The 63,715-nt window shown below is 42.2% G+C and overlaps 3 protein-coding genes across 6 annotated transcripts; 2 read left to right on the top strand and 1 right to left on the bottom strand.

Annotated features, from left to right (window-relative positions):
- Positions 1 to 6,173: 6,173 nt before the first annotated feature.
- On the top strand, positions 6,174 to 20,392 carry MCM6 (minichromosome maintenance complex component 6). Its single transcript, XM_067299394.1, has 17 exons — positions 6,174 to 6,286; positions 6,522 to 6,668; positions 7,212 to 7,322; positions 7,821 to 8,070; positions 8,777 to 8,942; positions 9,041 to 9,186; positions 10,132 to 10,282; positions 10,949 to 11,090; positions 12,154 to 12,295; positions 12,438 to 12,545; positions 13,211 to 13,366; positions 14,433 to 14,561; positions 15,774 to 15,935; positions 17,047 to 17,182; positions 17,480 to 17,647; positions 18,976 to 19,115; positions 19,860 to 20,392. Exons 1-17 carry the CDS (start codon positions 6,174 to 6,176, stop codon positions 19,971 to 19,973), a joined length of 2,481 nt encoding a protein of 826 aa, XP_067155495.1. The 3' UTR covers positions 19,974 to 20,392.
- A 5,057-nt stretch (positions 20,393 to 25,449) lies between these two features.
- Positions 25,450 to 47,266, top strand: LCT (lactase). Its single transcript, XM_067299390.1, has 17 exons — positions 25,450 to 26,116; positions 26,799 to 26,878; positions 28,116 to 28,199; positions 29,862 to 29,964; positions 30,381 to 30,459; positions 31,225 to 31,909; positions 32,311 to 32,956; positions 34,218 to 35,777; positions 36,103 to 36,371; positions 36,834 to 37,124; positions 38,955 to 39,153; positions 39,719 to 39,921; positions 40,318 to 40,427; positions 42,802 to 42,936; positions 44,043 to 44,266; positions 45,179 to 45,415; positions 46,212 to 47,266. The coding sequence occupies exons 1-17, from the start codon at positions 25,450 to 25,452 to the stop codon at positions 46,412 to 46,414; spliced, it is 5,775 nt and encodes a 1,924-aa protein (XP_067155491.1). The 3' UTR covers positions 46,415 to 47,266.
- On the bottom strand, positions 46,913 to 63,187 carry UBXN4 (UBX domain protein 4). 4 transcript variants are annotated; one of them, XM_013959685.2, is made up of 14 exons: positions 59,798 to 59,868; positions 59,583 to 59,695; positions 57,168 to 57,270; positions 56,274 to 56,302; positions 55,266 to 55,384; positions 54,469 to 54,631; positions 53,908 to 54,016; positions 52,245 to 52,299; positions 51,910 to 52,074; positions 50,969 to 51,096; positions 49,841 to 49,943; positions 49,372 to 49,503; positions 48,834 to 49,042; positions 46,913 to 48,095 (listed from the first exon to the last, which is right to left on the bottom strand). In XM_013959685.2, the coding sequence occupies exons 2-14, from the start codon at positions 59,599 to 59,601 to the stop codon at positions 47,957 to 47,959; spliced, it is 1,473 nt and encodes a 490-aa protein (XP_013815139.2). In that variant the 5' UTR covers positions 59,602 to 59,695; positions 59,798 to 59,868; the 3' UTR covers positions 46,913 to 47,956. The 4 variants fall into 4 exon arrangements, with proteins under 4 accessions (XP_013815139.2, XP_067155493.1, XP_067155492.1 ...); XM_067299392.1 differs by lacking the exons at positions 59,583 to 59,695; positions 59,798 to 59,868 and adding an exon at positions 63,054 to 63,187; XM_067299391.1 differs by lacking the exons at positions 59,583 to 59,695; positions 59,798 to 59,868 and adding an exon at positions 58,232 to 58,434.
- Between the last annotated feature and the right edge of the window lie 528 nt (positions 63,188 to 63,715).

Here is a 63,715-nt window from a genome sequence, read left to right as displayed (position 1 = left end):
TATTTACAAAGCTAAATGGATTATATATACAGCTTATCATCATAGACTTACTACCAATGAATCCAAGTTTCAAAACAGTTGGTAATTCAGTTTAGCCAACCAGAATGAATTAAATTACTTTTGTTCCTACAGAGCTGTAATGTATTCCACAGCGGAAGCACTTTCTTCTGATAATAAACAAAATTACTAAGTTACATTTTGTGCCAAAAAAAAAAAAAAATCTGAGAACTATGTTCATTGCTCTAGATTTGGCAGCAAATTTTGAGCATGCACTCCTTCTGTCACAGCTGTGTGTGGGCTGATTTGGTTAGTTATTCAAACTCAGGTTTTAGTTTGATTTATTCACACTAGCTATACAAAAAACAGATTTAGGATAGAGGCCCTGATTCCTCTGTATGCATAATCCTTACTATGAGATTTTTTCTTAGCTATCTGAAAATAATTTTGATCATAAATCAAAATACAAAATGCATCTGCCCTGAATGTCATTTTAATAGAATACTTTAATGTGAGCTCAAAGTTTAGTTTAAAACTTAGTTTAAAACTTTGCAAATAGTAATTTCAGAACTTTATGTTGCTTTGATAAGTAGCATTTCTGCTTTGATAGTTCTGCAAGTCAAATGGGTAATCCTTTATTTCCACTAGCTTTTGCAGGGATTTTAGCATTTTACATGGAGTCCACATAGTTTTGACTGGTGGAGAAGCAGCAACAATTTTATTTTTTGAATATTGTATGATATACGGATATAGGTAATTACAGTCATTTGCAATTTCTTAAATACCAAAGAACTCAAAAGGGCATTATTAGTAAGAAATAGCCAAGGAGTCATCTGTTATAAACAACACACAACCTCATTTTCATCTGCAGTTTAACTAAAATATTTTCCTCTGAAAACCCATCTGTGTTCAATGAGTTGTCTGAATCTGCTCAGCAGGAAAGAGGATTGAGAACTATTGTTCTGGAAGCCAAGTGCAGGACTGTTTTCCCCATGGCTGTATACTCCCTCCCTGTGATCCCACCTCTAGCAGCTGGGAGATAGTCCTACATAGTACCAGCTTTCCTGGCAAGACACTTCTGAGTATCATTCTAATCTGTAAAACAGGTGCAGAGCAGACATGGGAAGATTACCAGGCATATTATTTTATGGAATATAAGATGACAAGCTGGATTGCAAAATTAAGGAATAATAAACAAAATACTGAATGTTCTCTTAAAACTTTAAGAAGAAAGATGCTGGATTACATTAATAAACTGTAACTGCTTTGGGGAGTTCTATTTTCCCTTTCCTGTGGCTACTAGCTTCATGGCTGGACCAAGCTCTCTGCAGTTACAGCTCTCTGACTTTGCTTCCTTTTCTTTACTTTGCCCAGTCCCTAGCCAGGAATGAACAAGCACAAACTTGAGCTCCAGAAGTCATGTAAGAACAATGTATTTCAATCAGCTTCCTTTAAACTCACTATTAGAACTACTTGAGAAAGTCAGGCCACATCCTGTTCAACTTCAATCTCCCTTTTCACGCTATCCCACCTTCTATTCGTCTTTGTCCACGGTGATTTGCTCTGCTACTTAGGAGACTGTCGGTGTTCCTAGTCACTTTAATTTCTCAGTTAACCTTAAACGTGCATTTTTTTGGTCTTTTTTCTCTCCCTGAACAATCAGCTGATGCTGAGAATCTGACCAACACATCAGTTTTAATCAGAGTGTGGTGTTGCAGGCAAGAGTGTAAGAGGGAGCGTGCAACCTCCATTAACCTCCCTAGGACTTTAAAAAGAAGATTCAAAGCTTTCTACAGAGGAGAAACAGAATGTGACATGGTTTTTAGCCTCCATAGTATGAACATAACACAAACATTTATGCTGAGTGGGTATATTGACAAATGCAGTACAGTTACTGTGTGTATTTTCCTGTACTCAGGGAAAAAGTGCACTCTAGGAGAGTATCATTTACGCAAGTGTTGAAGGAAAGGGCATTTAACATGCATGTAAAATTTGTTAGAAATGAACCCTGCGGATGCAGGAAAGGTAACAGACTTGTAGTGGGGCTAAGAAAGTCACTCCACGGTTTTACTCTTTTTGCACAATATGATCATACTAGAACAGTAAAACAAATACCCAAAAAAAGCCTTAGGAACTCTATAGATTCTAATGCCAAGATATTGATTTCACTTCACATTAATAGGTGGGATCAATGCTTACATTTCTAACGGACAATTTCCACATCATTAATCTGTTATATCAACCTAATGTACAGAATTCATAGGCAAAGCAAGAAAGGATAGAAGCCATTTTTCCATCATAAGTGAGGATTTCCATCATTTTTTATTTCAGTACTTAGAAAGTAAGCATTGATTTGTTTCCACCCATGATGACAAAGTTCAAAACTTGTTCCTTTATAGTCTCATAATAATGAAAATTTCAGTTTTCAAGGAAAACAATCACTAAAGCATAACTTCCAATGAAAAGAAATATTTTTTCCAAATATACAGAATTTGTTGCCTGCATTTTATTTATATTTCCAAGGGTCTGTGTCTACAGACAGATAAGGAAAATACTGTTAATGACCTAGAGATTAAAAGCAAGCAAAAATGATGAACAACTGTCATGGTCTCTTTTACCCTACCTCTGCTTCTACCTTTTTGCTCCTCCTTTTCTTTTACAGACTGACTTGCTGATTTCTATTTTCTTTTAGTAGCATTCCCCAAATCCACAATCACCTGTAAAAGAGAAGCTCTAAACATGTTAATTCCGCTAGATAGCAATGGTCTCTTCTGATATGTTGCTAATCTGTAAGGAGTTAAAAGAGTTCACTTACTTGTCTTTAATCTTACTAACTCTCAAAATCTTGCATGCTTTCATTGCAATGACTGACTAAGGTTACAGTTGTTTTCATGTTCTGTTTACTTCCAAAAAAACCCCTGACACTCTTGCAGATTTGTCTCCTGAAGCTTGAAATGATTTGTTCTTTTGATTCATTCATATGGTAATTGCATAAGTTTAATCAGCTATTACTTTATGTAGAAGGAAAAGTGTTTCAATCACACACTAACTGTGCTGCTAACTTTGTATTCTCATCTTTTATCCCTTAAGGTTTTCCTGATAATAATAAAATGAAGATATAAACAAACTCTGAAAGACTTCTCTTGTAGAAAGATCTTTCTCAGAGAAGATACTAAGCTCCATGTGTTTCAGTTTCCAGATAAAACTTGCAAAGTCTTTCGGAATCTTTTCTCAGTTGTGGGTTATGTGATTTCCCCACCCCACCCCTTACTGTGCTGTTTTTACTAATACAGTGACCAAGAACTAGACGAGAACAGACAGGCTTCGGGAAGCATGTCAGCTGGATTCTACTCCTGCTGCTATCCTGTTATCAACCGATGGCAAGATACGTAGCCTCTCCTCACTTTGGTTCTCACAGCTTGGGCAAGGGACAGCATGTTGCTTCCCACCACCATATCTGAATAGTGAGCTTATCTTTATTAGATGCTTTAGAAGCACTAGAGATGTTTGTGTAGGAGCACTTTTTAATCACTTTTAATTACTCTAAAATCCAGATGATGTTGAGTCTGACCTGATGATGCATGAGCACATTACAGCTGTGGGAGGAAGCAGAATCCAAACAAGTAACTTCCCTGGACTAGGACAGCTTCAACCAAGGCAAGCTCAGGTTTATCTATATTTTAATTTAAATATTAAAAACACAGTGCAAACAGACTTAAGTGTTTCTACATAGAGACAGTTGGCTTCAGTCAGACTCAATAGCTCTGCCTCAACATTAGAACTGTAAGTAGGAGTAAGACGGTGGGAGGCAACTGGATCTTGTGCAACAAAGAGCCAATTTCCTCATGTAAGGCTTGAGCATGAAAATGTTGGCTATTGCTGGTAAACTACAGCAAAGAGCAGCTAAAGCGACTCATCTGCAGAGGGATAAATATAGTGACCTATGTATGTCACTTGTGCAGTGTCCATTAGGGCAATCCTTGGAGAACTATCTGCATTAATCATTCACTTTAATTCTTCAGCTGTTCAAATTAAGGAGCCTCAACCAGCAGTCATGCCTCAAGATACACGAGCAGAAATTGCAACTCTGAGTCCTCTAACATAGAGGAAGCAAAACAATACACAGGAAGTCCTGTGAATGTGGAGGGGCACTGGGTTTTTTTGTTTTTTTCAATGCAACAATGATTTCTTAAGGGCTTTGGATTACAACAAGTTTTTACAGCAGTGATAAACTCTTCAAAGGCTGATAAGAGAGAGGACAAAGCTTAACTAAACAAGCAGGAGGGCATCATGAGGGGTCAGCTGGCCCCAGCTGATTGTTTACAAATATGTGTCATTTAGAGGCAGCTGTCAACACATCAACCTCTCTGAAATGAGGCTCATGAGGACGATGGGAAAAAACTGTCAGATTGCAGGCAGTAAGGCAAGTACTTCAGCCTTTTAGCTCTTGTGGGGCTACCAGAATAAATCTGTATTCTCTCCAAGGCAAGCTTCCCTCTCTATGGATACAGAAACACATTCTCCCTACAGCACACCGAGTTAGCTGTTACCAATAACCATGCAAAGCTTGTAGAAGGAGTTCTGCTCTCCGAAAAAAAGATGTATTTTCTTGACAGTCATAACTAGAGTATGACTTCCACAAACAGATTTTAAATATTTGTTTGGGTATTATCAGTGTATGCTTGGGAGATGGGGGAGAAATCACTCAAGAATATTCCTGTTTGGGGGTTTTTTGGTAGAGAAAAATAATGAAGAACAGCAGAAATGATCATTCTAGGGTGAATTATGATTTGTATTAAAAATAAACAAGCCTCACAATCAACTTGCTCTTGTGCACACTTTTGCTAGTACTATCTCACAAACAAGAATGGAATTCACTCCAAATCTTTTAGGAATTATTTAGTTCTGGTATTTTCTTATTTTCTTTGAATACAATAACACTATTGCAGGAAGTTTGTGCTGCTGGTACATTTTTAAGTATTTCAGAACCAAAAAAAAAAAAACCCCAACAAAATCAGTCTTTAGCTGCCTTAATTACAGCAGAAGTGCCATCCACTGTAGGCAGAGAAATTAATATCTTTCCAGGTAGCAGAGCAATTCTAAGCAATTCTTTATTGATATTAATATAACCGCTGCTGGCAAACAGCATCAGCCACCAGTGCTCCTTCAGCGACAGCTGTCAGCCATGGCATCGCTTGGCCAGTGTTACCTTATACCATCCTACAGTTAGGTGCTGCATTACAAACGGAGCTAAGTAACTCCGAACGAAGGCCTGACTCTCACCTGGTTTAAAGCAGGCTCTCTTCACACCAGGCTAGTCTTCCCCAGGTGGAAGGTGTTGACGAAACACTGCAGCCTATTTTTGCCAGCGAGAAGGGCGCACAGCTGCCCGAGATGTCACCCTCAGGCAGTGCAGGGATCCCCACAGCACCCTGCTTCTTCACCACTGCTCTGGATGTACCAGCAGAATTTTAACCCCAATTATTCTAGCTTTTTTCCTTCTCTAGGAAACCAGTAAACTGTGTAAGTTAGATCAGCCTAAGACTCTGCTAATTTATTCAAGATGAGACTAACACACGCCAGCCCACCAAGCTGGAAAACCCAAAGTAGCTATAATCACGCATTGCAGGCTCCTCCTTGCTTATAGGACACGTTCTTCTATCAGAGACTTAAGCCTTCAACTACAAGAAGTACGACACCAGCCAGAGGAAGCCAAGCGCACGGGTAACCGCTCCTTCGGGAGCGGGGTGCTGACGAGAGCAGCCAGGGTTAGCGCCCACGCCGCCTGCTGGCCGGGCGGCTCCCCAGCCCCCCAGCTGCCCACAGCCCTGTTACACCCCGAGGGCAACCTAAAGCCCAACCGCGGCCCCAGTCCACCCGCTTTAAACCTTTCCCCCGGGGAGGGGGGAGGGAGGAGGAGAAATTCACCGTGCCAGACAAGGCGCCCCGCCGTCGCGAGGAGAGCCCCAACGGCCGCGCGCGGCGGCGCGAGGCCCGCCCCCGGGCCTGACGCCATCGCGTTTGGCGCGAAAGCGCTCGCGCGGGCGGGGCTCTGCGTGCCGGCGGCCGCCGATTGGCCGGCGCGGCGGCGCGGCGGAGCACGTGGTGCCGGCTGTGGCGCGAACCGCTGCGCGGTGCGTGTGGGAGTTGGGGTCTGGGCTCCGGCGGCGGCGGCGATGGACCTGGCGGTGGCGGCGGGCGCCGCGGGGGCGGCGCAGCAACAGCAGCAGCAGCTCCGCGATGAGGTGGCGGAGAAGTGCCAGAAGCTGTTCCAGGACTTCTTGGAGGAGTGAGTGGGGCCGGGCCGGGCCGCGGGCCGCGGGCCGCGGGGTGCGGGCGCCTCACGGGGGGCCGCCATTTGGCGAGGGCCGTCCGGCGGCGCGCAGGCCCCTGCCCGCCGTCCTCTCCCGCGCGCCCCTCGGCGTATCCTCTTCCTTCCCTTCCGCGCTGCGTTCAGACGCGTTCGCTTGCTGCCCGACGTACACAGAGCTGTGACCGTCCGCCTCGATCGCGTTCGCCCTCAGGTTCCAGAACGGCGACGGGGAGGTCAAATACCTGCGTGACGCCGAGGAGCTGATCCGGCCGGAGCGGAACACGCTGATCGTGAGCTTTGTGGATTTGGAGCAGTTCAATCAGCAGCTCTCCACCACCGTGCAGGAGGAGTTTTACAGGTAAAGCGGGGAGGTTGCCTGAGAGCTGAGCAGCGCGATGCCAGGCCCAGGAAGTCTTGGCAAATATTCATCTGCTTTCCCTATGGGGAAAACTCCTGTCGTTTAAAACGTGTTTTTTATTGGATCAAAACTTATTTCTTACCGCACTGATAATTGTTACTTCTGCCTCTTTGAGAAGCATAAGTTAACTAGGCAACTGCATTTATTCTGGTAAGTAGATGGTCAGTATGGAAATACAGGATAAACCTTAGCACTTCTTACTCTGGAAATATTTTTTTGAGCCAGTGGCTGATTTTCAGACTCTGCCTCTTAGTATATGGGTAAAAGTGTCATAAAATGAGCCTCCTCAGAAAACAAAGCAAATGGTAATATTATGCAGTAGTGTCATATTTAACATTTAAATTAGCTTTTGTGTGTTCTTCCATAGTGCGGCAGTATAAGACAGAACTTGCAAATGGATGGTACAAACCTTTGACACAGGCTAAGGTGAAAAAGACATTTTGATAGTTTCTGTAAAATTTGAACTTATTTTCTGTGTTTCAGAGTTTATCCTTATCTCTGCCGAGCAGTAAAGACTTTTGCCAGAGACCATGGAAATGTTCCTTCAAACAAGGACTTCTATGTTGCATTCCAAGATCTACCTACCAGACACAAGTAAGATGATTATTAATTCCAAAAACTTGTGTATTTGTGTTTGGGGAAAAAGGTGTTCAAGCATACTGAAAGTGTTTTGACTATGTAGCAAGAAATGTACAGTTTATCAGTACAATTGTGAAGAAATTGCCTAATCTTGTGCAGAATATTTTCTGAAACACTTTATCATTTGTGAATCATACAGACACTGGGCTAGAAGGGAAGGGACCTCAGATAATTATGGTCATCATATTCCACAAATATAACTTGTCTATTTTAAAAATGAGTTAGAGTAAGTTACTTCTTGAAGCACAACTGAAGGAACTTTTAGATGAATATTTAAGCTCAAACTAATATAAAAGTTTGTGTAAAATCTTAAAATGAGAAAACATTGCAACTGTTCTTTACTCACAGACTGAACGAAACTACCTAGTGTCTTAGCACTTGGGCACTGCACTGGGCCTAAAAATGCCAACTCAACTAAGAACTTAATCCCTATCAATTTCGTGTTTTAAACAGAATTCGAGAATTGACTTCAGCAAAAATTGGCTCACTGATGCGTATCAGTGGACAGGTGGTACGTACCCACCCAGTTCATCCCGAGCTTGTAAGTGGAACCTTCCTATGCCTAGACTGTCAGACAGTGATTAAAGATGTGGAACAGCAATTTAAATACACGCAACCGAACATCTGCAGAAACCCAGTCTGCGCCAATAGAAGGAGATTCCTGCTGGACACAAACAAATCAAGATTTGTTGACTTCCAAAAGGTATAGTGGTGGGGGTGTGGGGAGGGCCTAGTAGTGACTCTTCTGTGCGAGTTGAAAGATATTGTGTGCGCTGCTACACATTGACGATAGCTCATTTTGGTTCTGTCAACCTCAAGAAAAGGCCTCAGAAAAGGCATGGGAGTTTCTGCTAACAGTTTCTTTCTGTCTATGGAAGACTTATTTTTAAACACTGGAAGTTATGAGTAGAATCAGAGCAGTTTTATCACATGACATTTATTTTCTAAGTAAGCCAGAGAGAGCCCACATATTTAAGTCATTGTCAGTCTCCTCTGGCAGGTACATGGTGTGTAATTATTTTATGCAAGTGTGAAAAGAGGTGTCTCTAGTATCTTCAGTGTTTCACTCTTCCAGATTGTTTTATTTTGCCAAATCCTCCGTGGATCACATCTTACAATAATATTTTGTATCTGTCACATTAATTGCACTGTTTAAGTGTCCAGAGTGCTTTTCCCAGTCCTCAGAACTGAGCTCTCCTGAGCATTCCCTACAGTTTTTCCAAGACTCTCCAGATACTGATTAGTAATGGGTTTTTTTGTTTTTGTGGCATTTTAAGAGGAATTTCATAAGACTGGTATGGATGGCAGCAAGCAAATGCCACTTACTGCATTTGTTAGCAGCTTCAATTTTAAAGCGGTTTCAAAATTAACGACATCCACTGAGTGCTTTAATATTCTCTAATCCTCAGGTTCGCATTCAGGAGACGCAGGCCGAGCTGCCGCGTGGTAGCATTCCTCGCAGCGTGGAGGTGATCTTGCGTGCAGAAGCGGTAGAGTCAGCTCAGGCTGGTGACAAATGTGACTTCACGGGGTCGCTGATCGTTGTGCCTGATGTGGCTCAGCTCTCAACGCCAGGTCTGTAGCTAGTGCTCCTACCGCTTGCTGCACCTGCGATGGGGTGTCCCTCCCGCTTGTTCGGGGAACTGTCGTTCTGACCCTTGTTCTACTGGCAGGGGTGCGCGCAGAAACGGGCTCCCGCGTCAGTGGGACGGAGGGCTACGAAACGGAAGGAATCCGAGGACTTCGTGCCCTGGGAGTCAGAGAGCTGTCATATAAACTAGTCTTCCTAGCTTGTTATGTCGCTCCAACAAATCCACGGGTGAGTGTGGAAAGAAAATAGATGTTGATGGTTTCTGTTCTGTATAATTTTACTTTTATTTTGTAGGTGTAATGCCTTACTCTGCATTTGACTCCCTTTATATTCTGATTGGATTTATACAGCAAGTTCTTTTCTTGGCAAATAGCATGCCTGCGAAGACTGCTGTGAGCTGTAAAGACAATTTTATCAACTTATTCTAAAGAGATAAATAATTCATTTATTTCCATTCAGCCTTTACCCATTTCTCCAGCATTTCTTCCTCCTCCAGGAAATCCTAATGCTCCATTTTGTCACAGGGCAAGGGGAGAGCCATCCTTCTTGTTCCCTCCATTTTACCATATTAAATCATTAGATGTTACTACTACCTAATAAATAATAAAAAATAATACTGATTATGGCTGGGTAGCCATGATGATGAATGATATTGTTATGATATTATTGGCCATTATGATATTTTAATCTATAATTCTGCTAGTGGCTTGATCACATAAGACAAAAACAGTGTTTGTTATTTCCTTGGTATGGAAGTTTCCAGCCTCATTCTATTCTCATTCTTGTAATTCCAGATAATGAGGAGTACTTACAAAGGCAAATTTTAGCCAAAGGAAGCCATCCCGTTTTGCTCTCCTTTGAATCTGGATGAGCATCTTTCTCAGGGTTTTCTCACAAACTGAAGTTACTCCTTTGATTTCCCCTCACACACACACCCCGGGAATTGTCTCTCTCTAGGTTTTTTTTTGGTTGGTTGGTTTTGGTTTTGTTTTTTTTTTTTGAAAGGTCTAAGGTGATGAACTTCCTTAGCCTAAGGTCAGCCTTTCTGGATGTGTTCCTCCTACTCAGCTTACACAGCAGATTTGTAAAACCTCTTGTCTGCAATGTTCACATTCAGTAGTGGCCATGTTTTTCATTGGTATTGCTTTTATATTTTGAATATCCCTTGTTTAGTTTGGTGGAAAAGAGCTCCGAGATGAAGAACAGACTGCGGAAAGCATTAAGAACCAAATGTCTGTGAAAGAGTGGGAAAAAGTGTTTGAAATGAGCCAAGATAAAAACCTCTATCACAATCTGTGTACCAGCCTCTTCCCCACTATCCACGGTAAGAGTCCAGCTGTTGTACCAGAGTGGGGAGATCGCGCTTGTGAAAATATCACTTCTTTCTGATGTCCGTGTAGTGCCATTTTGTAGCCCTGTACCAGCTGTCTCAAACTATCCCCTCCATCACTGGTTTTGCTAGAAAAGGAGAACCTATTTCCTGAGTACGTCCTGTGTTCAATCATTAAGGCCCGAGTCAAAATGGTTGGTTTTGCTATTGTATCACCTACAACTAAACACAACAACCGATAGTTGGATATAAGCTTTATTTTGTATGGGCATCCTTCAAAAGATTTAAGGGTTCCAAATATTTGCATACTCTCATGCATGCATGTGTAAGCATTTGTCTGCAGTTCTTGCTTCTGGCTCTGAAGTAGTTTGCATGCTTACTTTGGTTATATCTGAAAAGCTACCAGCTGAATTTTGTCCATATTCTGAGCTACTGTAGCGTTAAGGAATTTGGCTGCCGTCTGAGTCATTCTTCCTTGAATTTGTATCAAGCACATAAATGTAGTTTTTAGTGGGTGTTTAGCAAAAAGGTGGTTTCTGAGCAGATGCTCCCAAATCCTCTAAAATTCTCCTGGGCTGATTTTTTTTTTTTTTTCTTTTTAATATATGAAAAACGGGGAGCTGAATTTTGGATTTTTTTTGAGTATCTTTTCTGGGACAGGTAATGATGAAGTGAAACGTGGGGTTCTGCTGATGCTTTTTGGAGGAGTTCCTAAGACCACTTCAGAAGGCACTTCATTGCGTGGGGACATCAATGTTTGTGTTGTTGGTGATCCAAGTACAGCCAAGAGTCAATTTCTAAAGTAAGCATCTCTTTAAAACTCAATATCTAAATATTGTCCAGTGTGAGTAGAGCTATAAGTGTTTACTGTGCTTTTTTTTACCTGAACCAGGGGAAAGGCAAGTAAAATATTTAAGAATACTTTCCAGGAATTGCTTGGACGTGGTTGAATTACTAGAATAGAGCTGAAGCATATTTAACAAGCCCCTATGGCAGCAACAGCAAGGAATGAATTAAGATTTTTGTTGTTGTTGTTGCTGAGGCAGTTACGTATTTTCAGATCTTTTTGAAAGACATCAAATATTAAAGCTACAGAGTTTATTGCACATCTTAATGATTATTTTCCTGTTTCATTCATTTTTAGCTTAGTCTAAATTGGAGGGTCCCAAACGCTTTGGACTGATGGACAGCTGTTAACCTTGAACAATAGTTATTGACTACTCAGTCTCATGCTTTTTTACTTGAAATACTGCTTAACATTTTATTACATTCCTCGTACACCACTTTCTGTGGCAGACTAGTTTGGGGACAGCTGGTCTGGAGGACTGACTTGATACGTTGGTTGGCATAGGAAGCACAGGATTTCTAACACTGTGTTCACTCACCTCTGCATCTTCCTCCATGAGATACTTACAGCGTATGCGGCATCTCAGAAGTGCGTGGGCACCACAGAGGCTGCATTAGGCTGCCTGAGGCTGGTCTAGCTGCTTGCTGCCATGAAGCAGTTTGTTCCTTTGGGCTGATGTTCACCTGACCTGTGAGGAGCTCTGTCAGCCTGTGAATTCAGCAGAAATCTTGTAGGAGGAGGTCTGGATTATTTTTTTCTGGCACTGTAGCCAAGGGTGAATAACAGACCTGTGACAGCCCGCGATTAGATAGTTATTATTCCCAAGGGCATGCTTACACATCAATATCGATGGGAGGGCCTACCTAAATGTTAATTGTAAGTCTGTGCTTTCTGAGGAAGAAATGGCTTTAGAGGTTGAAAGCAGTGCTGTGTTAAAGCTGTCTTCTTTCTGCAGGTTTAAAAAAAAAAAAAATTAAGTTCACGTAACCCAGTTCCTCACTGTTACTTCTCTCCATAGGCACGTGGAAGAGTTCAGTCCTCGTGCTGTGTACACCAGCGGAAAAGCCTCCAGCGCTGCTGGTCTAACAGCAGCTGTTGTAAAAGATGAAGAATCTCATGAGTTTGTTATCGAAGCCGGAGCACTGATGTTGGCGGATAATGTAAGTCCAGTAACTAGGGAGTTCCTGCATCTGTGGAACGATTTTGATTAATGACAAAAATCCCCAAATTGTCTTTAAGATGCTTTTTCTCCAAAAGTGATTAAATTGGGGTAACGTGTTATTTTTAATTCTTCTGCTGTAGGGGGTTTGTTGCATTGATGAATTTGACAAAATGGACATGCGGGATCAAGTAGCCATTCACGAAGCAATGGAGCAGCAGACTATATCCATTACTAAAGCAGGAGTAAAGGTAGCTTGCACTATTCCTCTGGTCATCCAGTCTGCCTGATCGCCTAAGTGTTTGTTCCACGTACTCACCCAGTGTCATCCTCTATCATATTTCCTTTTCAGCTCAGTAGCTGCCTGACTGTAACAGCAGAGATATCACTTACCTGCTCAGTTTTTGTGCCACTTACCCAGAAAGAATTAAAAATTTTGCTGAAAGGAAGAAAGAGATAGTAGTGGGTAGGAAACAGAAAGTGGGAACCAAGATGGGAAAAGTCTAACCCTGAAGCATCGCCAAAAGAGGACGTAGACTTGAATTTGTTTGTAGAAGTAAATTGTATACATGCGCTGTAAAAACACTGAGTGTGTTGTAGAAAGCAATTTTAAGTGCTAGCTTCAGCATTGTAGACAGAAGCGTAACAGTGTTAAAATATTGAATCACTCAAACTATGGATTAGGGCAGAGAGATGGTTAGAAAGCACTGGTGAGAAGAGTTTTGGCTCTTCTAAGGAGCTGTTGCTCTAATACTATTGTATCCCTATATAAAAGATGGGTAGCGTTGTGAAGACGTTACAGGATAGCCTACTAGTGCTATGCTGACCCACTGGAATTGCAGTGAGTTGGTTCCTTTAGCAAGTGGTCACGTTTTCTTGTTTTGTTTTGTTTTTTTCCCCCCCCCTCCATTGTCAGGCTACCCTGAATGCCAGGACCTCCATTTTGGCTGCAGCAAACCCAGTTGGCGGGCGCTATGACAGATCCAAGTCACTGAAACAGAATATAAACCTGTCAGCTCCCATCATGTCTCGGTTTGATCTCTTCTTCATTCTTGTGGATGAATGTAATGAGGTAATTTTAAGGAATCATAGAATAATTTGCATCAGAAGGCATTTCTGGAGGTCTCTAGTCCAATCCCAAGCTTAAAGTAGACCACTAAGAACAGGTTGGCAGGGCCTTGACCTGGTGAGTTTTGATTATCTCCAAGGATGGAGATTTTGCCACCTCTCTAGGCCCCTGCTCCAATGTTTGACAATTCTCATATGTTTGGATTAAAAAAAAAAAAAAAAAAAAAAAGTATAGCTGATCAGAATTTCTTGTGGTCCAGTTTACATCTGTTGCTTCTTGTCTTGTCAATCTGTACTTGCAAGAACAGTGTGGGTCCATCACCTCTATACCCTCCAATTAGGCACTTTGATTGATTGAACAGACCCAGCTCTCTCAGCTTGTCTGCATGCATCACCTGCTCCTGCCCCATGACCATCTCTGTGGGCCTCCACTGGGCAATTTTAGGTGACATTGATCTCCTGAGAGCCTCCTCCTTGTACTTCTCTGTCTAGAAAGCTATGAGCTGGCAGTACACATTTGGACATACCCTGCTGAATACAAGGATGTTGCCCTTTCATTTTGTAGTGATTTAACCTGCAAACTTAACACCATTAGTCATTTTTAAAAATGGCTAGTTACTACGGGTAAGATTGCTACCACCAGTCTATGTGGTGTTGGCCTTGGGAACACATGAGAAACAGAGATAAATGTTGGTTCAGTAGTCTTCTCTGCTCTTTTGCTGAGAGTAATTATCTAATTGAGAAGGGACTGCTGAAAGAGACAAAGTAGGCTGAAAAGAAGGAAACGGTTCCCACGCTGCAGAGTGTTGCTTTCTGCTGCTTCTTTGGCTATCTTGTAACCCAGGAGAGTTGAAACTGCCTTTCATCCTTTCTCTGGTATTTTTCCTCTTATTAAAAACCCTCCAAGACATTTCTCCTGGGTCTTCTGGTAGAGAATCTTGCTTCAGGGAAAACTAGCTCTGCCGTGAAGAGGGCAAGTAAGGGAGCAGGATGGGAAGGAAGAATATAACTGTTGTTTTGATATGTGGCTGGTGTTGTGAGAGTGATCTAACAGAGCAATAATATCCCAGGTTACAGATTATGCCATTGCCAGACGCATAGTGGATCTGCATTCCAGAATAGAAGAATCTGTTGATCGGGTCTATTCGTTAGATGATATCAGAAGGTATCTGCTGTTTGCAAGACAGTTTAAACCAAAGGTAATTCTGTTTTGTCATCTATTAGTACAGTATACTGTATGGAAAGGTCCAAAGGAATAGTCATTCTGCAGCTTGCTTTCTTTAGGCAAATGGAAAGACACTTAGTGTAGTTTTCTCCCTAAAATGCAGCAGTAATCTCAGTTATTATCTAGAAACATAGTATATTTTGGAGCCATGTATTCTTTTGAACTCTGGAGACTCAGCCAGCCCAGCTGAGATTATTTTATAATTAGGGATCTTAATTGCTTCAGTGGCAGTTTTTAACCTCTGTCTAGAGCAACTGATAGGTGGTTTTGTAGCTCTCCCTTATCTCAAGGGCGTGGAGTATTTAACGTAGCTGCCACAGAGATTTTTGTATTTTATTGACTTATTGCTTAATCAAACAGTTGGTTTGTCTTTATTTTAAAAGGATATTGTTCCTCAGTATTTCTCTACTTTCTTTGTGATAAAATACAGAATATGGGAAACTGCTCTAAGTACAGATTTTTGTGGTCTGTCCAAATTGCAGCTTGCATGGGCTGTGTCAGATCTTTCAGAAGTTCTTCTAATGTAGTGCTTCTCAAATGCTAGGAGAGAGGACATCCTCCCTTACACAGAGCAGTTTGTGTCTCAGAGAAGGCCAAAGGAATCCCTAGAATAATTCCATGTCTCCCCAGCTCTGGGGAGAGAACAGAGGCTGGCAGGGCTAGTCAGTATATGGCCTCATCTGATTTTCATTCTGGAAAGTAGAGTATACTACTTCACAAGAGCTTTGCAAACTCCCATTTCATTTCCATGTGGTGGTGAGTGGGTTTTGCCAGTTGGATCTGTGTGTGTGCAGATAGACTGGGGCTGCAAAGCGTGTACGGAAGGCGGTAGTCGGTGTACGTCGAGTGCGTGTGCTTGTGTGTGTGTTTGAAATGAATGGAGGGTGAATAAGCATAGAACAGTCTAGTAGAGACTGGCAGTGAATTGTGCCTGGAAGCAAGTGGGTGGAACAGAAAATTCAGGTGATCAAAACTTTTGTAGAATAATTAATGTTAATGTTGTTATATTTATTATAATGTCACTGTTATTGTAATCATTATTACAATATAACTAATATGTATGTGGGAGAGGACACTAAAAATGGTAGCTAGTATAGAAAAGTCTGGGAACCACTGATCTAACGGGAGAAGCATGAACTTAATATTTTTAACATGGCAAGCTGTTATACTGTCTTATGTCAAACAGATATCTAAGGAATCGGAGGACTTTATAGTGGAGCAGTATAAACGACTACGTCAGCGTGATGGCTCCGGAGTGACAAAGTCATCCTGGAGAATCACAGTGCGACAGTTGGAGAGCATGATCCGGCTGTCTGAAGCTATGGCCCGTATGCACTGCTGCGATGAGGTATCGAGTCTATATTAACGCTGTGGGAGTTCTGGCTTTGCTATTTGACTGCGATATTGTGTATATTTAAATCCTGTGGGTGAGCAGGAGAGCTTGGATGTTTTCACTTGTGAAACCAATCATATTCGGTCTGAATTTGTATGCCAGAAATACTGCTTTTAAGGTGTGTCTTGTAAAAACTGAGGTCGGTTGGTCTAAACTGCAGACATTCATCTTTTTGCATGATAGATGTGTCAGCACTCTCAGCCAGTCAAATTGTATCAGACAGGAGGAACAATCATCTGTATTAACAGCAGCCAGGGCTGCTGACAGTGTCTCTCCTAATCTCATAGTTTGTAATCTCACCCAGCTCTTTTTCCTCTGTAATCTAAAAAGTCGAAGTCCATCAAGGCAACTGAACCTCCCTGAGACAATGCAGAGGGATAGTCAAGCACGTATTTGTGATCTGAGCTCCTCCTCACATCAGCCAATATTGAGATATATTTTGTGTTATGGCTATAAAATGTTCAACCATTATCCACCTTCTCGCTGCTTTAAGACACAGCAGGTTTTTTTGAATGTTAGTTAGGGGTTGCAAATGACACTGCAGTGGTAGTAAACTGCTCACTGGTTACGTGAGAAGGACACCCGCTGGGTTCATTTTAGTTAAGTTTAGCTTATAAAGAAACAGACAGCTTTTGGCTTATGGCTCAATTAGAGAAGACCTTTCCATTTTTTTTTCTTTTCAAATCCAGAAGAGGCTCTCATTAATTGTAAACACTTTTTCATATTGTTTCTACTCAGATCCATTCCTTTCCATGTCTCTTACCCCACTGATCTTTCTTCAAGGTGGTCTCGCTTAAGCAAAAATATTGTCCACATGATAGTTAAGGCCTGAAAGGTTCATCAGGCTGCTTCCTCCATAATCTTATGTGAACTCAGAGTCACACCTGTAGCAGGATATAATTTGGCTTGCAAAGACTTTACAGCTTATGGTTAATTGGGTGAGATGGATAGAAAGCCAGCTTGCCAGACTCTGGGGTGAGTTTCCGAAGCTATTGGGGAAACAAACCTTTAATACTAGAACAGCCACCATGCATATTTAATACATATTTTTTCAAATCTTTCCCAGGTTCATCCAAAACACGTGAAGGAAGCTTTCAGGCTTTTAAATAAATCTATCATTAGAGTTGAGACTCCTGACATCAATTTAGACCAAGACGATGAACAGCAAGTGGAGGATCAAGAGGACCAAGATGGAGCCAATGGTAAATCACTTGCAGAGAGCTTTTGAAAGGGGAAGAGGACTTCCAGCCCTTTATAGCTTACATTGTTTGAGTATATACTTCTCTTTATTTCTCACCTATTGCTCCTCTCTCTGTATCTCTCTAACCACTAATGACTGGAGTAAGGGTCTAGGATCTTTACTCCTCTTCTTAACTCTCTTTCAGCCTCCTTGTGGGCTCCATTCACTTTGGTCAATGCAAGATGTTCCTGTGACTTGCAGAGAGTTTTAGACAGTTAAGAGACATTGCAAAGTTAAACCTGGGCATGTGTTCAAACAGGTGAGGCAGAAGCTCCAGCTGGGGTCAACGGTCTTGTGAATGGGATCAATGGCCAACCTGAGGACGTGAGCAAGGATGCTGCACCCAAAGCTTCTCTTAGACTGGGTTTCTCTGAGTATCGACGGATTTCTAATCTCCTTGTGCTGCACCTCAGGAAAGCAGAGGAAGGTAAGAATGTGTTTATTAAAAAGATGACACACTGTGAGCTGTGTCACCATGTGTGGATCAGCTCTTTTCTAAATCAGATTCACCTAAAACTAACGAGGGAGTTTCTTTAGCTGTGAAAAAACTTTTAGTCTTCCAGTCACTTTAGAGAAAAATGGCTTGTACATGGCTTGTGTTTTAAAAAGTTAGTATAGAAGGCTGTTATTGTGGCTCTTTGCACAGGGGTTGCCACTTCTTCCTGTGCAGTTTTCAGTGAAACTTGGTAAACATCCCTGTGCAAGTAGAGTCTCTGCTTTTTCGTACCCTGAAATACTTGAGACTTGCTAACAGAGCAACCTTAACCTCTGCAGGGGTTCACACGCTTCCTGCTCTGAGTGAACTAATCCCACTGTGCCGAGATTCAGCACAGATAGCAGCAGCAGCAGTTCAGGAAGCCAGTGTTACTGCATTTCATGCTACTACACTTCAGACTTTTGCTCCTGCTGAGACACCAGGCTTGTTAGGTCCTGTGTGACCCTGTGCACATGTGGATGTACGACAACTGCTGGTATGAATACGGCTTCATGGACTTTCTAGCTCTGGCATCTTAGTCATTTGTCATAGACCAGCAAGCCAAGGAGTATGTCTGCAGAGCAAGGAAAAGGGGTTTGCAGCATATGCTCGTTTAACGTAGCTAAAATGGTCAGCAGCAACGAAAACATTGTGGCAAGAATGCCGGCAACCGCAGCCCAAAGTCTACACTGAGCCAGTGTGTACTGCGTGTTAGATGGCTGCGTCCTCTCCGGGGCAGATGAAATATTCCAGCTGCGACGAGGCTACGCTGTGGTGAAACGTAGCAGCTGTCTGACAGCATGTAACAATACTACAAAGTTCTTGGATGGCTGTGGAAACTCCAGTATCTATTCAAAATACTGAGGAGTTGTAGAAGGATGATTTCTTCAGTTTTGTGTGATACTGATTTTCTTTTGCCTTTACTTAGAGGAAAGTTGTACAAGTCCTTACAACTGCTGCTTCTTGAAGGTATTCGCTGAGCTGCTCATTTAGTTTGTGAGCCACATAAATGCTTGAAATCAAAAGCCTCAATTCTAAATCTAAATATTTAATCTCCAATAAAACTATGGTACAATAGCCTTCCATACAAAACATGCTGATTTAAGAAAAAGAAGAAAATCTGACAGGCTGTTGTGTGTTTCTCTTTCCAGCAGTGTAAATGTTAAAATAGACGTCCTTTTCTCTAACAGTTTGATTGGTATATTATGCTGCTGTGTTTATGCAAATTGTGTGGATTGGCATTATCATTAGATTTCCTTTTTTTTTAATCTTATTTGCAGAAGAGGACGATTCATCATTAAAGAAGAGTGAACTTATTAATTGGTATCTAAAGGAAATTGAATCTGAAATAGAGTCTGAAGAAGAGCTTATAAACAAAAAGAAGATCATAGAGAGAGTCATTCATCGACTTACACATTATGTATGTACAGAGATGTGTGGATACTGAAAGGGGATTTTAACTTATGATTCATTTTTAATACAGTATATTCCTAATTTGAGAAATATGTTTTGTGCTTCCGTATCACTGGCCGATGCAGTCTAAATGCTTTTTGTTTAAATCTCTGTTAAAAATAGTTACAGAGGAAACACTGAAATAAGTTAGAGGCAAATGTGTATGGATAAAAGTTCAGAGTGCCGTATTTTGTCCCTACAGAAGTGTAAGTGGTAATTTTCCTGTGCTTCTGTAGTATTAGTTATACATTAGGACACAGAAATGCACACAAAAACAAATTCGGTGGTTAGCTTTAAGCTTTACTTATTTATTGTGCCTTGCTTAAAACACTTCTCTGAGGTAAAAATGATTATTTTCCAGGATCAAAGTGTTTACATGCACAGAAGTTATGGATTTCAGATTTTGTATTCAAAGCATGGGAGTACTAGGGCTGTTTGGAGGAAAAAATATCAAAATATAAAATGGGCAAGATATTTTTAATTTTAAGGGTGCAGAACAGCTAGACTGAGATGTTCCCAGAAAGTATACAATGTATAAGAGATTTCCACTGAAGTTAATTACTAAGATTAGAAACTTATTAAAAAGGGAGCTCACAGTTAAAAGGGTTAAATAATTCATCAGTAGGAGGTGTTACCAGTATAAAAATCAGACGGCTTTCAAAAAGTACAGTCTTTTTTTGTTCTTGTCTGAATAGATTTTTGTCTGTTGCAGGACCACATTCTTATAGAACTGTCCCAGTCGGGCCTGAGAGGCTCCAGAGAAGAGGAGACTTTCGATGAAGACCCATACCTGGTTGTCAACCCTAACTATCTGCTGGAAGACTAAGGCTGAGAACTGGATTATGGAACGGACTAGTTATGTGTTGGAAAATGCATTCTCTCTGAATTCTTGCAATAGTTGCCCTATAGCTAACATCTTAAATTTATATGAACGCTTTACTGTCGAATGGACCAATACGCGGTTAGTAATATATGACTGATCATATATGCTGAACGTACTTGGAATGTTTTTAAGCAAATGACACATTAATGTATTAGTTTTGTTACTCATTCTGGGTTTCACTGCAGTCGTCCAGATGCAGAGGAGAGTCATTCAATAACTCTTTTCTGCATCAAGCTATGTAGATGCTTTTGTTTTAAATGAGAGGAATTCTGCATTATTCTTCTATTGTATTTAGTAAACATTTTATGCTATAGGTTTTCACTGTTTTTCTTATGAATATAAATAAAAGATCATTCAATGTCTGCAGATGTCTGGGGGTGGCTTTGTTGTCAGTAGTATGTGGGGTTGCTGTTTTCCCTGCCTGTGCTTTAATGCTGAAAAATTAATGATCTAAATACATAGTGTTTTATGAAATATTTAATCTTCTGGATGACAGATGCTGTTTTTAGGAAGGCTTTTAAACTTCGGCTAAGGGATAATGACAAAATCTGATTGCTTCGCTCTGTTTTTAGATGGACTTTTGGTATATGCACCTGTTGCACTTTTGAAATAGAACATTCAAAATGGCCAAAGCAAAGTTTTAAGCCAGGAGGGCAAAACCAACCTATCTTTGGTGAATGCCTTGACTTGTAAAAGGATTGAAAGGTGGCGTGATTTGTGAGGGGACTTTTTGAGTATATTTGCAAACTAGTTCTTAGACTTTTCTAGAAGAAAATATTTTCTTTAAATTTCTGTTGGTCTCAGTTATGTGCTGTTATGCTATGTGATTATTAAACATTCAGTTACTCTAATTCTTATTAGATTATTTGTCTTATCAACCTGATGCCAGCACCTAAGAAACATTTTTAAGCACATGAAATGTACCAAAACTATTTATGTTAAGTATAAATAGTATAAAATAACTGTTTCTGAAGCAGGTCCAGAGATGGAGCTGGTCTGTAAGACAGTCTTCTCTTTTCTCCTGTTAGCCTCTCCCAGCTTTGGGATAGACAGAGGATTAGTTCAGAATTTTATTGCCATTGCTGGACCGCTACCCAGCGAGCTAGGAAATAGTTTGCATCTGCAGAACCAAGTCCTACCCAAAGAAGCTCAGGACCCTGGTGGGAGCGAAGCCCATGAGCACCTGTGCCAACAAGATCCGGCGGCTTCCGAGCTGCCCCTGCGCCTCTCCCACCTTCGCGGAGCCGGGGTGACGCACTACAAGGTCTTCCTGCCGTGGGCATGCCTCCTGCCGGAGGGGGACGCCGGGAAGCCGGACGAAGCCCAAGTGCAGCGGTACCGGGAGCTGCTCGAGACGCTGGCTGCGGCGAGCCTGCGGCCGGCGGTAGTTCTGCATCGGCAGCGGGTGCCCGGCGCCGTGGCCGCTCGGGCCGGGCGCGGGGAGAGCAGCGCCTTTGCTGACCTGTTTGTGGAATATGCCGAGTTCAGCTTCCGCTCTTTTGGGGCCCTGGTGGACGTGTGGCTCACCTTCAGCGACCTGCCGGAGGTGCTCGAGAGCCTGCCTTACGGCGACCGCCGGGAGCGGGCGCGGGCCCTGGCTGGCGCTCACGAGAGAGCGTATCGAGTCTACCACGAGAAATACTCACCGGCAGGTAAAGAGAACCGGGGAGGGATTTGTCTCTATGACCTTTTCACAAACAGTTTGTGAAGGGGTTAAGTTATCATTTACTGGGGGGAAGAGTTTACATTTGTATTTGGCCAGCACAGGAAAAAATGCCTGCGTAAATACCTCAATTTCCAGTCTATCTGAATTTTATGCAGTCTAAAATAATGACCAGCCTAACTTATTTGGAAACTAACTTTTTTAACTAGACCATAAGAGCTTTAGCCAAATTTATCAGGGATCATGTTTTAATTGGGCTTTTCTCCTTTTCTGTTCCTTTTAGCACACTAAAAGTTACAGTCGGCATCGAGGGCCTTTCGAGTGTTATTGTAAAGCCATACCTCATACCTTAAAGCCCTGGGAATTTATTAATTGTTTAATTTGATACCAAATGAAAACAAAACGTGAGCTGATACAGAAGAGTTCGAGCTGTGTTTGTGATCATTGCCTCATTTATCTCTGTTTCAAAGCAAGATGCATTAGGTAATAACCAGCTCCGATCTGAACACTAGTAGTATTTCAGAATAATGCTGTCATTGCAAGGGAACGCCGTACTTCCCCTAATGCGCTTACTAGGTAGGAGGAGGTACTTTTCTTTTTTTATTAACATGTAATTTCCTATATACCCCTTGGAATTAACGCTTTGTTCCCTTTTCCAGCACAACGCCCTGCATCTTTTTAGACAGCTGTGTTGGTAAGGCTGGGAATGATGTACTTCCTTCTCTCCGCGTGTCCAGTTAACAGTCTGTCCTTCCCATGGAGAACTGTTTGTGGCCTTAGGACTGGATTGCATCTTTGAGAATGCTTCATCAGAAGTTTTTTTCCGCTGCACTTAAGGTGATCCTTGCATATGTTGTTTGGAATTCCTTTCATTGATTTGCATTTGGTTAGTAATTGATTTTTGGTTTTCATTTACAAGTGTAAGTAATTTTTATTGCAGTTTGAACTCAATCTAACTGAACTGAATGCCGATTTACTTTAATAGATTAAGCCCATGAACCTGAACTAATTTCAATTAGTGAGTAAATTGGCCTCCTCAGTTTGCAAGCATTAATTAAAGCATATAGATGCTATATCGTTGTCTAGTTAAATAATATTTGCAAGTTATTTTCTACTACTCTTTCTCTTGTCAGATCTGTCAGATCCAGCTTCTTGTGAGCTTTAAAAGGCTTCTTGGAGACTGAGGAGATAAAATTGGGAATGATTTGTACAGCATAGCAGGAAATCAAGGAATCAGGTTAGTCTTTTGTGGTTACTGGGACCCAATAGTGACCGGTAAGAACTCCCTGCAACTCAGTGCCAGTTTGGGGAAAGACATGTCAATTTTGGGAAAGGCGTGTATGTGTGCAAGGTAGAGATCAAATGTTGAAGATGTAGGAATGGTTTTGTACTCTAAAGCTGCATGAACATTTTGTTTTGCAACGTGGTAATTTAGCTGCTAATTCCAAAGGAGAGGAAAGAAAAGTGATGCTTTCCAAACAAAAATCATAAAAAAATCTAGGTTGGAGCACACCTCTGGAGGTCTTCTTGTCCCAGTTCTTGTTGACAGCAGAGCCTTAGGTTAGGTTATCCGGCACCCGGTCCAGCTGAGCCTTGAATGGTTCCAGTGAGGAAGATTCCAACGCTTTTCTGGGCAACCTGTTCCTATGCTTTCAATAGCCTGTTTCATAAATATTTCCATCTCCTGGAGCACCAAACTTTATTACTGACAGGTTTCCTAAATCTCTGTCTGAAAACAGTGTTTTTAAATGCAAATGTCTATTTTTTAGTGCAAAAGCTCCATACTTTAGCTGTGGAGCTCTAACTGATGCCTTTAATACAAATACACATATCTTTCTTTCCTGCAGAGTAAGACCTTACAAAAATAAATAAACAAAGAATCCTGCTGTGCCCAGCAAAAATAACATGAAATGGAGGCCCAGGGGGGTAATGATACTGTCTTCTTTTAGGTTTCTGATTGGGAGCTTAGATTCCTTATGAATTTGATAAAGAGAGGTAGGCTCTTCTAGAGGGCAATGCAGAACACCTGCTTTGGGTTCCTACTTCTCTCCATTGTCTGTAAGGGGAATCCAACATTACAGCCTAAATAGGCCTTAGTCTGACTAAGAGTATTGTGAAAGACAGCTATTATGTTTTTTTCCCATTCCATAAATACAAATACTTGTCACCAGCACTACTGTATCACTGGGCACTAACTTGCAGCTGCAGTAGCTTCTCTCTACTAATTTCTTTCATAAACTATGTCTTGGCAAGCACTATATCTCATTAAAAATTACCATCCATCTGCAACAACAGTTTTATTCTAGATTGCTTATAATTTGCTTTCAAAATAAGGACAGGAAGATGTTTGTACTTCATTATGTGTGGGCCTCTGCCCCCTCAATCTTTGCTAACAAACATTTTTCACATGGAAAAAATAATAATATTTAATATAAAATTAATAATATGCAAATAATTTCTCTGCTTCCTCTTTCCCACCAGTACTATATGCTTCACTGGGTAGGAAGGGTGTTCTTTCTGCAGTGAACACTGCTCTACTGAAAAATAAGCTGCAGGTGGTGCTGTATGTTTCCTATTTAAGCACTTGCTACATCCATCAGAAAAAAAATGAGTTCTTAGCTAGGTGTTCAGAACAGCAAGCACAATATTTCAGCAAGATTTTTTTAAGGCTTCCTTTAAAAAAAAAAAAAAAAACGCTTCTTGGAATCAAATGGGGTTAAAGTGCGCAAATGACAATCCCTGCTTAAGCAGAATGTTGGCTATCTTGGAAAAGAGCAAGTGTTCTGTGACAGTTTCTACTGCAACATAAATAATAAAGATGATGTTGTCTGACAGAGCAGTAAACTAACTAGCTGCTTCCAGCTGTTTCAGACAAGAACTGGTTGTTAAAGGAAATAGTTGGTTTAAATATGTTGCGTACTGAGGCCGCGCGGAGAGCAGGTTCAGCAGATGCTCTCAGCTCTCCAGTTCTGCCGTATCTGAATGTAGCGAGGTCGGGTTTTCTCCTCCTTGCAGCGGTTCGGGTGCCCTGTGCGCACTGAGCGGGTGATCTGTGCGTATCGCTCTACTTGAGAGAGCACGCGTCCTCAAGGCCAGAGGAAGGAGTACTTTGGAAAGCAATAAACTATATCGTCGAACCTCCCTGATGTTATCGAGTCTGGGGATGGCTCCGCAGAACACGTGCGTTGTTGCTGGTGCCTGAATTCACATAACAACCGCTCTTCCTTCCAAACAGGCAAGGTGCCACATCACGTGTTTCCTTTATGCGCCCCAGCATCGTAGCACGAGCACACCTCCTTCCTGGGCTGCCCGCCCTGAGCCGTGGAGGCGCCCAGCCCTGCCGATGCGAGTAACGCCGCTCCTGTCATTTCTTTGCGTGCTGGGATTCTTCTTAAGGCAAAAAAGGGCAAGAGGAGGAGATGAAAAGCATTGCCTGCTTTTTGTTTTACCTTCCTCTGAAATGCAGGCAGTATTACCAAATGTCCATTTATGTTCAAGCGTAAAGGGGAACCTGAGCATCTCAGAAAATATTAATCCAGTGTTTCCACGTGACCTTTCTCCGACTAATTGTTTGATGGTGGTTTTTTTGCATCAGTCTGTTTGTTTGCTTTATCTGTCTGTTGAAAGTCCTGATACATTATCATTCTAGTGCCAGCTAGTTCTGGGAACATTTATCTGCACAATAGATAATTTCAGTTAAATATTATTTCTGCTGTAGTATAAATAATATGAAATAATTCTGAAGCAGGTCCAGAGATGGAGCTGGTCTGTAAGACAGTCTTCTCTTTTCTCCTGTTAGCCTCTCCCAGCTTTGGGATAGACGGAGATTTAGTTCAGAATTTTATTGCCATTGCTGGACCGCTACCCAGCGAGCTAGGAAATAGTTTGCATCTGCAGAACCAAGTCCTACCCAAAGAAGCTCAGGACCCTGGTGGGAGCGAAGCCCATGAGCACCTGTGCCAACAAGATCCGGCGGCTTCCGAGCTGCCCCTGCGCCTCTCCCACCTTCGTGGAGCCGGGGTGACGCACTACAAGGTCTTCCTGCCGTGGGCATGCCTCCTGCCGGAGGGGGACGCCGGGAAGCCGGACGAAGCCCAAGTGCAGCGGTACCGGGAGCTGCTCGAGACGCTGGCTGCGGCGAGCCTGCGGCCGGCGGTAGTTCTGCATCGGCAGCGGGTGCCCAGCGCCGTGGCCGCTCGGGCCGGGCGCGGGGCATCCAGTGCCTTTGCTGACCTGTTTGTGGAATATGCCGAGTTCAGCTTCCGCTCTTTTGGGGCCCTGGTGGACGTGTGGCTCACCTTCAGCGACCTGCCGGAGGTGCTCGAGAGCCTGCCTTACGGCGACCGCCGGGAGCGGGCGCGGGCCCTGGCTGACGCTCACGAGAGAGCGTATCGAGTCTACCACGAGAAATACTCGCCGGCAGGTAAAGAGAACCGGGGAGGGATTTGTCTCTATGACCTTTTCACAAACAGTTTGTGGTAGGATTAAATGGCAGCTGCTACACGTGGTCTCTGTGTGCTGTCTCTGGTCTCAGAGTTGCATAGAAATATTTGAGTAGCAGACTCCTTCAAATTTGTTATTTTGATAATTTTTTATAATTTACTGGTAACTACATTTTACTTGAAATGGTAGTCAGACCACTTGAGGAGAAATATGTAAGATTTTGCAGTTTTGTGTGCTTTTCTTAAAAATCATCTGGCTCAGAATTAACTTAAAAAAAATAAACTACTATAGAAGAACCACTGGAGTCAGGAATATTAAAGATCTTGCTTATAAGCATAGAGTGGAAGAGAACCCACTGGATAGTTGCATTCAGATCCTCCTTCTTGCAAGCCACAGCATTACAGTTACTGCTCATAAACGTCTTAAGATTTACTGACAAATTCCTTGAACAACAACTCCTTGAACTTTGCCATTGGACTTCTACCTTCTTCGACTCCCCCTTTCAAATCACAGTGGGTATTCTCTGATGAGCTGCTCGGGGGCCCTGTCTCTGATGATCCACATCTTCAAAAATTTCCAGCTCTTTTTAAAATAACTGCAGTAAACTGTTAACTTTCCTTTGCCCTTCTTAATACACTGATCGGCTGTCTCTTTCTTCCAAGATGGAAAACTGTCCATTGCTTTAGGAATGGATCACGTCTTGGATAGCACTTCATCAGAGCTGCTGTCATTTTGTCTTCAGGTAACACCTTAATAGAAATGACTTCCAAAATGAAATAGTTTGAATATGTTAACATTTTTATGTACAGGATCAAGCGAGCTATTGCAAGTTAAATAAAATTTATCAATTGGTCAGTTTTATTTATTTGATTAGTTTGATCTTGTGAAGCTCACTGATTTTAAAAATCATCCTTTTTTGGCTGGTAAGTACTGGTTAAAGTATAAGGAGACATATTTACTCTCACAATTGGCAACTGTAGCAATATATATGCTTATGTGACAAGGTGTCTGCAAAAGATGTATCCACTTTTATCTTCTGTGCAAGTCAATTAAATGCACCACAAAATAAAAGAAATATTTTAAATAACCATTATTTTTAAAAATCCACTTAATCTGTTCTATTAAAGCACTTCCTGAGCTTTAAGTGGTCTAGGCATACAGGGACAGCACAGCACGAGGAGAATCTAATCTCTACAAAGATGACAACATCCTTTCCATAAAGACCAAACCGCCCGTTATTAGTTTGTTCATCTAGAGGCTGCTGGGGTGGGATGCAGTGCACAAATGGCAGTGCAGGTTTTGGACTTGCATTCACAGTCTTTTAAAATTTAGTAAGTCATGTTGCAGACATGATATTTTAAGGACATAAGCAAGGCATGGTTTGTAAGGAGGGGAAAGATCTTTTATTAGCGAGTTCATTACACTAGAAAAAAATTTTACACGGAAAACGTTACTGATCGCTTACCTGTTTTTTTTCCAACTTCACCAGCTGGTTTAATAAAAGAATACCACCTATGCTATTGAACCTTGCTGACTCTAATGGGATAACACTTGTGATTTGGGATGACCAAAGATTTCTGAAGTGGACTTTCCCCAAAAGTTTATTGATAGGGCCTCCCCGAACCACACTGTTAGTGGCAAAGGTTTCCCTACCTGATTAATCATTGACTCCTTCAGTCTTACTAATTTAAGGTGCAGTTGTAGATGGTGAATATTAAATGCATAAAGTACTTTACAATTTGCTTCAACTCTAATGCTTCTAAGATTTTGCATTGTTGTTTGGAAAGAGATGCTAAGAAAAATCTTCCCACACAGTATCCAGTTCATACGCGCTATAAGGCTTCCCTTGTAGCTGTATGATTTCTTATTCAAATAACTTATCTGTATCAACCATGTCAGCTGTTTTATGTATTTTTAACATAATACCTGCAAAAAATACTTTTTTCTCCAGGATTATTTTTTTATTTTGCTGTTTCCAGGATTCATTAGACTTTCTGTCTCTCGATCTCCATTACAACTGTGGAAATGAAACGGATTTCTACATGAAGTTGGGTGAATTCCAGGTAACTTTATGTACAATGTTAAAATGAACATTGCATTTCCTGGATTTCTGTATTGCTTTAGACTGATGAAGTTCCCCTTTGCTTTCAGCTTATACAGCTCAAAATACTTCTGGGGTTTGCACCCATCTAGCTGAAGGCAAGATCATGTCTTTAATATTTTTAAATTACTTTATTGAGGTTTTCCATAAAAAGGAATGTACTTCAGTACACTATGTATGTTAAAGATGCACACATCTAAATGTTCCATTTCAAGTGCTCCCAAAGGAGTAGAGTAGATCAATATATTCCTAAGATGAAATATTAGGAGCAGAGCAGATGGGGCAAATCCATCATTGCCCTTATAATTCTATTGAACTTCAGAAATCATCTATAACAACTTACTTTGCAATTAAGGTCTGTTATAGCAATTCTCACACTATGAATTCAAAGTAATTCATAGTTTGCTATCTCCAATCCTCCAGAGCCTAGGCCTGTGTGATCGATGCTTCTGCAGAGATGAGCACAGAGACTGTGTGCCCTGCTCAGGGTCATGTAGCAAAGGGAAGAGCAGCCAGAAAGGAGTGTGCAAGGCTCTTGGTTAACTGTCTCTCCTGTGTATCAACAGCAGGATAGTTATTCCCTATAAATAGGGAAATTGCCAGGCCACAAATGAAGAGCAAGAAGTGGAAACTCTCTGCATATCATCTTTGGAAAATCCTTAAAGATTTAAAAAATGCTGAAGATTGCGATAGAATTGCAGAGGTGGAAAACAGACCATAAATAGAAGGGGAACTCCGTGTTCCTTGATGCGTTTCTAAACAGTGCTGATTTGCTGTGAGAGCTCGGATGACAACTATGTTAGGAAACAGCTGCATACTGCTCGCTGTTACTCCGACTTAAAAACAGGTGTCTGAAAGTACGGGAAATGATCGACTAGGTCAGTGCTCACTGATGCACGGAGTAACTGGAATGGCATAATTCTTTTGTCCAAGACTGAGAATTGCTCTGTCTCACATCCTAAGCGTTTGATAAGCTGTTAGGCTGGTAGCCTTATATAAGAAGATACTATTATATTCTAGGGTTGGTTCTGCAACTGCACTACCAAACGTTTCAACTGCTTGTTAGCAGAGGCGTGTTAATGAGGACAAGTTTGCAAAAGGTTTGCATCACGTGGCAGTGACGAAGTCAGTGATGTTATAGGCTAGTACTGATATTAAAACCTCTGGTACTGAATTGCCTTCTTAAAATGTGTAAGACAAGTCCCCCAGCAACTGAGTGGCAGAAGGAGCCACCCAGTAGACTTGTTCTCTTTAAGGTCCCAGCGTGGTGTAATTACTCCAAAAATCTGAAGTGGGTCAAACAATTATGGCAACTGATTCTTAACAAGTAAGCTTTCTGAAAAAACGTGCTTCCCTATGCCTTCTCAATGAAAAGTCAAACACCAAGTTTCTGGGGTTTATGCTTTGATCTGCATGGGGCTTTTTTGGGGTCAGAGAAAAATAGTTGGTGGTATTTAATGCTTACTTTGATTTATGAATTTAGCTCTGAAGAACTTTACCTCTGATGCTCAGTCTTCTAGATATTTAATATTCTGTGTTAAAAGCAACAAATGCTGAGAGCATGGTTTTACTAGCTGACCTGTACTTATTTCCATACAACTCTGTTTGACTTTTCATTTTGTAGAATATCTGGAAGGACACGGAGATTTTGCTCTTTAGTCTGAAATTCCTTGATTGTAGTTCCATGGAAGAGAATCCATTCATACCAGTGGCTTCTATTGTCACAGGTGAGTAAAATATTTCAAGAAGGAAGAGGGTTTTCTAGCTAGGCACTGAATGGGAAATTACAGAGTGAATTAAAAGTTGTCCAGTCCAGACACCACTGTTTGATGAAATAATTGTATAGTTTCTTTATAACCTTCCAGGAAAATTGAAGGCAGATGGTGAATGTAGAGGGCAGGGAAGCAGGAAATCTACCCCCCCCATCTTTTCATCTTTTTTTTTTTTTTTAATGAGAAATTGGAAATACAGAATAAAAACCCAACGTATCAGACTTGAGGAAAAACAGACATTGTTTATAAAAAATATATATATATATTTTTTTTAATTTCAAAAGGTGTTGTTGTATGTGCATCTAGTGTCATGCAGTCTGTGGGATCTGAGTCATGACCAAGCCCATCACTTCTTGTTTGTTTGTTTTCAGCCATTAATAAAGAAAAGGCACGTACAATTGGTTATGATGTTAATGAATTCTTGGACTTCTCATCAAATCATGTTTTAAGGTACAGTTTTTTCTCCCTTAAATCAGATGCTATAAGAAAGTGGTGTCTTCTAGAAACAAGTGTGCTAGACAGACACAAGACATGTTCAGTGGAAAAGTCTGCTGCTAGTCGCTGAAAGGCCTGGAAAGGAGTGCCTTTCTGCTGAGCCTAGTCTCTCGCTATTGCAGGTAAGCATGTCATGTAATCCTCTTCCACCCTTTCACCCTTAGTCGCCCAGATTGCACCTTCAAGCCCATAGTAACAGTTATGTTCTCCAAGCCTTTTGCTCTTTTCAAGAGCAAAGTAGTCTTTTTTTTTTTTTTTTTTTTTTTTTTAAAGAGAGAGAAAGAAAGAAACCCTGTGCCTTTTCTAGGACAAAAGACAATTAGGCCTACAGATACGTAGCAGATATCACTGTGCAAGGGGAAGTTAAAGATTACGTAAGCAGCATTGATTGGTTTTAGTTTATCCAGTGGAAACCCATGCGGCAGTTGTAGCGTGTGAAATTGCTACATGCTGCGAAGATTTTCTTTGCATCTTTGACCTAGGTGTAATGAATTATGCAAATCTACCTGCAAAGAAATGCTTTAGATATGTAGCTCTTGAGCAGCTCTGTGGTTAGCTCATTGCACATCAGCTTCATCTGCCAGCTGAATGGCAGTAGGTTGGACTGATCAGATGACGAAGGAACTATACCCTGCGTAGCATGTGTGAGCTGAATGCAAAGCAAACAATCCTTTCATCCTCCTCGGAGATTGTAATAACTTTTTATTCTTCTGCTTCCAGCATAACAAATACTCTACAGGAGAAGCCAGTTGCTGTTCTTGCCCCCCGCTCCTATCAAACCGTTTGGGAAATGTTTGCTAACCAGCCTGAATTGGAGAGGGATTCTTTTCTGCAGGATGTTTTTCCAAGTGGTTTCCTCTGGGGCACATCCACAGGTGCCTTTAACATTGAAGGAGCTTGGGCAGAGGATGGGAAAGGAGAGAGCATCTGGGATCAGTTTGGGCATGAAGGCCATGTCTACATGAATCAAACAACAGATGTGGCATGTGACAGCTACTATAAAAGCAGCTATGATGTTTACCTGCTCAGGGGTCTTCAGCCCCAACTGTATAAATTTTCTATATCGTGGTCCAGAATTTTCCCTGCTGGCGTCAGGAATGGCTTCAACTCCAAGGGCGTGGATTATTATAGCCAATTAATCAGCAACTTGCTAGACTCTAACATTGAGCCCATGGTGACTCTGTTCCACTGGGACCTCCCACAAGCTCTGCAGGTTCTCGGTGGCTGGCAGAATGAAAGCATCATAGAAGCTTTTGTAGACTATGCAGACTTCTGCTTTGCCACCTTTGGACATCAAGTCAAGTTCTGGATTACTTTCCATGAGCCTTGGGTTATCAGCTACGCTGGCTATGGCACCGGGGAGCATCCTCCAGGAATCACTGACCCAGGGGTAGCATCTTACAAGGTAAGGACATAGCAATAGCTAGGATTCCACAGCTGCGGTTGTCTTCCTCTGCCAGTTCTGTACTTCAGCTATGTTAAAGCCTCATGCGGCCTCTGAGACAATTATTTGCTTGTTGAATTTGTGATACTTAAAAGAAAATGGGGTGGTTAATGGATGCTGGACATCTTTTTTTATTTTTCCTTTCTAAAAGCTGGTGTTGACCCCTAGAGCTCGGATAGCCAGGTTCTTCCCCTGCTTAATTCAAAACAGTTTCCCCACTGCACTCTCTGGCCATGATTATTTGTCTTGTCAGGGTTTCTTGTTTTGGAAGGAGGTGGTGTTCTTGCACAGCAATAGTCTCGACTTCCAGGACTTCTTGTGCAAAGCTGTGTGACGCACTTTCCTCTGCTTTCTGCCCCCAGGTGGCTCACACAATTCTCAAGGCTCATGCCAAGGTCTGGCACCTGTATAATGACAGATACCGTTCTCAGCAGCTGGGAAAGGTAGGGCTGGTGCTGAATTCGGATTGGGCTGAACCCAAGACTCCAACCAACTCTGAGGACGTGAGAGCATCTGAGAGGTACCTGCAGTTCATGCTTGGCTGGTTTGCTCACCCTATATTTGTTAACGGTGATTACCCAGATATCCTGAAGGCTCAGATCCAGGAAGTAAACCAGCAGTGCTCCACAACAGTTGCCCAGCTGCCTCTCTTTACTGAGGAGGAGAAGTCCTGGGTGAAAGGGACTGCCGATTTCTTTGGTCTTTCTCATTACACTTCCCGCCTGGTTAGTGCCGGGACTAACAGCACCTGCACTCCAGGCTACGAGAGCATTGGGAACTTCTCCCTGCATGTAGATCCGTCGTGGCCACAGGCTGCCTCCTCTTGGATCCATGTGGTCCCTTGGGGATTAAGAAGGCTGCTGAAATTTGTGTCCCAGGAATACACAGGGACAAAGATCCCAATTTACATAGCAGGAAACGGTATGCCAACACAAGATGGAGGGGATGTTATTAATGACACTCTGCGAGTGGACTATTTCCGCCGGTACATCAATGAGGCTCTAAAAGGTATGGAGAATAGGAGGGGGGTTTGTTCTTGATTTTTGTTCTTGTTCTTGGTTTTTTTCTTTCTCTTTTTTTCTTTTTTTTTTTTCTCATGATGGCAACTAGTTATTTTATCACTTCTACAATGGTTAACTTTAAAACATCACCATTTGTGTAGTGATGTGAAGTCAGCTGCCTCTGCTATAAATAGTGTGATCTTATAAACTTGAGGCCATCTGGTGTCCAGATGTGGGATTTTCCATTCTATTTATATATGGGAATAGGAATTTCATATATGCAGATAAATAGGACTGGACCCTGAAGTCGGTCTCTATGGGAAGACTGTTTATATACTTGAGCTTCCCTGAAGATAATTTGACTGCTGCCAAGTTCTTACCTGTACTGGTCTTAGAGATTAGGATGGAACTATGTCTTCCCTGATTAGGTGGATCTAACTGACAGCATCCTGTACCATTTCAGGCTAGAATTTATAGAGAGATATAAATATCTCAATTATTTTGAGCAAGATTCAAGACATGCCTGTATCTTTGCAAACTGTCTATCTATTGGCAAAATTAATATTAATGACTGAAGTTCTAGACAGGTCAGGAAATGACAAATACAGATTTTACTCATTCTCTCTTAAGAGGTGATCAGTACATAGCATTTGCTCTTGACCTAGTTCTCAACATACTGATATTTGTATGAAAAGAGCTACAGAAAACAAAATAGCATAGCAGTTATGTCTGAGCAGAAGTACAGAAGACAGACTCTGTATGGGAAATGAACTCTTCTGGAATGAGGGATCTAGTACTTCTTTGTAGGCAGCATGAGGAAGGAAGCTGGACTTGCCTCTACTGGTGTTGGATATGCTGTCATGCAAAAAAAAAAGTCTTCTGTACCCAGGGAAGATAGAAAAGTACTAAACATACATGTTTCAGTTTAACTACAGTGGTAAATCTAGAAGTGATCCATATATCTAAACTGAGTAACTGTGCTTGAAAACAAGAATATAGGGAATGAGATACCAGTGGCACAAGTGTTCTGTACTCACATATCTCTTGACTAATATTTCTTTTCTGATCTGTTTTTGTCACTAAGCATTCGACCAGCTCCCATTACGGCACTGACTGCTGCTCTTGCCAGACACTCTAGTTGTTTTGGTTTTCTGCCTAAAAGCCCATTCATAGATATTTGGTTATTTGGCTGTTACCCTCAGTTGTGTTTGTACCTGTGTTCAGAAAACATTCAAATAACTAACAGTCTTGTACTGTTTCTGTGACAGCGGTAAAACTAGATACGGTGGATGTTCAGTCATACATTACTCGATCGCTGGTTGATGGCTTTGAAGGCCCAGCAGGGTACAGCCTAAAATTTGGACTACATTATGTGAATTTTGAAGATAGCAACAGACCAAGGACCCCCAAGGCATCTGCTTATTTCTACTCCAGTGTTATTGAAAAGAATGGCTTCCCATCCAAAGCCTTGGACAAATTTTCTACTCCCGTGACATTTGAGCTACCCATGTCATCGAGATTGCCAAATTTACCAGCATCTGAAGTTCCCTCGAAGGCAAAGGTTGTCTGGGAGAAATTTTCATCCCAAACCAAGTTTGAAAGGGATATGTACTTCTATGGCACCTTCCCAGAGGACTTTATGTGGGGTGTGTCTACTTCTGCCTACCAGATAGAAGGAGGTTGGGATGCTGATGGCAAAGGACCCAGCATTTGGGATACTTTCACCCATGTCCCAGGGAACATAAATAATAATGATACTGGAGATATAGCTTGTGATAGCTACAACAAAGTGGAGGAAGATCTTTACCTGCTGAGAGCCTTAGGGGTAAAGAACTACCGTTTCTCTCTGTCGTGGCCTCGGATTTTCCCTAATGGAAGGAACAATTCAATAAACAGCCATGGAGTTGACTACTATAACCGTCTCATTAATGGATTGGTTGCAAGAAACATCACTCCAATGGTCACGCTGTACCACTGGGACCTGCCACAAGCTCTCCAGGACATTGGTGGCTGGGAGAACAGTACACTGATCGAACTGTTTGATAGTTTTGCAGACTTCTGTTTCCAGACCTTTGGGGACAGGGTGAAGTTCTGGCTTACGTTCAATGAACCCCACGTCGTTGCCTGGGTCGGCTATGGCATTGGGATATTTCCACCCAATGTCAATGACCCTGGCGACGCTCCCTACAGGGTTGCGCACACCCTACTGAAAGCTCACGCCAGGGTCTACCACACATATGATCGCAAATACAGAGCAAGTCAGGGAGGGATCATTTCTCTGAGCCTTAATGTCGACTGGGCTGAGCCGAAGACACCAAGTGACCCCAGGGACATAGAAGCTGCAGACAGGTACATGCAGTTTTTGTTGGGGTGGTTCGCACACCCGATCTTCAAAAATGGGGACTACCCTGATGTCATGAAATGGACAGTCGGGAACAGGAGCGAGCTCCAGAACCTGCCATCATCCCGCCTACCGGTTTTCACAGCTGAGGAGCGCGAATACATCAGGGGCACGGCAGATGTTTTCTGTTTCAACACCTACACCTCCAAAATTGTAACTCATACAACAACCCGGCTGAGGCCCTTCTCTTATGAGTATGACCAGGAAATTTCAGTAACGGTTGACAGCTCCTGGCCTTCCTCAGCTCTTGCTGAACATCGGGCTGTGGCCTGGGGGATGAGGAGGCTGCTGAACTGGATCAAAGAGGAATATGAAAATCCCCCAATATACATCACTGAGAACGGGGTAGGGATAAAGACCAAGTCGGATGTTGATGACAATGCCAGGATATTTTACTACAAAACGTACATTGATGAAGCTCTAAAAGGTACCGATGTTTGCTTTTATTCTGTCATAGTGTGGTGTGTCTGTGCATCTGCCCCCTAGACTTCTGCTTGATTTCTTCTGCAGAGGAGTAGCTTTTATAAGCAATTGATATCAGTCTTTAAATATTCTGAACACTATACAAACATACAGGTTCTTTTTATGCTCTCCTTCCTGTGGCCATTTACGTTTTAGTTATCTAATGCCAGCTTTATGAGGGTGTGGAGGTGTCTGCATATGAATTGCTTGTCGTTCACTTAACATGTGATATACCACTGATGCTCATCCACTGGTTTTGGTCTAACATCTCTTAAAATATATGTTTCCAGCTTACAAACTGGATGGTGTTAATCTGCGAGGATACGTCGCTTGGTCTTTCATGGATGACTTTGAATGGTTGAGTGGGTATGATCCAAGGTTTGGATTGCACCAGGTTGATTTTGATAATCCCAACAGGCCAAGAACCCCAAAGCGCTCTGCTGTGTACTATTCAGAAATCATCCGCAATAATGGTATCCCGTTGCCCAGAGACGATGGTTTTCTATACGGAGAGTTTCCAAAGAACTTTTTTTGGAGTGTAGCAACTGCAGCATATCAGGTTAGGAAATGAATACTGATGCTTAAAGTACCAGCGGACAGTTGATTCATTTAGGATGAGACACCTAGAGCTTTTGTAACATTGGGTGTTAGCATAATCAGGGATTACTGTAATCATTGCTGTAAAAGTGAGGAACTTGGAGATATTTAAGGGCATGGCTATACCACGGGAATCGAGACAGCAGCACTGGCTTCACAAGAGCCAGCTAACACTGAGCAGCAGCTGAACTGAAACAATACCTGTTTCTGTGATACTGGACTTTGCTAGTAAGTCTTGCTTTGAGGCCCAAGAGGTCTTACTGGTTTGGTGCAGCAAAAACATTATTGTTTCTAACCTTAAGCTGATAAGTTAAAATACTGGGTGGTGGTGCCACAAAGACTAACAAGGCCGAATTCTTTATTAGGCCAAGTCCTAAATTTAGGGTTTACTAACAAATTTTTTCCCCCCAATCTATAATTAAAGATTGAGGGAGCATGGAGAGCAGATGGGAAAGGACTTAGCGTTTGGGATCAATATTCTCACACTCCCTTGAAAATCGGCAATGATGAGAATGGAGACGTAGCCTGTGACAGCTACCACAAGATTGAGGAGGATGTGGAAATGCTGAAGAGCCTCAAGGTGTCTCACTATCGCTTTTCAATCTCCTGGCCACGTGTTCTCCCGGATGGGACTACCAGCTATGTCAATGAAATGGGACTGAACTACTACGAAAGGTTAATCGATGCTCTTCTGGCGGCTAACATTAAGCCTCAGGTAACAGCAAAAATGGTCTGGAAATCTGACAAAATGCAAGAGTTGAGAATTATCCTGATGTCAAAGATTAAATCCTGACTCTTGGATTTCCCTGCCTGATTCCCATGCTCTGATGCCTACATAGGAAACCCTCAGTCCTTCCAGACTTCCCAGGCTGTTCAAGACAGCTCAGGATGGGGTGATATGTAGGCCAGTAGCAGAACCCAAGTCTGACGCTCAGAGCACATATGTGTGTTTCAGTCTACTCCCTCCTTCATAGGAAAATTGCTTTTCACTGTGTTCCACAAGGAAACGTGGTTTTTTGACATAAACAAATGAATTGGGGATATAGTGATAGATTAGAAATTATCTTACTACCTAGAAAGATCGCAGTAACCTTATTGTTGGCTGTTTCCAATTGCCTTCTTGTCCCTCGTGTGTTTGGAAGTGGATTCCAGAAGGACCTACTTGGTGAGCTTTCCAGGGACTGAAGTGAGGCCAGCCAGCCTCTAGTTCCCTGGAGCTTCCTTCTGGCCTTTCGTGGAGATGGGGTAACCCTGATTTCTTTTCCTGGAGTCAGGAATCTCTGCTGATCACCGTGATTTTCACAAATAACAGGCAGTGACCTCGCAGCTGCGTCAGCCAGCCCTTTCAGCCCCCTCAGGTGAATCCGACCTGGCCCCGTGCAAGCGGTCCCTGTTGCCTTCACTTTTTACACGCTTGCCTTTTTTTGCATTTTAGCTCGTTAAGAAGCGCTTTGCGTAGCCAAGCAGGCTTTCTGTCAGCTTGGATTCTGACAAGTTAGAATATTTAGGTCCCTTGCTGGGAATGTTTCGGTTCAGTTGTAGGTGTAATATAACGATATATAAGCTTAATAATAGGACAGTCCATCCTAATACGAGCTTAATGTAAAAATTAATGACTTGCATAAGAATTGGGCACCTAAACTAACACTGTTAGGAAGTGCTAGAGAAAAAAAAATATATAAAAGGTGTATTTAAAGATGGTTCTTCAGATGCCTATTACCTCTCCCTATTTAGAGGTAGGGTGGACAAGCATAAGAATATAGATAATTATGTGTGGTTTTGTTGGCTAGGACTGTTTCATTTATTTGTTCGTAGCTTTACTGTGTAGCTATTGTATCTGTTATTGAAATGATGCGGTGGGGTGGCTGGAAGAAAACAGCCTTTTCTCCTTCATTCTGGCCGCCGCACTCTGACAGATAACCTCCCCGGGAGGGAAGGCGGCCAACCTTTCTGCCTTGGTGGCTGCTGAGCACCAGCGAGAGCTGCCACCCACCCGGGGCGGGTGCGTGGCTGCACCACGCGCTGCAGCCCAGCAACACCTAGGCAAGCGCCCGACTGCGCCTGAGCAGACCTGTGTCTTCATGGTGCCGCTCTAGAGCGGGTGGACGGATACAGCAAACCAAATAGCTATTTTTACTGGATTGTTTTTCACCTGAGAGTCAGCGTCGGTGCAGCTATTCTTGACTGTCTTGAGTTCTTGCCATCGCAAGATTGTTGTGGATTTTTTTGGTAAGACTGAAGGTGAAAGCTTGACCTTCACAACCGGGCATGCCCCTGGAGTTGGTCCTTCTCCCGTGTCCTAAAGAAACTGAAACACTGGCAAGGAGGTACTTTATTTGAGTGTGTGAGTGATCACCGTGAACTTGAACACTGCATGATAGAGGGCGCTCAGGTTGCTACAGGTCAGTACGTGCCCATTAGCAACAGATAACTGCGCAAACCAAAGCGGGGTTTGTATTTGTAGATGAGCTGTTTTATGGTCCTAATTCCTGAAAGTGGGTTGACTGCCTGGTTGAATTGTTTCCCTCGCTCTCTTTCCCCGCAGGTAACTATTTATCACTGGGACCTCCCGCAGGCGCTGCAGAACGTCGGGGGGTGGGAGAATGACACTATCGTTCAGAGGTTTAAGGAGTACGCTGAGTTCCTTTTCCAGAGACTGGGAGATAGAGTGAAATTTTGGATAACCCTCAACGAACCCTACAACGTTGCGCACTATGGCTACGGCACGGGCACGGCGGCGCCAGGTGAGTCTGCCGGGCAGCACCTCGGAGCCTTCTCAGCGCCGTAGGCCCAGTGCTGTTTGCTGCTGCAGCGCAGCAGGGGCCGGGGCTCGCAGAGGCTCGCAGAGGCAGGCAGGCAGTGTGGTGGGGATAAGCGGGGATTGGGCTGTTTTCGGGGTAGTGAAGGGGTCCTCCTTTCACTCTGCAAAGCCCTACTCCTCCGAGACCCATCGGTGTCTATCCCAGCCGCCCTCCACAGCCTCCGAAGTGATCTGCTGCACCAAGCAGACCCTGTTATCAGCGGCGACTTTTAAAGCTCTTGCACCTTTGGAGGAGGGAGAAGGATTAGGGCTGGAGCAGGGCCAGCCTCTACCGCAGGGCAGCAGCAAGGGAAGGGGAGGGATGCGGACAGGGAGCTGCCGGAGCGCACAGCTTCCTGCCATAAGTGCTGGACGCAGAGCCCATAGCCAGGTGCTGCTGTGTGGGGCAGTTGCGGATGTCCTGCATCCTGCATTAACCTCCGAAGAGGCAGATGAGAAAGTCGAACTGTTGCTCCGTTGCCTGTGCCATCACTGTCTCCGCACTGCAGGTATCTCCCTTAGGCCGGGGCGAGCCCCCTACGTAGTGGCGCACAACTTAATAAAGGCCCATGCCGAAGCCTGGCACGTGTACAACGAGACCTACCGTGCAAAACAGGGAGGAATAATTTCTCTTGCCATCAACACTGACTGGGCAGAGCCAAGGAACCCAGGCAAGCAGGAGGACCACGAAGCTGCCAGACGATTCATGCAGGTACAGTGAGGTGTGCGGCCACAGCTCTCCCAGCTGCTCGTGGTGTCGTTTGTCTCTCTGGCCCCTTTCTGTGTGCTGGAGATGCCCAGAACCCAGGTCAGCGTCTCACTGCACCAGCGGGAGAGAAACGGGTGAGCCCGACTGTCGAGAGAGGTGTCACTGCAAGGAAACTCTCACCCTCTTCTAGTGTTGGTGGCTGGTCAAGTATGCAGCACAAACGTGACAAAATAGTATGGCAGTGCCAAAAGCTTATTGAATTTGCTGCCGTTGTACGGGCATCTATCTCCATGTGCTTGTTCAATATAAATTCAGATATAAAGCAGCACATGGAGAGGAATAGTTAAACCATTTGTTTTTGATACACAATTTATCCCTCTCCCTTATTTCTTGGCTTAGTTTCTTGCAGGTTGGTTTGCTCATCCTATTTTCAAAAATGGCGATTATCATGAAGTGATGAAAACGAGGATTCGGGAACGCAGTCTGGCTCAAGGCCTGACCAAGTCACGGTAAGAGCCCAGACTCATAGTTGCTCGTTTTACTTGTTGGGCTAAAACTTGCTTTTCTGTTAGAGCTGCTAACTTGGAATGATTCTGTTGAACTGTTACTGTGAAAATCTTGCTGTATCTTCATAGGAAAAACTCCGTACTTCTTCCTTTGGGGTAATAAGTTTGCAGCTCAGGGTAATACCATAAATGATCTGCATCAGACTCTGTGCTTTTCCTGACAACGTAAATGTGTTTTAACTGTTTTTAAAATAATGTAGTGAACACAAGCACCAAAAGCTCATTGGTGCCTCTGAACGGCATTTATTATTTGCCATTCCTACTAACTATTCTTACTCCTACTGTGCTATCAGAGCTCCGTCATGAATGTTTTTTCTTCTCTCTCCCTTTCATGGCACATACGTGCTGGAAGAGTCGGAGTGTGCTCTGCAGCAAGGCAGGTCTCTTCAAGGTTTGAGTTATGCTTTCATATGTGCCTCAAGCACGTGAATTTTGGAATGCTTATTTTTACAGTCTATTTCTTTTCTGGTGGTTGCTGCTGTTAATAAGATAGCAAAGTTTCTCTGTGTTGCTTTATGGGATAAAGTGCCCTGCAGCACGTCCGTCTTCTGGGGAAGAAGTCTTGTCTTCAGTCTCCAGCTGCCAGCTCTCAGGCATCGCCAGCCTGCTGGGAGCGCTGGGTGCGTGTTAAGCAGTGGTTACTCATGGACCAAATTCCCAGGAGGACTTTCTCTCTCTTCTGGCTGAAAGAGAGCTGGGGACTCGCCCCTTGCTCCAGGGCACCCTTGATGTCCCTGACTCCATTTCTTGCTCTGTTGTCACGGTAGTGACAGCGCATAGGGCTTCAGTTGCAGGGCTCAGATCCCAAAGGGAGATGAGCTGCTCTGAGGTGGCCTCCCCTTCGAAGGGAGCCAAGCCTTCCAGGGCCTAAATGGTAGAGCCTCCACAGCCAGGCTAATTCGCAGTCTCTTCTGGGTTTTCCCATGTTCCTCCGGAAAGAGCATGGTTCCCTCCTTTGTGCTTCTCCTACTGGTACCAGGGGTACCAGTATCGCACACGGAGCGTGTTCAAAGTGTGGAACTCAGGGGCAAGTTCGGGAGTTTTGACTGATGCCCGCGCAGAGGCCAGGGTTTGAGGCATCCCTGCATTAGCCCCTGCCACCACCAAGCAGGTACTATTGCTTCCCCCCAGAGAAGAGCCCTTGGAGCTGCTGCCTGTTCCTCCGCTACTGTGAAGCCCTTTCTAGCCCCCTTAGCACAGCCAGCAGGCTGCACCTCCAGCGCTCGCAAGCAGGCGTGCAGAGCGCGCGGGGTCCAACGAGCCTGCAAGCGACAGCTCCCCCGAGCGGGGACAGGACCCCCTTGATGTCGATGCCTGCTAGGAGGCACCGTTCCATTCTTCCCTCTGTCGGCATTAGTCACGCGCTTGCGGCGTGGTGAGCTGAGACAGGCACCCACGAGCACAGCATCCCTGGATCTCCGTATGGTTGCGGTAAAGCAGGTGATAACCAAAATGCTTGTGAGGGTTCCTCGCCCATACGGAGGGTCACTGTGATCATGCCCGGGGGGTGCGTTGTTTTCTGTCTTAAGAAGCAGGATCATGCAAGAGGTAACGTCTCTCTGAGACGAGGACCTCTGTGAGATGCCTCTGCAGCGAGGAGACCTCTACGTAGCGTACCTCCTGGCCTCTTCAAATCCCATCGTGGATGGGTGGTCTTAGCCGCGTTGTTCCCGCTCCCCTCTTTGGGATCCAGCTGAAGTAGCAGGTCCCCAAGTCACCATTCTGGAAGTGCCTCACATACATTCCATTTATTTTTCTTTTCTTCCTGCTCCAGAGCTCGTCAGTGTCCAGGATTCCTCTTCAGTGCTGTCCTGAGTCCTGCTTAGAGACACCTTATATCTTTGCTTCAAAGTCTCTCCCCCCATGTGAATACACTTTGAACAAGCGCTGGAAGTAAAGGCGGTTCAGAGAGTGTCAAGCTGTATTTTCCATCTGCCCGTTCATTACCCATCTTCCTTCCCCGTTCCTTTGAGCTTTTAGATCTTTTGATGTTATATTTAGCAAACTGCAGCAGTGAAGAGACACTGTGAACTTAACCCTTTTGGATCCTGCAGCTGGGAAGAAACCCATGTCTAAAGGGATGACAGTCGCTCGTCAAGTTTGCAGATGCTCCTAGAGCAAAAAAGTTTCAGACTTTTCTGACTCAAAGTACTTTTGAGCTCAAGCAGAATGAAACGCACTGGTAGAACTGGTAAATAACATCCCTGTCTTTAGTTTATGTAAAAAGATTGAAGAGGGGAGGATAGAAACAGAAGAAGGGGAAATCCTGAAAAGACTTGTATTTTGAGGGGTTTATGCTTTTCTGTTTCTATTGCAGACTGCCAGAATTTACTGAAAGTGAAAAGCAGAGAATTAAAGGCACATACGACTTCTTTGGTCTAAATCATTATACTACAGTTTTAGTATACAACTTAAACTATCCTGCTGCTGTTGCGTCCTATGACTCTGACAGGTAAGATGTGAATGTAAATCATTGGTCAAACAAAACATGCACTTCTGGAGCCGGAGCAAACTGAGCAATGATGTAAACTAACAGCAAACAAAGCTATGAGACAAATATATTAAGCTGTTATAACCAACACTAGAGAAAATATCCAGACAGTGACTGTGATGCTATTGTTTTCGCTCTGCAGTGATGGCCTTTTTTACAGACTTGATTATAAAAGTGAATGGTTAAACCAGCACAAAAAAAAAATAGAGCAGCTTCTAAAAGAAAGGAGTCAACACTTCTGAGTCTCCTCATGGTCTGGGATCAGCTTTAGATACTATTTATCATATTTTCTGGCCAAAATGCAGTTTGCAATGCTAGGCTATCCTCAATTCTGGAGACTGCTCCATTTGCTGTTCAACAGCAGTGGTTCCCTCATCACATTGGGTAACTGTAAGTTAAAAGTCTAAATAGCTAAATCACTTCATGTTTAAATATACAAAAGTCGAGATTTTTATTTAGATATTTATTTCCTTCCCCAGTTTCAAATGATAAAAGTAGGCACTTATTAAGGTAATTGTGGAACCACCCATGGGGGAACACAAGCTGTTTTCTGAAATGCTTTCACAGATCATATATGGAATTGAGTATAACGTCCCCTGGTGAAACTGCTTCCCTTGATCTTTGCTGCTGCGTCCCTACGCTGTGGTTTAGACCCCTGGCGGAGCACTGGGCTCCATCTTGCATTCCTGTATGTAGGAGTAAATACCAATTTGGGGTGCGCAATCACTGCATTGTAGATTGTACTTTGAAACCATTTCTACTTTTCAACCGATAAAGACATGGCAGGCTTGTGATTGGAACTAAAATGAGATTCTCAGCTATAGCTGATTTAAGCAGAATATAATTTTAAAGCATACACATATGAGAAATGTTTTTCTGGAGGCATGTGAGCACCAGTAGCTCTTCACCACCTCAGGCCGCCGTGCTTTCGCCTGCTTCAGCTTGCTGCAGAGCTCGGCGCAGTAGTTCTCAAGCAGAGCTGGCTGCGGCGCCAGCAGTACGAGGCACCAGTGGCGCTGCGGGCACGGGAGGATGGTCAGTGATCGGCGTGTCCTCCTCCTCCGCAGGGGCGTAGCCTCAGTAACAGACCGCAGCTGGCTGGGCTCTGGCTCCTTCTGGCTAAATGTGACACCCTTCGGCTTCCGAAAGCTCTTGAAATGGATAACAGACGAGTATAACGGCCCTCCAATTTATGTGACTGAAAATGGGATTTCAGAAAGGGGAGCCGTAAACTTCAATGACACTTGGCGAATACATTACCTTAAGAGTTATATTAACGAAGCACTAAAAGGTAAGAATGCTTATTTAAAATGTGGTCATCCAACTCTCTAGAGAGCCGCAGTGTTTCTGAACAGGACTGACCTGCACATGGAGCAAGTGGGGAGGAACTGAAGAGGGAGACCACTTGCAGCGTGTTTGCAAGTCACATGCCTAGAGAGGTTTATTCTGTGTCTACTTTTGAGAGCCTTTGGATTTAGCACAAGCTGGTCATGGATATCCAGGAGCTTTGACCCAGAAAGATGAGCTAAAGGGGGAAGAAGACCAAACCATGGGTTTAATAGGGTAACTACAGCTTCTTTGTATAGCTGCATCTGGCAAGGTCTACTACTTGACAGTTTAATTGTTATGAAAACCTATTTTGACTTATAGTTTGATTGTTGCTGTTTCTAAAACTGAATTGCTTTAAAAAAACGGTTTTAATTACAGCAGTGGTCAAGCAGCATGGGGGAAATGCCCCCACCCCCACCCTGTTTGGTCCTCTGACATACTCGGAGATGACTGGCAGCTGTTCAGAAAATGCATGGTTGCTTCTTTTTAGCAGAGAGAGCCACGCAGGCACATGTCTAAATGCTAGTTGCATTTCTAAGGCTTCTAGTCTCTGTTCCTAAACCTTATTGAACAAAAGCTTTGGATTTTTTTGGAGCAAAGAAAAGCAGGCTCCAGTCCTGGCTGGCTGAGCGTTAGCTGTAACTTGGCAGTAGACCAGAGCTTCCACAAAGCAACCGAGCTGAGGCAACATGCGAGAGAACGGGGCAGGGGGAGACGGGGAGACCAACAATAACATGGCAAAACCTCACCTGCACGCGGCAGGCTGCTTTTGTGTAGTGCCCTGGAGCACCTGCGTACCACCAGCTCACCTGGCCGTAACGCCTCCTGTTGCCTGCCCGCGCACCTGACCTTTTATGCTTGGTCCTGGTAACAGCCTCTCTGATTGACAACGTTGACCTGCGAGGCTACGCCGCCTGGACACTGATGGACAACTTTGAGTGGGCAGTGGGCTTTGCCGAAAAGTTTGGGTTCTATTACGTGAATCGCACAGACCCCAGCTTGCCGCGGCTCCCCAAGGCCTCCACCAGGTTTTACGCCCAGCTCATCAGCTGCAATGGGTTTCCAGACCCAGCAAACGGCCCCCATCCCTGTCTGGAACCAGAGCCTGAAGGTAAGTAAGTAAGTAAGTGGCACAGAACTAGTGTGTGTGTGTGTAGGTGTGTGCGTTTCTTACCATAATCCCCTCAAATTCCCATGATCTGTGGTCTTGAAGGACACTACTGTTTTCTGCAAGTTATTTTAAGGGCTCTGGTTTTAAGGGCTCTGAGTAATCCTCAGTCTTTATTACCACTGAAGAGTTTTAACGTGGAATTAGGTCACTTCTGCATGCAAATCCAGACTAGGTTGAAAATACTGCGTGTGGTAACACACCTAGCTACATGCCTTTTCCCCAAATGCAGTGAAAGAGTTAATCAGAGAAGTGCATGCTAGTGTGCCTAAGATGCTTTCTGAACCACAGAAATGCAGTACTCCCCAAACCTTCTGTTTAAAAAAAAAAAAAAAAAAAAAAACCCACCCTGCTTGTATATGACTCAGTATTTTGGCCAAGCCTTTGGAAATACTCTTTTATCATTTACATTCGCTGAAGTAGGGGAGTATATTAATTACACAACTGCCACTGTTTTTGTTTTTTTTAAATGAGCATGTGTATCAAGCTTTTGGGATGACTAGAGCTGCCAGGTCTCTCAAGAGCTCTACCGTGAGTCTCAGCTGTGCCTTTACTCTGAACTACTACTGTCAAAATCACTGTGATCCCAAAGAATTGCAGCTACTGCCAGAGTACTACACAGCAACCCCCAAAGCCTTGGAGAGGGAGGAAGAGGCAATACATATATGTACATGAAAAGTTCATGTACTAATATTAGTACTATGTACTAATATTTTCTTGTTGTTTTTCCTAGCGCCAGTGACACCACCAGGCACCACACCGGGGCTGGCTGGCAGCGTTCGCTTTTTGGGATTAGATTTAACATCACAAAGTGCAGAAATAGCACTGTATGTGCTTTTTGCTCTTTCTGGCATTGGAGCACTGGGTCTGGTTCTTTTCTCATATAAATATGGAAAGCGCTTCAAAAGAGCTCAATCACACATAAAACTCAGTAAAATGTAAGATTTCATTTTGCTTTTTAAATGTGCGGAAGAGAGGTACTCTTTAACTTTGCAAATACTTACTTTTTGTGGCACATGCCACCAGGAAAAAGATGGGTAATGCTTTTACTACTGAAACTTAATATCTTGTCTTAGATACAGCTTCCCATCATTCTGTTGTTTGCTTAAAAACTTTAAAATACAAAGGAAAATTCTTCTACCTTAATTAACTGATCTGTTTGTTTTTCATACATGACTGCTTTAATTTTCTTAAAGACAAAACTAACATTACTCATTTCGGGTTGTATAAGGATTCTGAACTTGAACTTTCATCTATTCTCCTTCATGATCAGGATCCTTGGATCCAGTTGGTCTCTCCAAGGGCTTTGAGAGAGTCTCAGTAAAGCTCTACAGCTTCCTTGTGTTCTTAAACATGTTATTAATACAGGTGAAAATGGGCCTAGGACAATGTACTGTTCTAGTACAGCTCCTGGACAGATGAGTTGTTTTTCCATTGGTGTGTGGATGCTATATCCTTTATTTGATTTAAACAGTATTTACAGTATTTCTTTGAATTGTATATTATGAAATAAATTGTTAAAAAACAAAATAAAAATTGTCCCATCACTATGCCTTTACAACTGAACCCTGTGATATTTTATTAAAGCTGCTTTAAAGAGGAGTCTGAAGTAGCAAGAACACCAGTAATTTTCAGGTCTATAGAAGTGAGATGCACAATAATTGGGGGGAGGTAGGAGAGGGAGAAAGGTTGAGCTCTTCCATGGAGGAAAAATGTTATCTCCCTCATAACAGCATTTCCATTTGTTGAGAGAGAAACAAGTCTTTTTCTCCCTGTATCATAGTCCAGACCCAAAACACTACTTCTTCATGGGTATTTTACCAGATTTCAGTAAGAACAAGTCCTGAGTAAGGTCATTTAAAGTAGAACAAAAGTTTTCTCCACTGTATTTTGAACTGTAGGGTATAAGCCTAGTTTTATGGTCTTACTGCTTGCTTCCTTGTTACACAAAAGTACTTCAGGAGAAGTTTACACAAGAAGCCAGTTCTGTTTTCTGAAAAACATTTTATTGAGTGCTTGGGGAATTAAAAACTACAAGGTTTTGCTTGCAGCTGCAGAAGCGAGAAAAAGTTAAACATAAATTAGTTATCTGATTTGCTACTTATAGTGCTTCTGAAACCCTCATCTTAAATCAGTCATTGCCTACCCCAACCTTTATATTAATAATCTGGCTCTTAAGTTTACATAGCAGAATATTTATAGATTAAAAAGTGCCTTCCTACGGCAGTAGGGCTAATGATTATGAAAGCCAATGGAGATTTCTCAATCTTTAATTCTTTGAGCTTCTAGGCCTCAGCTACACCCACTTGATTTTTCTGACTTAGGCAACTTTATTCCATGCCCTACTGCAGGAATAAGAATTTTGTAATTCAGTCAGTGAAAGATAAGCCCCACATGTCCAGAAGCTTTAGTTGACTTAGATCAAATAAGGAAAGAAAAAAAAAAAAACCACCAGATGATAGCAGTTACTGCAGTTACTTAAAACTACATTTGTTGTGTTGAATTTCCATTCCAAGTATTGTTTTCATCTTCTCCATCATCTTGAGTCCTCAGTCTATATATTTTGCCTTCTTTTTTGAAGTCTTCCCCCCGCTTTTCCATTACTCGTTTCCTGACTGCTTGCCTAGGGTACAAATGACAGTGAGGTCTGACAGCTTCCCCTAGTAATAAGTGCATTTATTGTATTCACCCCCCTCCTATAAATCACACATCCTTCCTGCCCTTATCCCCAAAAATAATTATTTTCTTCAGCCCTTTGTTTCATTGGGAAAAGTCTTATCTGAAAAGTCGTCAGACAAACTGAAAGAATCTCATTTCCTCTGGAAAGCACCTGTTACTGAGGTGATACAAGGCTGCTTCATGCCCGACTGCCTAGCACTTCTCCTGGTACAGGAGATCTCTCAAACAGTGCAAAACCTTAACAGGCAAAGTCAAAACAAAGTCACTTGAGTTTCTTGTACACCCACACTGTAACAGCTAGACATTTAGTTTTGAAAGCTTTTATCTTCTGAACAGTATCAGCTCGAGTGAAGCCTGCATTTGTAGGTATAGCTGAATTCCCTATTCATAACTGACTGCTGAACCATGTTATTTCTTTCTGTAGCTGGAAACTGAAGCAAATGGTAAGGAGTCTGGTTACTCACACCTGCAAAAACCCAGGATTCCTAGCCAGAGTTGCAGTGGAGTTTACCAGCCACCAGGTTAATCCATTTAAACCACAGGGAAGGGTGGTGGCCAGAAACTGTGAGGACGGGGCAGGAGTTAAAAAGGGGCAGATATTGTCCATTTCCCCACTACAAGCTACAAACAATTCCAGCAAGTAGTTTGAGAAAGAGTCACCTTAAACAGCTGTGACGATTACCTGCTTTGCTCAACGCTGCTAGATGTTGAAGGATTTGCATGTTCTGGTTGATGTGCTGTTCTCGCAGTAGATTGTGAGGGGGGTGGACTGGTAAATAGGAAGTTGCTAATAAATCTCCAAACCGCTAAGAGGGGATAAAGTATTGTGCCCAAGAACTTCCACAGATCACCACCTGAGGCCTGAACAACAGAAGTAGCAGGTCTTCCCGCCTATTGATGAACACACAAAACAAACTGTAAGATATGAAAGCTGTACTCATTTAGACAGAGTATTTCATGCATAATTTAGAAGCAGCTCAGTAGACCTTACAAAAGAATCTCCTTGGTTACACATTAGGCAAAAATATCTATACCACCATATAGCTACAGAAAAATCCTTCTCCAAATTAGTACTGCAAAATTAATATAATTTTTGACAATCTGTCTTAGACACAGTAAGGACTAGAATTCAAACAGAATATTATGGTGGCCTGCTTAAAGCAGCTATACAACTACAGCATTGCTATTTCCAGGGAAATAAAAACAAAAAAAACACCTACCGGCAGCAACACTACTGAAGCACTGGGTGCTAATTCTAGCTCCAATAATTTCTTTCCATAATCTTCTTTGGTAAACTCCCTTCTGGGAAACATTGTTGCCAAGGAAAAATTGCCATAAGCATTACCAACCGTCTGTGAAAATTTAAAGAAAACATTGTATTTATAACTGGTCACTTTCAAACAACCATTTCAGATTTGCCACCTCGCCATATGGACCCAGGAGTTCTAAAACAAAGTAACAAGCATCTTCACTGGAGAAAGGAGTGTTTTTTCCATTATCCTACTCTCCTTTCTCCTAACAATTATACACTGTTGCAGCTGGTGGCACTGGAAAAAGCTGCTATCAAAACCCACTTCCAATAAACACCAAGGAAAGTAGTTTACCACAATTCCACAATAATCAACCACCAGGTGATTCTACACTTAGCTGCAGCCAGCAGGTAGCTGACAAAATGAAACACTGACTTACCTGTGCAGCAAACTGCCTTGCTTCTTCCAGCCGTGCTTCAGATGGAAACTGGTTAGTAAAGGAAGATCCATCTGGGAGGCGGAACTGAATCCTGGCTATTGCACTGTGGGAGACATATCACGGTCAGTCAGCATGCGGAACAGTTACCAATAAATGCTCCCAGAGCTTTAGCTTGGTGGAAAAGCATGGACAGTCACCCTATTTATGGCAGTTTAGGTGGGTTATAAATTTGGATCTACAGTTGATAATGATCTGCTTATGTATGAGAATGTATCTCCTCTGGATTTGATCAGAGCCCAAGATCACTCAAACCAGATGTTTAAAAAAAAAAAAAAGGAAAATGGAAAAATGAGTAAGTAAATGAATGAGATATAAGGCATACACCTTTCCTGTAGCCTGTATCACTGCTGGTTGCTCTTCCAAGAAGTCGCACTACGAGGGCATGGACATTAAGCTGCCTTTGTGTATAAGGCGAGCCTGGTGACGCTGCCTGCAGGCTCAGCGTAATTCCACATTCAGCTAGCTAAGGTCCAGCGTTACCGTTGGAGTGTCAGGGCTGACACAGGCTGTTAACTGGTCACTCTTGTGCTGGGCCCTCTGTTCAGGGGCAGCGCTAGACTCTCAACGTCTCCGTATCTCCACATAAGGCCCCTATAGGTCAGAATATTTCTTAAAACTAGTGTTGGACAAGGTGGGAGCCAACTCTGGCGCGTATAGCTGCTGAGCCCAAGTGAGCCTTGCTGTATCCAAGCCAATTGCCTGCAGAGCCAAACAGCTGGATCTGCGCCATGCTCCCCAGCGTAGCCCTGGCATAACCACGTTCTCTCATTCCCTACCCAGCCCCCTCTATACCTGGTATTCAAATCAAAGAACAGACAGGAAAAGCTCTTCACTAACCAAAATTAAGTATCACACAGGCAGAGGAGGTGAGTGTTTCATAATCAGGAATGTCCAAAAGAGGCAAGTTATCAAGGAACATCCATGAATAACATTCATGTAAATAGCTATGTATAAGTATTATAAAAGAAAGTCAACTTTTATATAAAAGTCACTTAGTAAAGTTTATCTAAAATTTCTTTTTCTCTCTCCCCCAAAACATACATTGCTGCTTTGTTTAAAGCAACTCACCTTCGCTCCTTTTGAGATGCTTCTTTTCTGGCCTCCATTTCAGCCTGTTTAGCCTGAAGAGCTGCAGCTTTTGCAGCTTCTGCTTCTTCCTTTGATTTTGCAAAGCGAGCTGCTCTCTCAGCACGGTCCTTTAAAAGCACCAAACACAAACCTTAATTTTTACCATAAATTGTAGCTTAATATTCATTAAAACAGAAGGCCACAATCTGCAGTCAGCATCCAATTACACTGATATAAGTACAACATATGGAGGAAAGAGTGAAATGCTGCAAAACGTTTCTCTTGTTATTAGCCAAGATGACATTCACTTTTCAGTGAGTTGTTTCATCCAAATACTTATTAAAAGATGATCTTCCAATTAAAGTTTAACATTGAGTTAAACATAAGTTTAACATTTCCAGTGAAGAGAATGGCAAAAATCTTATGAGAAGTTACATTGCTGCAGTTCTAAGCATTCAATGTCAAAACCTAATAATGACAAGGGATTTCAAATGTTATGCATTGTTTATATGCACATGCATACATATAAATATACTTATAAAAATAATTTCCCCCTTATTTTGAGATAACTATTTTTCTGCATGTTCCACAATTAAATATTATCCCTGTGCTCCTGTTCCCGAGCTATGTTTAAATTGCAATTATTTTTTTATGTTTGATGATAATTCTCTGCTGGGCTCAAGCAGTATGCAAAAAAAAAATGCTGATATGTTCATTCAGATAGAAAGAACATCATCAATACGAAGCAGGAGCTTTATTTTATACATAGCAAATGCTATTAACAGAAACGAATGCATAAATTGTTACAATACAAGCCTATAGGATTCCAAACGGAAAAATGGAAGATCCTTGAACGTTTCACTGAATGAGAAAAATTTCTGTTTTTAGTGCACTGGTGAGAAGAACTGAAGCAGGCTATTTTCAGAAATAAAAACAATTACCATTGCAATCTGTTGTCTTATACGCTCTCTAGCAGCTTTCTCTTCTGCCTTTTCTCTGTTCCTTTCCTCTAACATTCGTTTTGTCAATTCTTCTTCCTGTCGTCGTTTGTACTCCAACATTTCTTTACCAGTTTTTCTCCGTTCAATTTCTTTCTTAATTTCTTTCTGAGTAAACACAGACATTAAAAAAATTGGATGACCAAAGTCCCTTGGACTAGGGCAAGACAAGACTGAAGTATATTTGTTTAAAAAGAAATAAAGTGTTTATTCAAATAAGGGTATCTAAAAAAAATAAAAAAAAAAATACTGCAAGCTGTTTTACATTTATGCGTTACCTGTTCTTCTTCTTTTCTTTTCTCTTCTCGTCTTTCTTCAAGCTTTTTTGTTATTCTAAATTTGAAAATGAAATGAAAAGTCTTAAAATTGTAGTATCAACTATTAACATTTCTTAATTTTACTAAGCATTTGCAAACACAGAACAAGGAACACATGAAAGTGAACTTGTACTGCTGCTACCTGGTGTAACAGTAATGAGTCATTCACATGGGGCTCTGCTATACGTAGGAACACTGGGTGGTGATTCACCAACTAGATTCCAACTTTTAGTGATAGTTTTAATATATTCCTTCTATCCATTTCTGCTCAGTAAATGAAGAATCATACATATTCTCACTGTTGAATCAACTTGTAAGTCACACAAAACCAGTACTATTTATGAACCATGGTAATAGAAACACTAAGTCTCAATCTGTTCGTAGATATTTGAGCCATCTGCTACTGAGAACTAGTTTCTTCCGTACATCATCTCCTAAAAGGGAAAGCAAATAACATATAGCACTGACACGGATGCATGTAAATCAGTCTCATTTATCTGTAAAGGTGCCTTAGAATAAGGACTGATTTAAAAACACTGATTTATGACAGATTTTGAGTCTGGGGTGGGGGGAAAGGGCAGACATTGTGGAATAATATAAGAAGTCAGATAATCAAGAAAAAAAACTTTGCTTGTATGGTGGCTGTTTTGCTTTTTTAAAAGAAAATTATAATTCTCACAGAGCTTTGCTTCTTTTTTCCTGAAGGAGATGCTGCAGACATATGCAAATATGGTACAATCAAACATTAATGTAAATTTTTTAAAAAAAATTCTCAGTATTTATGATAAAATAATGACTGCATTTTCTTATGAGTTGTAAGTAAAAACTACACTTATTGTTCAATGTCTTTGGAAGAAAGCTGAAATTAAGTGTGAAAAAATATGTTTTAGTAGGATAAATAATCCCATATACTAAGTATGTGGTACTGTCTAGGTAGGATATTATATCAGTCTTTCCTATGCTAAAACACAGATTTTTATAAACTAAATCTTGTATTTAAAAGCAATCAATTTAATTAACGAACCACATACTGAACCAGATGCTTCTGGTCACCATAATTTAAAATACTGTAACTAGCATCCCTCATCAGACATCATTACTGTTCACTGATCAAAACAAAAGCAAAGGAGCCTCAAAATACAATTCTTCCTGCTTTTTCTGTATGTCTAAACTACAAGTAGTCATCAAGTAGATGAGATGAAAAATGGAGGCAAGATGACACCTCTGTACAAAACCTAGGTTAGCACTTCATTATCCTAGTTTCAAATGCTTCCAGTTCAGCATTTTAGCTCCTTTAAAATTTCTGCAGCAAACATACTGTTTGAATTCAAGTTATACCAAAGTGATGAGATTATTTTTAATTTTTCAGATTACACCCTTCTTTCAAAGTACATGAAAAATTAGACTGACTTAAAAGCTGTTTCTATATCAGCCCTAGTATTATCATGAACATCCAAACAAAAATAAAAGACCACAGAAATGTTTGCCAGATGACAACAGATGGAACACCAAAACCCTGTAATACATCCTGTCTGTTCCCTGCCTCCCTCCCCCCTCCAAAAAAAGGAACTGTCTCTTTAGAAGCAAATACAGTACATCAGAAAGCCTACGTAAGGCAGCTTACCTTTCTACTTTGACTGTAAGATCATTCACAGGCTGAGCATCACTCACTTGCTCATCTGCAGAATTAGCTGCTTCCTGAGACTGGCTCGCTTGACCTGAATTCACTCCATCTTCAAGTGATTTAGGAGAAAGTTATGCACAAAAGAAAAACACAAGGTGTATTTCTTATTGCAAAAAATTATTAAATGCTCATTAGTAATAATTGGCAAGAAAAACAGAAAGGATATCTCAGAGATACAGGGTTCTGCTACTTAAATGTGTGTGTGTATATATATTTAATAATTCAGTTTCAGCTCACTAACCAACAGGACCTTTTAAAATTGAATTCAATGTTAAAAAGTGTATATAATTTTTATTGTATTATAAACCATGTATTTCTCTTGCATTACAAGAAAGCCGAATGATAAGTTATTCTTCCCTCTAGACTGCAACAGGCATTGCAGGATACCCAAGCTTTTCCTCAACAAGCCCACTCAATATATTTACCTTTTATATAACAAGACAATGAAAAGGATTTCAAAAGCAAATTAGCTAGCATTTGTGTAAAAATATTAACCATTACCAGCAGAAGGTCTTATCGTCTCAGACATAACAGATTCATGAGAATCACGTAACTCTACTGCTCTGGACTGCGTATTTTCTGGAGCACCGTCAGACTGAAAGGAGGGACACGGAGCAGATGACTGATCTCCATTTTCCAGAGGTTGCCCTTTTACTGTGTGCATCTAAAAGTGGTTTTAAAAATAAATAAATAAATAAATAAATAATCAAGACTGAAATTTAATTTTTTCCTCAGATTCAAAGGTCAAGTCTACTAAATTATTTTTGGAGAATCAGTTAGTCCTATTTAAAATATAAGACCAAAATAATTATCATCACACATTTTGGGGTGTGACTCAGTCATAGAACAGTTAATATTTTTTCCTAATTTCAGACTTGCACTTAAAAACAGTGATGAAACTATCTACATTTATATTACCTTCTGTAGCCTAATTCTGTAAATCCACATTAAAAAACAATATTACAAAGCCACATATGAACTATACTTATGGAGTAATTGGTATGTCATCTAGAGTTCTTGGCATATTTCCTCACTTCTGCAGGTGTTACACAGATCATCTAAGGACCAAAAAAAATTCACATAGCACTTTTACATAATGCTTTCAAACTTTCAGAATCTGATCAACTTTGTGTATTGCATTTAAGTTTGCAGATTTTGCTGCAGGAAGGATATAGAACCAGTAATTCATACTTCCTCTTACTTAGAGGCACATGCTACGAACCAGAGACATCTCCAGTCTCTAGCATGTGAACATATCCATCTCAACCTGAAAGATCCGGTTTGTCAGCAGGCATTACCTGTTTTACTTTACGGATTCTGGTAACAAGCTCTTCAACAGAAACACTGCCAGCAATTACTTCCAAAGGGATTCCATTGTCTCCAATGAAGAAACTGGATGGAATGCACACTACGGGATCTGCACAGGAACAGTAAAGGCTAACAAACCAGGTAGTTTATAAAGTAGGCTTAATAGGAGAAGCTAAGTACTGTCAGACTAAACCATCTAGTCCAATATTCTGTATCCATCTAGTTGCCAGTAGTAAGTGGCAAGAGAGGAAGAAAAACAAAGCTACCAAATACGCAGGAAAGCTATGCACAAGTGATTAGTATTTCTTCTGTTCTTTGAAATGGCTTAAGCCAAAATACTTTTCTTCAACACACACAAATACCAGACAACTGATTATGCTTTGACTTGAAGGATTCTGTTTTAGCCTGAGAAAATCTTTTACGTAAATAATAATTAATTCCTTACAGTATTAAGAAAATCCAAGCTAAGGTACTAAATTCCCTTTCCCAGCATCATGCAGAATTCCTGAGTCAAAAGCAGTAACCTACTTAAGAGACAGATGTTCACCTAACCTCAAACCCATGTATCTGACAGATCCCAAACCCAGTACTTGCTCTTCCTCCTCCATAGCTCTGAACTCCCGCTAATAATCTAAAGCTTTGGGGTTTTTTTGTTTATGAACACTAGTTAGCAATACCAATTCATACCAGCAAACTTCAAGGATCAAATTAATGGATAATTCCATTTATACAAAGAATTGGGCAATCTTCTATTTGGAGGATTACATAGGACAAGCATTCGACAAACTTGTTCAGCTTTCGCTAACAACAGACAGTAAGCTGAATACATGTATACAGATGGTACCTTTTAACTACATCATTTATTACATATTTTTGTGCCACAAGAAGTATTTTCAACAGTGTTGCTTGTAAGTATCTGTCTTAAGAACAGTATTAGGGTGTAAAGAACAAACATCTGTAATCATAATGTAGCATCTGAACTCATGTCAAAAGGATACAAATTTGAGAAAACTGCAGGCATGCTTCACTGTTTAAAATAAAAGATATATTTGTTTAGAAGGAGTAATCACTGTGCAACAACTCTGGATCAAGTCTTTCAATATAAAAAATAACTGTCCTACTACCACACACAAAACTATTTAAATACTTGAGAAAACACTAAAAAGCAAACTTGTATTGCATCATCCACTAGCATTTTTCAAAGTGTTGACATGGTGACAATTCCTGGTTATCACAGCTGACTTTAGAAGATTATTTAGGAAAACAATGCTAAGAAGCAATTCAGGAAAAAACATCTAGTCTACTGAATGCAAATAATAGGAGGTCTTTTAAAACATCTATAGAGCATTTCAGAACAATACGTCTGGAAATTTCAACGCACTTGGACTGGAATACCTATACATAATAAGAGAGTCTTATCCAAGTAAGGAACCTCAATGTTTCTGCATTCTGTGTGTTACAATACAGACAAGCACATTTTTGGTGGGGCCTTAAAGATTTTTATCTTTCTAAATTCACTCAAGCTTTTGAATTCAAGTTATTTAACTTGACAAATCAAGAATTGTCTCAAGACTGCATTGTGCTTACAGTCTTTTTACTTGGCCTTTTTGCATCTTTTCCATGTTGAAAAAGAACAACCTCAACCATCCTTTTACTGGTACCAAAATGCAGCAGGAAGTAAGTGATGAATATTCTGCAGAAAGTGACAGTAAATTTCTCCAGCTCTTGGAATTTTCTCAGCCTCCAGGAGCTTCGGGAATATTGAATTAACTTATACACTGAACACTGTACTTAGAATACCTCCAGATCAGGGTGAGGACTTCAAAAGCCCCACATTTTCATCATCATAAACAAAAGATTGCATGCGAAAGAAAATTAGGATAGGATCAAACCTTTTGGTGTCAATTTTAATAGCAACAAAACCCTCCGAGGCAGCTTCAGTCACCTTCTCGTCTTCCCACCTTGCAGTCATCTCAGTGGATTGTTCATCCTCACCTGCAAGACATAGCACACATGTGAAGCTAAACACACCACAAGTGACCTTCTCTGGCCTGATTTTAGCTTTGCTTCGATTGCCTGAAATCAGCTTTGAAAGAGACTGCAGTATTCTATAAATACAATTAACATTCTGAAAAACAGAATTTTGCATAGAAGACTAGGATCAAGTAATAAAACAAACAAAGAAAACAAAAAAAAACAAACAGGAAATCTCCAAATGTATAATGATGTATTTTGCTAACACATAAGATTTCATAATGAATAAGCCACCAGTCCAAGTGTTGGTGCTTTATTTGAAGCACAGAGAGTTTTTCTTTCAACACTGGAATGCATTTTGTAATATTAGAGAGTTTTTAAAATGTGTATTAAAGTGTTCTAAACAACCATTTTCACTTTTTAAAAGAAAAGTAAACAAATTTTTGGTGAGTTCTGGCAGCTTGAGGAAGTGTTTCTTAGTACAGCAATCTCCTCCTTTCCCCTCCCCTTCTTAAAAGTACGCTATATGTATTTAAGAACATCCTGCTGAATGCTTATTACTAAACATTTCTGTAAAAACTGTATGATACCCATGAAACTTTAAATACACAGCTATTAAAATACCAAATTAACACTTAACACATCAATGTATTGCTCTCATTTAACATATTTTAAATATTTTCAAACTTTCAAAAAGTATCTGTAAAACAAACAATACCTGTATTTAGTAGAACAGCCTTGATTGTTAAATGCACACTTACAGGAAATCATAAAGTTCCATCTCTCAACTACCTTTTTTTTTTTTTTTTAAGGCCACCCTCATGATTTTTGTCAAATCAGTTAACCATTTTTTGATAATCTGGAGATAATTCACTCCAGCTGATTCACCTTGATAACATGCCAGAAATCTAACAGACCAAAAAGCCTATCCAATAAACCTAATAGACCGAAAAGACAGCAATTGGGTAGCTTTTGTGCTCACTCAGTTGCACTGTGAGTTGGTCCAAGGCAGCAGAAGGGACTGGATCACACTGACGGAAGTAAGAGACAGAGGAACTGGACCATCCGCCGAGGTGGCAACGGCACATCAGGAGAGTGGTCTCATTTTCACGTTACAGGGAACATGCTTATGCTTTAGTGCTTGCTTCAGCATATTCCCATAATACGCAAGGAAGTCCTATGTAGCAAAGTCAGCAGAGTGAACCACTGCTTCTCCTTGACCTGCTAACATGCTAAAACTATTCACTGCTTTCTTTTCATTATACATTTAATTACATATTGGTACAGCAGCTCCTGTGCGTAGAAATACACTTTTTGCCCTTTAAAAATGCATAATTCAGAAGGCAAAGTTTTACAGTTTGATGGTGTTAAAACAAAACAAAACAAAAAAACATTTATTTGCAGGATTATTTGTAACTTAGTTTTGTATTGCAGTTCCCCGTGTGAACCAGTAAGTAAAGGTGACAGTGTGAGGGGAGAAAAAGGAGTGAGGAACACACGGGAACAGAACAGTGGAAGAGGGGCCACTGAAGTCAGGAATGCCACTGGAAGAAGTGTTCTGGTGCCACAGATTCAGAAGTGCTATTTCAATCAGATGCAACAATATCAACCACAGTTTTATCATCCAAAGCACTGGGTCAGTGAGGATTTGGGTTAATAAATACATTCAGACGAATAGGAATCATTTTTCAACAAGTTATCATCTAGAATTAGCCTACAACCATTTGTGTGTCTTTAATTTCTATTAATTCCCAACAGCTTGGAATCAACTGTTCTCTTTCAATTACGATCTTCGTTGATGTTGGTATAGAAGTCCATTACTCAGTGACAACAGTAAACCATGTGTTTCTTTCATCCCATTTATTATTCCATGCAATATGTTTTTACTTTTTAAAGATCAGGAGTTATACATGCAATGCTTTCATGAAGCATTGCTGCCTTAAGGCTATAACTGTCTGGCCCCAATGCTTCTCAAAGAAACGCATCAAAAATATGCTGATTTTGAAAAAGTCTTTTCCAACCATATATATGATTCTTCCCTGGAAATATTGCAGCAAGTCAGAAAGTATTCCTCTCTAGTACTACAATTCCACATACTTCAAGAAAATACTTGGGATATTTTATCCAGGAATCTTTCCTTTCCCTTTAACTGCAGTGCTTCCAAGTGTGGTTAACGGGTGCAGCTGTTCTGCCAGGAGTGGTTTAACTACAGTTATTTGGTCTCCTCCCTCCATCTCCAAAAGCTCAGAGACAGACAGCCTCTTCACCACACACCCTTTTAAAAAGGACGTGCGCTTATCCAATTAGACTACTAAAAATATCTAAACACTTACCTAATATTAACTTTTCCATACAAACAACTGCTGTAGTTGGCAAAAGAATGTTGAAAGACACAAATAGGCTGGCGATTGTTCGCAATGCTCTCGCGCTCTTTCTGAGGTGTGATCTACGAATGAAAACGTTGATAACCCACATTCTATAAAACTGTGCATCACGAACCATAGTTTAACATTGTGACTACCCATACAGTAGTCACTTATTCTCATACCTGTTTTTGTTTCGATAACTTGCCCTTTCTTCTTATGGGGTTAAAGTTCATTTATTACAGTTTTATAATAGCTGTTATATCCTGAAATTAAAACCACCAAAATAAGTTCTAAGAATTCACATGACTGCAAAGGCATCAGAAGAATGAAGAAGCCAAGCAGGATGGGACTTGACATAACTCTGCTAAATACTGAACCATCATAACTGTCTCAGAATTCTAGTTCCCAGGACAAACATTTTACCTTGAAGTTTATTCTTTTCTCCCCCCCTTACTCTTTCACTTCTGAAAAGCACTTTTTATGGGTGGCCTGGTATTTTCTGAGGAGGTTTCGTACCAAATGAATGATTAACTTCAGAGTAAATAACTCAAAGTGTGAAAAGAGTTTTCTAACTCTGCAGCCTAGAAAGCCATCTACAAAACATCTACCAATGAGGTAGTGAAACACTAACGTGACCTATTTCATTATTAGGAATACCACCTTTTTCCTGTGCAGCAGAAGAACCTGCTAGCAATTATTTGACACTACAAAGTTACCCTTTGGTTTCGCAAAGACACCTCTCTGGACTGTTTGTTTTGGGGGGGAGGGAGGGGGGTGTACAGAAGCCTCTAATCTAACATCTGTCTCTATTTAATATTTGAAATCCGTTGTATAAAACACATTTCACCTCATGCTCCCTGGAGAGTATAGATCAATCCCTCTTACTGCAACTTCACTTGAATCAACAGGATCCGTAATATCCTTATGCAACTGCATTATCAGAACCATACCATGAAGGTTTTAAAACTAAACTGAAATATTTTAGGATTATAGTGGTAAACAATAATGTTAAAGAAAAAAAACGGTCGAACAACATGCATTTATAGACACAGACATCACCTCACTATAAAGATAAATAGCTACATTAATCCTTGCTTGACTAGTAAATATTCCAGAATCAGAAAGAATAATCTAGTTCTTTATTTTCTAGTGCTTGTTTAGAGGAGTGCAGTGGACAGGGCAAGAGGGACAGACAGATGGGAGCAGAAAGCAAACAAAATAAAATGGAACTACCATAATTCAATAATTTCTGCCAAGACTGAATCTAACCTAGTTATCCTTTACAATGACCACCCTAAAATTAAGCAGTTAATTTATATTTCCAATTCCTTTGCTTTTTCCTCCTTTTTTTAACTTTTTATCCCAACATAAGTTTTTGGAGGAAGTGTAAGAAACAAAACAAAACAACCCTGCATATTTCTGAACAGACATTTTCCCGCTCGGAGTGCTGCTGTGGAACACTTGTCCCTAATGACTATGGGCAAGTACGCAGTGTGAAGACTCAAAGCTACCATCACTACCAACTGTGCGGTTCTGGAAACGGACCTACCCTAACAACCAACCTAATCACCGCTAGCAGAAAAAGAAACAATCATTTCAGCACTAAACATCCTTCAAACACACCTGTTTCCAAACAGGGTAAGAAAGCATGTTCTTGGGCTTCCCCACTCTTTTTTCCAGCAGGCAGAACAAGACTGCTTCTCAATCAGCTCAGCCCCAGGGTAGCTTCCTAATCCTGTCATTTTCTAGGGTAGATCAGAGTTTAGCAGAGCTCTCAGACTCTTTCATTCTGGTGATATGGCCTCCCTAAGTAACCCCCTCCCCCATAAGAACAAACAAAACACAAAAATTCAAATCCTTGCAAAATATTACAATCTCAAAACTAGGTTAAATCCCTGAAATCATAGATTCGTCACCACTCCATGTATCTACATATTCCTACATCCATCTAGTAAACATTTACTCATTAAAAAAAGGACGTGTTTGTGTAGAATTTTAATTTCATCAAAAATACTTCAAACAAGTTACAACATGGACTTCTTAACTCCAGATGCCTGTGTATCAAGTTCAGAAGTCATAGGTAGTGGATTACTATTGCAAGTTCTTCGAGCATTTGAAACATCCAAGACATTTAGTAGAAAAATTTTAACCCTGAGTAGGTGGGAGCGGGGGGAAGCAGCCTTTACACAAGTCACAGCCTGTTACGTTTCAGAGTTAAAGATATCAAGTGTTGCAAAATGCCTATGTCATGTTGTTTACCACTGAGCTTTCCACTGAATTTTACGTGGCATATGGTGTTCATCCCATCGTTGACTATGGAGGCAGAGAGCGCTTTGAGGCAGGCTCCAAAGGCAAACACACTGAAGCACACTTACATTTGGGGAAAAAAGAAAAAAAAAAAAAGAAAAAAGACTTTCAGCACAGCACCCACCTGCCATCATGATCTGTGGGCCCTAGCACGCTGTCTTAAAGGGCTGAGAAGATCCTTACAGCATTATGTTCACTATCCACTAGAAATGCTGTTCTCCAAATACAAACACTAACAGCTGCATCAAAACAGCCCAAAGGCAATTTATTTTCTGTTTACCTTCCCTCTGGAAGTGAACTTCTTTTGGAAGCTAAGTGAATCCCGTGTTTCGATAATTCTTAAGGGAACAAGACTAGTTACGTTTGGTTGAGCGTGGATGTCTTTCTGTGAGGCGCCTGAAGAACTTCGAGCTATAAGCACTTAGGGCACTAGCAAAAAATACAAGAGACAACATGGGCACGCACACACACAAACCTACAAGAAAAAAGTAAAAAGAGTCTCTTGTCCTCCTTTTCTTTTATCCATTCTCATGCTTTTCAGAACGGAACGCAATGCATATAAAGGCAGCATAAGTTTCTTTGAGTTTCTCTAATAGCAGTTACAAAACACGCAGTACGGGGAGGAACAAGGATCTCCTACACAGGCCGTCAGTAAGTCACAGCAGTGAGACCCGAATGCTGCCTTACGCAAGGAAACGATTCGGCGAGGGGAAAAGCCGATCTCGTGATTCCAGCGCTCCGAAGCCGCGCGTTAAGCCGCGACGCGGGCAAAACTAGGGGGCACCTGCGCAGGCGGCCCCGCGCCGCCGGGCCGGGCCGGGCCGGGCCGGGCCGGAGGGACCCGGGCTGACACAGCAGAAACGGGCGCTCACCGGCAGGGGGGGCGGGGAGGCGGCAGCCGGCAGCGCCGCTGCGGACGGAGCCTCGGGCAGGCGCCGCCCGGGGCCGGCAGCGCCGGGCGGGCCCCGAGGGGCAGCGTGGGGGCCCGGAGCTGCCCCCGGGGCCGCGGGGCCCAGCCGGGGCGGCGGCTCACGGTCCCCGTGGGGGGGGGGAAGGGGACACGGCCCCGGGGCGGCGCAGGCGGTGCGGGGGGAGGGCCCAGCGGCGCCCCCCCGCCGCGGCGGGCCGTACCTGACACGAACACGACGAAGACCGAGCTCCGCTGCTTGGCGGCGGCGATGGCGGCCGGGATGGAGCCGCCGAACCACATCATGGTGCCGCCGGCCCGAGGCGCCGCCAGCCACCGCCCCGCGCACGCGCCGCAACTGCCGGGGGCGGGGCCGGGGCGGGCGCCCCAACGGCTCGCCCGGCGCGTGCGCCCTCCGCAGCGTCGCCTTCCGATTCGCGTCCGCCGATTGTCCTCGCCGGCCGCCCCGCCGCGCGTTTGGCGGCGGCAGATTCGCCCCGGCCACGGGGGCGGCCGCCATGTCGGGGCGGCGGGGCCGCACGTCGCGCCGCCGCCCCCGCGCCGCGGCAGCCCCTTTGCCCCCCACCGCGAAATGGCCGCCCCGGGCCAGGCGCGGCGCGCGGAGGCGGGACGGCAGCGAGGCCCGAGCGAGGCCACAGCCGGCGACGTTGGCCTCGCGGCTGGGCTGCCCCCGGTGACAAGGAAACCACCCTTTCCTTCAAGTGCTCCGGTGATAACGCTTAATTCTCCCGAAACCATGCTACAAAGAAAGGACTGGGGATGGGTGTTCCTGGGAAACCGTTGCCGAGGCAGATGATGTAAAATAGTTGACAGGCAGGAAAGGGACAGGCTCTGAGCCTGGGAAATTTTTGCCCGTGGTACTTTG

Source organism: Apteryx mantelli, chromosome 6 (genome assembly GCF_036417845.1).
Source record: "Apteryx mantelli isolate bAptMan1 chromosome 6, bAptMan1.hap1, whole genome shotgun sequence".
NCBI lineage: Eukaryota > Metazoa > Chordata > Aves > Apterygiformes > Apterygidae > Apteryx > Apteryx mantelli.
Note: the sequence above shows the minus strand (reverse complement) of the source record. Positions and strands in the feature narration are given on the sequence as shown.

Excerpts from the sequence above, each read along its gene's own strand:
- MCM6 (XM_067299394.1), top strand. The coding sequence starts at position 6,174 with ATGGACCTGGCGGTGGCGGCGGGCGCCGCGGGGGCGGCGCAGCAACAG. Across the intron at positions 13,367-14,432 it reads TTGTGGATGAATGTAATGAG|GTTACAGATTATGCCATTGC; the intron begins GTAATTTTAAGG and ends ATAATATCCCAG. Across the intron at positions 14,562-15,773 it reads CAAGACAGTTTAAACCAAAG|ATATCTAAGGAATCGGAGGA; the intron begins GTAATTCTGTTT and ends TATGTCAAACAG.
- LCT (XM_067299390.1), top strand. The coding sequence starts at position 25,450 with ATGGAGCTGGTCTGTAAGACAGTCTTCTCTTTTCTCCTGTTAGCCTCT. Across the intron at positions 31,910-32,310 it reads CAGGGGTAGCATCTTACAAG|GTGGCTCACACAATTCTCAA; the intron begins GTAAGGACATAG and ends TTCTGCCCCCAG. Across the intron at positions 36,372-36,833 it reads TAGCAACTGCAGCATATCAG|ATTGAGGGAGCATGGAGAGC; the intron begins GTTAGGAAATGA and ends CTATAATTAAAG.
- UBXN4 (XM_067299391.1), bottom strand. The coding sequence starts at position 58,337 with ATGTGCCGTTGCCACCTCGGCGGATGGTCCAGTTCCTCTGTCTCTTAC. Across the intron at positions 54,632-55,265 it reads GAATCCGTAAAGTAAAACAG|ATGCACACAGTAAAAGGGCA; the intron begins GTAATGCCTGCT and ends AACCACTTTTAG. Across the intron at positions 54,017-54,468 it reads GACGATAAGACCTTCTGCTG|ATGGAGTGAATTCAGGTCAA; the intron begins GTAATGGTTAAT and ends AATCACTTGAAG.